The 70124-nt window shown below is 42.0% G+C and overlaps 6 protein-coding genes and 1 long non-coding RNA gene across 10 annotated transcripts; 6 read left to right on the forward strand and 1 right to left on the reverse strand.

The window, feature by feature from the left end:
* The first annotated feature begins 19228 nt into the window (after positions 1 to 19228).
* LOC110538947 (keratin, type I cytoskeletal 19-like) lies at positions 19229 to 21865 on the forward strand. Its single transcript, XM_021625915.2, has 7 exons — positions 19229 to 19483; positions 19812 to 19940; positions 20507 to 20589; positions 20798 to 20954; positions 21128 to 21289; positions 21384 to 21509; positions 21641 to 21865. Exons 1-7 carry the CDS (start codon positions 19229 to 19231, stop codon positions 21863 to 21865), a joined length of 1137 nt encoding a protein of 378 aa, XP_021481590.2.
* A 115-nt stretch (positions 21866 to 21980) lies between these two features.
* On the forward strand, positions 21981 to 26387 carry LOC110538109 (cell wall protein IFF6-like). The gene is made up of 2 exons (XM_021624707.2): positions 21981 to 25437; positions 25646 to 26387. Exon 1 carries the CDS (start codon positions 21996 to 21998, stop codon positions 25419 to 25421), a length of 3426 nt encoding a protein of 1141 aa, XP_021480382.2. The 5' UTR covers positions 21981 to 21995; the 3' UTR covers positions 25422 to 25437; positions 25646 to 26387.
* A 12461-nt stretch (positions 26388 to 38848) lies between these two features.
* On the forward strand, positions 38849 to 41403 carry LOC110538110 (keratin, type I cytoskeletal 13-like). The gene is made up of 7 exons (XM_021624709.2): positions 38849 to 39377; positions 39823 to 39905; positions 40015 to 40171; positions 40327 to 40488; positions 40603 to 40728; positions 40841 to 41061; positions 41167 to 41403. The coding sequence occupies exons 1-7, from the start codon at positions 38910 to 38912 to the stop codon at positions 41288 to 41290; spliced, it is 1341 nt and encodes a 446-aa protein (XP_021480384.2). The 5' UTR covers positions 38849 to 38909; the 3' UTR covers positions 41291 to 41403.
* A 4765-nt stretch (positions 41404 to 46168) lies between these two features.
* LOC110538112 (keratin, type I cytoskeletal 50 kDa-like) lies at positions 46169 to 50804 on the forward strand. The gene is made up of 7 exons (XM_021624711.2): positions 46169 to 46674; positions 47602 to 47684; positions 47833 to 47989; positions 49733 to 49894; positions 50008 to 50133; positions 50235 to 50455; positions 50570 to 50804. Exons 1-7 carry the CDS (start codon positions 46237 to 46239, stop codon positions 50700 to 50702), a joined length of 1320 nt encoding a protein of 439 aa, XP_021480386.2. The 5' UTR covers positions 46169 to 46236; the 3' UTR covers positions 50703 to 50804.
* Positions 50805 to 54535: 3731 nt separating this feature from the next.
* On the forward strand, positions 54536 to 59117 carry LOC110538113 (keratin, type I cytoskeletal 50 kDa). 4 transcript variants are annotated; one of them, XM_036938144.1, is made up of 9 exons: positions 54536 to 54962; positions 55288 to 55559; positions 55775 to 56211; positions 57420 to 57502; positions 57659 to 57815; positions 57911 to 58075; positions 58190 to 58315; positions 58434 to 58657; positions 58789 to 59117. In XM_036938144.1, the coding sequence occupies exons 3-9, from the start codon at positions 55798 to 55800 to the stop codon at positions 58871 to 58873; spliced, it is 1254 nt and encodes a 417-aa protein (XP_036794039.1). In that variant the 5' UTR covers positions 54536 to 54962; positions 55288 to 55559; positions 55775 to 55797; the 3' UTR covers positions 58874 to 59117. The 4 variants fall into 4 exon arrangements, with proteins under 4 accessions (XP_036794039.1, XP_036794040.1, XP_036794041.1 ...); XM_036938145.1 differs by having other exon boundaries at positions 55288 to 55373; XM_036938146.1 differs by having other exon boundaries at positions 54536 to 54888; positions 55288 to 55373.
* Positions 59118 to 63650: 4533 nt separating this feature from the next.
* LOC118937722 lies at positions 63651 to 65280 on the reverse strand. The gene is made up of 2 exons (XR_005035116.1): positions 64766 to 65280; positions 63651 to 64631 (listed from the first exon to the last, which is right to left on the reverse strand). It is a non-coding gene; the product is annotated as an uncharacterized LOC118937722 (long non-coding RNA).
* Positions 65281 to 66133: 853 nt separating this feature from the next.
* LOC110538111 (keratin, type I cytoskeletal 13-like) lies at positions 66134 to 68713 on the forward strand. Its single transcript, XM_021624710.2, has 7 exons — positions 66134 to 66721; positions 66841 to 66923; positions 67177 to 67333; positions 67545 to 67706; positions 67821 to 67946; positions 68037 to 68257; positions 68484 to 68713. Exons 1-7 carry the CDS (start codon positions 66218 to 66220, stop codon positions 68605 to 68607), a joined length of 1377 nt encoding a protein of 458 aa, XP_021480385.2. The 5' UTR covers positions 66134 to 66217; the 3' UTR covers positions 68608 to 68713.
* The last annotated feature ends 1411 nt before the right edge of the window (positions 68714 to 70124 follow it).

The following is a 70124-nucleotide window of genomic DNA, read 5'->3' on the forward strand; positions in this document are numbered from 1 at the left end:
CAGTAAAAGAAGAACTTACATATTTAGGCATAACAATTACAAAGGATCAGAAGTCTAGAGGCTTACTAAATTTTAACCCTCTTATTAAAAAAACACAGAAGAAACTAAATCAATGGCTACAGAGGGACCTATCTTTAAAAGGTAGAGTCCTAATAACCAAGGCTGAAGGTATCTCTAGACTAACATATGGTGCGCTATCTTTATATCTTGACCGTAAAATAAGCAAGGAGATAGACCAGATGCTTTTCAACTTTCTTTGGAGAAACCATACCCATTACATTAGGAAAACTGTTGTAATGAACACTTATGAGAATGGAGGACTGAATTTTCTGGATTTTACTACTTTAAATAATACTTTTAATATCAATTGGATAAAACAATTTCTAAGAAGACCCACTTCTATCTGGAATTTTATTCCTCATCATGTCTTCTCTACTTCTGGTGGCCTTAACTTCATGTTGTTTTGCAATTATAATATTGACAAAGTTCCAGTGAAACTTTCTGCTTTTCATCGGCAGGTTTTCTTGTCATGGTCCTTAATTTATAAACACAATTTTTCTCCACACAGATATTATATATGGAATAATCGGGATATATTGTATAAAAATACCTCTCTGTTTTTAGAATATTGGTTCCGAAATAATATCCTATTGGTGAGCCAACTGGTAAATGCAGAGGGTCTTTTACTCAGTTATAAAGAATTCTTATCACTTTACAAGGTCCCTGTAACACCTAAAGATTTTGCAATTGTTTTAGATGCCATTCCCTCAGGTGTTGCTATGTTATTTAGGAACCTGTCAAGACCTGACCCTCAGAGCCTACCTTCTGTTGACCCTGTTGACTCATCAGTAGGAAAGATTTGTTTCTCTTTTGGTCCATTCAACAACAGAGCGATACGAACCTTGTTTCAGCAGGATGTTGTATCTATACCTTATGTCATGCCTTATTGGAATGGATTTATTGAGAATATCTGTTGGAAAAAAGTTTGGATGTTGCCACACACATACCTACTTGTTAACAAAATTAAGGAAGTTTCCTTTAAAATTATTCATAAATATTATCCTGCCAACCACTATATGAAGAAGTTTAAGGAAAACATCAACTCAAATTGCTCCTTTTGTAATGACCACCCAGAAACAGTTGTGCATCTTTTTTGGCATTGTATGCATGTAAGAAAACTGTGGCAAGACATCAGTAGGTTTATAATTGAACACATTTATGAAGATTTTACACTATTGTGGAGAGATGTACTGTTTGGATTCTTTACATACAATAGAAATAAGCGGAATCATTTTTATGTAATTCATTTCATTATTCTTTTGGCCAAATTTCATATACACAAATGTAAATTTACAAACAGAAAACCACATTTTCGTACCCTACAAAAAGAAATGGAACTGTATTTTAAGACAGTTAAATGCTCTACTAACAAAAAAGCTGTTAGAATTGTAAGTATATGCATGTCCCTTAAGGTCCTTGTGTAATTGTAATGTGATATTGTACCCCCTAGCTCGATTGTCTATTGTTTGTAATCTATGTATGCTTGTGTTCCCTCATGTGCTTTATGTATTGATTTGAAATTAATAAAAAATAATTACAAAAAAATAATTAAAAAAAATAAAATAAATAAATTTAAAAAAAAAAGTTTACTTGGCAAGAAAGACCGGGCAGCAGAGCCTACCGGTTGACGTCTCAATCGCGTTGTGCTTGTTTAGGCCAACAGAGGGGGCTGCTCCCCATAGCAGCTTCATTCACTCTTCTTCTTCTACTATCTACTTGCTCGCGATAGTTTTAGAGAAAACTGCTGTGGCAAACTCAGCCAGAAGCTAGCAAGTATCAAGTGAATCCACAACATCACCACAAACGTCTTTTCAAGTCAAACAATCGTTTGAGATACCAGCTAGTGATGTTATAATGTCACAATTTATTATAGAGATAGATGATCTGCTGTATAAGGTTTTAAATAGGTTATGCTAGCTAACACTAGCTCTGTAGGCTAAGTTAGCTAGCTACTGTTATGGTAGCTAGGTTAAAAAACATGTAAACATGCAGTGGACGGGCTATTTTGAAAATATGATTATTTTAAATGAATGCACAATTCATTCTGATAATATTTTTGTAGATTACAATTTTAATGGTTTGGCATTATAACTAGTGTGACAATATATTTAGAAATGTTCATGGATAACATTAGCAGTGGAGAGGAAGAAGAGTGAAGGAGACAGAGGAGGAAAGGTAAAGATATGGTTACAGAGCCTGCCAATGTATTATTCCAAACGATGTTTTAGAGATAAAATACAAAAATTAGGAAAGCAATGGGAATCTGTTAACCAAAGTATTTTATCTAATAGTATGCTTTTTATTAATACAGATTAGAGAGGAAGGAGAATGAAAAATTAAGGGAGTAAAAAGAGTGAAGCAAGGAGAGTGTAGAAGAGTGAGGTGGAAATGTGAAGAGAAGGAAAGGAAGACGTGTGAAGAAAAGAGGAGGAGAAGAAAAAGTTGAGAGTAAGAAGAGTGACACAAGGAGAGTGAAGAGGAGATACAATGACTCGGTTTCCAAGAAATGGAAATGCACTTTTTATGAAAAACATGATGAGAGAATTTCCATTTATACGCTCAGGTCAAGACGATAGAATGGTTCACTGCAGCCTTTGTAATTCCTCTCTTTCAATTGGCAGCCGGAGAAGAACGGCAGTGGTAGAACATCAACAGACGAAAAAGCACAAAGCCTCTCTGATTGCCCGTGTTGGTATGCCCTCTGTCACCACATTCTTCAAGAAAGTAGAGCCTTCCCAAGAAGAACATGGTTTAGCTGTGCAGGAGGGTGTCTTTTCATACCACACTATGCAACACAATCATAGTTACAGATCTATGGACTGCACAGCACAACTGACACAGAAGCTTTATGAGCCAAAGTTTACATGTGCTAGGACAAAATGTCAAAATGACAAAATGACGCCATAGTGAGTAATGTGTTAGCAACATGGGCAACTACTTTGGTAACACAGGACCTAGACCAGGTTGAATTTGTGTCCCTGTCCATTGATGTGTTCAATCATGGACATGTAAAGTTGCTGTAAATAGTAGTCAGATATTGTAAGATATATGGTGGCAACACATCTGTGGAAACAAAACTGCCTGATTTTGTTGAATTGAATGGAAAAACATCAGAGGAAATTGCAGCTGAGGTCTTGGTGGTCATCCAAAAATGTAACCTGGAAAACATTCTCTGCAACCTCTGCGTGAAGAGATCCAGAAGGCAGCAGGAAAAATGCCCCAATGTGACCATCAATGACGATGCATTGTGTGACGAGGTTACTGGCCAGCAAGAGTTCCAAAAGGGGGGATCGCTTGAAGAATGGAAAACATCTGAGGCACCACTTAGTCAGAGATGGAGCACGGTGGTTACCCACTTCAAAGAGAATGCCATCCCACACACTAACCTGGCTAGATTAGCGTCTGTTGTCATGTGCTTACCTGGAGGTAATGCACCAGTCGAGAGAGTGTTCTCCCAAATGAATGATCTATGGACAGCAGCAAGAAATAGGTTCACTGTTCCTACCATCAAGGCTGTGCTTATTGTGAAGACAAACTTCAACCTCCCCTGCCAGGAGTTCATGGAGAACCTGGCCAAAGACAGCAATCCTGAAGAAAATACATTCTTCTGAGAAACATACAGATTAGGTTGGTATAAGTATATTATGTAGTTACCAATCTCATCAGCATCTTATTTCTTTATTATGTTGTTTAGTATTTCACGTATACTATTGTCTGTTTTTTCAATTTTTCTCATGTTCTCTTCTGCTCTTATTCTAGCAGGACCACTGAATGGCTGTTCAGATCAGACAGTTCTGTCTTGTCTATAGTGTTTCTGTAGTGTAGTTGTTTTCTCTGTATCACAATGTGCCTATTAGACTAAATACATGAAACTGGAATTGTCCCCCTTTTTTATTTCATAGATAATAACACTGGATATTTTTTTCATTTCAGAAATCTGGTCACCTTAGTATAGATGGATGTCATATTCCCATCAATCAATCAATGACATGTATTTATAAAGCACTTCTTACATCAGTTGATGTCACAAAGTGCTGTACAGAAACCCGGCCTAAAACCCCAAACAGCAAGCAATGCAGGTGTAGAAGCACGGTGGCTAGAAAAAACTCCCTAGAAAGGCCAGAACCTAGGAAGAAACGTAGAGAGGAACCAGGCTATGAGGGGTGGCCAGTCCTCTTCTGGCTGTGCCTGGTGGAGATTATAACAGAACATGGCCAAGATGTTGAAATGTTCATAGACCAGCAAGGTCAAGTAATAATAATCACAGTGGTTGTAGAGGGTGCAACAGGTCAGCACCTCAGGAGTAAATGTCAGTTGGCTTTTCATAGCCGATCATTCAGAGTATCTCTACCGCTCCTGTTGTCTCTGGAGAGTTGAAAACTGCAGGTCTGGGACAAGGTAGCACGTCCGGTGAACAAGTCAGGGTTCTATTGCCGCAGGCAGAATTGTTGAAATTGGAGCAGCAGCACGACCAGGTGGACTGTGGACAGCAAGGAGTCATCAGGCCAGGTAGTCTTGAGACATGGTCCTAGGGCTCAGGTCCTCAGAGAGAGAGAGAGAGAAAAAGGGAGAGAGAATTAGAGAGAGCATACTTAAATTCGCACAGGACACCGGATAAGACAGGATAAATACTGCAGATATAACAGACTGACCCTAGCGCTTTCAACCAAGAAGATGCTGCATTGTCATAATTTCAACAGCAGTGCTTCATAATGCAGCAAACTCTCTCCAAAAGGTCGCAACGTTCAAGGGGGCCGAATACTTTTGCAAGGCACTGTAGCTCAAGTGATTGAAGCAAACAATAGCCATGGATTCACAAATGGAAATATCGGGACCCCAAACTGGTGCTGGTCTGAGAGGAACATTGGTACTGCTGCTGCTTAATTTTTCTCTCCTCCTTCATAGACAACTCAACATGAAGGGTGTGCATCTTCATATCATGCTCTTCTTTTAAATATATTAGTTTTTCACTCATGAAACTAATGTATTTAGCACCAGTTTCTCATTCATGCTCAGCCTCTTTGTCTTTGTCCTGCTGCCCATGTTAGTGACACAATCTTCCCTCCTGGCTGCTGCAGATGTAGTGAGCTGAGTGCAAGAGATGACTGACAAAATTGCATATTCCAAGTCCAATGATGACACTTGTTGAATGAATATCCTACCAAATGAGGATTGGAATGGTCCCCCATCTGAACTGTCAACGGCTGAGTTTAGACAAGCAATTATGATATTTTTTCCACTAATTGGTCTTTTGACCAATCTGTCTCTGGTATTTCCAGCCTTGAAAACCCTCCATACAATCAACAGCTTTTGTCTTCTTTAAATAGATTTATATGTTTTTCCACAGGACCTTAGAAAGACAAAACAATATATACTTAACACAAATATAAAACGCAACATGCAATAATTTCAATGATTTTACTGAGTGACAGTTCATATCAGGATATCAGTCAATTAAAATAAATTCCATAGGCCCTAATCTATGGATTTCACATGACTGGGCAGGGGCGAAGCCATGGGTGGGCCTGGGAGTGCATAGGCCCACCCACTTGGGAGCCAGCCAGGCCCAGCAAATTAAAATGAGTTTTTCACCACAAAATGGCTTTATTACTGACAGAAATATTCCTCAGTTTCATCAGCTATCTGGGTGGCTGGTCTCAGACAATTCCGCATGCGAAGAAGCCAGATGTGGAAGTCCTGGGCTGGCGTGGTTACACGTGGTCTGCGGTTGTTAGGCCGGTTGGACTTAATGCCAAATTCTCTAAATGACGTTGGAGGTGGCTTATGGTAGAGAAATTAACATTAAATTCTCTGGCAACAGCTCTGGTGAGCATTCCTGCAGTCAGCATGCCAATTTGCGAGTTCCTTTAAAACTTGAGGCATATGTGGCATGGTGTTGTGTGACAAAAGTGCACATTTTAGAGTGCATTTTATATTCATAAGCAAAAAGTGGCCTTTCATTGTCCACAGCACAAGGTGCACCTGTGTAATGATCGTTCTGGTTAATCAACTTCTTGATATGCCTCACCTGTCAGGTGGATGGATTGTCTTGGGAAAGGAGAAATGCTCACTAACAGGGACGTAAACAAGGGGAGGGGGGGATATTTTATTTGAGCTCATGAAACATGGGACCAACACAATATATGTTGCGTTTATATTTTTGTTCAGTGTAGAAATGATTTTAGTAAGTACAGTGCCTTGCGAAAGTATTCGGCCCCCTTGAACTTTGCGACCTTTTGCCACATTTCAGGCTTCAAACATAAAGATATAAAACTGTATTTTTTTGTGAAGAATCAACAACAAGTGGGACACAATCATGAAGTGGAACGACATTTATTGGATATTTCAAACTTTTTTAACAAATCAAAAACTGAAAAATTGGGCGTGCAAAATTATTCAGCCCCTTTACTTTCAGTGCAGCAAACTCTCTCCAGAAGTTCAGTGAGGATCTCTGAATGATCCAATGTTGACCTAAATGACTAATGATGATAAATACAATCCACCTGTGTGTAATCAAGTCTCCGTATTGTGAAAAGCAAGAGCAGCAGCATATATTATAAAATGTCTCTCTTTCGCTCTACTGCAGCGGTCGTGTTCGGATCTGTACAGGCCCTTCCGGACAAGTCAGTTAAAATCACACATACCCGAAACCCGTGACAATCATATCAGATCTGACCCAGACCCGTGACATTATTTCCCGAATCGGGTCTCGGGGATTCGGGTACAGGTGGATCCTTGAAGACCTCTACTGCATATGCATATTAGCCAACACAGCATATCCTACACATAATAGCATAACTTGCAATACAATCTTCTCTAAAAACAGCTGAGCAGAATGTATAGCTTACAATGTGCTCTGCAATATGATGACCAGGATTTGATTCTAAACCGGATGAGTTCTCAAATGTCAGCAGTTGCCCAATACCATGGTCGGCACGCATAATGTTGGATGCATTATCATTTAAGGTATGGAGAATGATAAAGGGTCTGCAGGATTACAGAAAAAGCATTTGGGAAATGAATGTTGAAGTTTCAAATACAAAATGTTCAGTGAATGTGAATATATTTAGTGGGTTTAAATGATTAGCCTAACTTTCCAACTAACCTAAAAGTTGACCGTGCCAAATTCTTGCCAATCCATTATTCTACTACTATGACAGAGTGTTAGGCATATTGTCCATAATATGCAAAATAGCAAAGGTGTCTCAGGCAGTATATAAAGTATCTACAGTTGAAGTCGGAAGTTTACATACACCTTAGCCAAATACATTTACACTCAGTTTTTCACAAATCCTGACATTTTAATCAGAGTAAAAATTCCCTGTCTTAGGTCAGTTAGGATCACTTTATTTTAAGAATGTGAAATGTCAGAAAAATAGTAGAGAGAATGATTTATTTCAGCTTTTCTTTATTTCATCACATTCTCAGTGGGTCAGAAGTTTACATACACTCAATTAGTATTTGGTAGCATTGCCTTTAAATTGTTTAACTTGGGTCAAACGTTTCAGGTAGCCTTCCACAAGCTTCCCACAATAAGTTGGGTGAATTTTGGGCCATTCCTCTTGACAGAGCTGGTGTAACTGAGTCAGGTTTGTAGGCCTTCTTGCTCGCACACACTTTTTCAGTTCTGCACACAAATTTTGAGGTCAGTGCTTTGTGATGGCCACTCCAATACCTTTTGCCACAACTTTGGAAGTATGCTTGGGGTCATTGTTCATTTGGAAGACGCATTTGCGACCAAGCTTTAACTTCCTGACTGATGTCTTGTGATGTTGCTTCAATATAGCCGCATAATTTTCCAGCCTCATGATGCCATCTATTTTGTGAAGTGCACCAGTCCCTCCTGCAGCAAAGCACCCCCACAACATGATGCTGCCACCCCCCGTGCTTCACGGTTGGGATGGTGTTTTTCGGCTTGCAAGCTTCCCCCTTTTTCCTCCAAACATAACAATGGTCATTATGGCCAAACAGTTCTATTTTTATTTCATTAGACCAGAGGACATTTCTCCAAAAAGTACGATCTTTGTCCCCATGTGCAGTTGCAAACTAGCCTTAAAGTTTAAGGCTATCTTTCAAACTAATGTATTATTCAACCTTAAAATGAGTAACACATCCATGGACACATTGAGGTTACTGTAACTGTAAATGTCTTATTAATATGTAGTCATATAAAGTGTGCATGTTCAAGAGAGCATGCATAGGTTGTCGCAGGTCTGTGGAGATCTTCACATTTGTTGTAATAATCTGCACAGAATCTAGAATGGCATTAATGACTTGCAACATGTACCTTAAATGTAATCCAAGTCATTTGGTTCTGCTGTGAGTTGAAGCACAGTGATGACACAATCTGTTTGTCACATAAACAAAATGTCTGACATTGTATTCCCATTTGAACTTTGCTGTGCTTTTAAATGGTTGAATGCACAGTGATAGCCATTTGGGTGACAACTAAACCAAAAATCAGACATTGTTTTTCCATTTGAATTTGGTTGTGCTTTTAGATGTTTGAAAGCATAGTAACAACATTTTGGAAATTCAACTTTTGTCTGTTTTTTCGAGTGGGTGATTATAGGTTGTAATCTCATTGATCAACGTCTCAACTAAATATTAGCCAATTATCCACGTTGAAATGATGTGATGTGCCCAGTGGGTAGTTTATGCTAGAAATGGACATCCTGACATGTTGCAACTACTAGGCTAAGGACAGAGTCAGGGTACTTTGCATCCTACTCCAACTTAGGTACAGATTGTTACACCAGATAATGTGATTTAACCAAAGATTTTTGGTATCCATTACTGGGAGTTACAGGAAAGGTAATGTTTGGTGTAGCACAGAGACTTTTTTGGACAAACCTTAGCTTGGTGATAGTGTTTGTGTCCTCAATTCATGGAAACAGGAGTCTTATAAAAAGTCTGTATAGAGTTGCAGGGGGTCTGTTTGAATGTAGAAAATATGCTCTGTTTATCAGGTTTGAAGGTAAGACCCAGATGCAGACTGGAAACAGGAGACAAAGGGCTGTGAGAAATGGGTTTTACTCTAGGCACATGAAAGGTGGGATGTACACTAGCGTTCAAAAGATTGGGGTCAAATAGAAATGTCCTTGTTTTTGAAAGAAAAGCTAGTTTTTGTCCATCAAAATAACATCAAATTGATCGGAAATACAGTATAGAAATTGTTAATGTTGTAAATACTATTGTAGCTGGAAATGGCTGCTTTGTAATGGAATATCTACAAAGGGGTAAAGAGGCACATTATCAGCAACCATCACTCCTGTGTTCCAATTGCACATTGTGTTAGTTAATCCAAGTTTATCATTTTAAAAGGCTAATTGATCATTAGAAAACACTTTTGCAATTATGTACCACAGCTGGTAACCGTGGTTCTGATTTAAAGAAGCAATAAAACTGGCCTTCTTTAAACTAGTTGAGTATCTGGAGCATCAGCATTTGTGGCTTCGATTACAGGCTCAAAATGGCCAGAAACAAAGATCTTTTGCTGTCTACTACTCCCTTCACAGAACAGCGCAAACTGACTCTAACCAGAATAGAAAGAGGAGTGGGAAGCCCCGGTGCACAACTGGGCAAGAGGACAAGTACATTAGAGTATCTAGTTTGAGAAACAGACGACTCACAAATCCTCAACTGGCAGCTTCATTAAATAGTACCCGCAAAACACCAGTCTCAACGTTAACAGTGAAGAGGTGACTCCGGGATACTGACCCGGGATTCGGCTAGGAACGCTGTGCCTCCTGGACCTGTTTCCCTATACCCCAGCTGAGTGCCGCTGCCAGGCACGAGGTGGGAAGGATGGTCTCTGGCTCATTATAGCCCCACGGTAATAGCCGTGGGGCTATAATGCAGAGACAGTGCATCCGGCTTGACATTCTTGGATCCAGGCCAATATGAGAGGGAGAAGTTGAACCGTGTGAACAGCAGGGCCCAGCTAGCTTGCCTGGAGTTGAAGCATTTGGCAGTGCGGAGATACTCCCGATTTTTGTGGTCGGTCCATACGATGAACGGATGTTCCGCCCCTTCCAGCCAGTGCCTCCATTCCTCCAACGCCAACTTCACTGCGAGAACTGACAATTTCCCACATTGTCGCTTGTCTCCGTGGCGTTGAGGCGATGGGAGAAGAAGGCACAGGGATGTAGCTTCAGGTCCAGGGTAGAACGCTGGGACAGGACCGCCCCCACTCCTACATCCGACGCATTGGCCTCCACCACGAACTGACAGGAAAGGTGCAGGACTGTCACCCATCGATTCAGATGGTCAAAGTGATGGGGGAATCGAGATCCGTAGGTAACTCCTGAGCAGCAAGCACGTCCTTGACCTCCTCTGAGACGCCGTGCAGGAACATATCGAACAGTGCTTCCTGGTTCCAAGCACTCTCCGCTGCCACTGTTCCTGGTTCCAAGCACTCTCCGCTGCCAACGTGTGGAAATCCACAGCGTAGTCAGCCACACTGCAGGAGTCTTGCCGAAGGTGCAGCTTCTCTCCCGGAGAACGGGGCATAAAAAACCTTATTCACTTCTCCCACGAACCCCTCCAGACTAACGCATATGACCGGCTGCTGTTCCCATACAGCTGTAGCCCAGGTGAGAGCCCTCCCGGACAGCAGTGTATCTTGGAGCGATCTGAGGGGAAGGAGGAGGGCTGAAGCTCGAAAATGAGGGCACACTGAGCTAGAAACGCCCTGCATAGGCCAGCATCCCGGAGTGGCCTCTTCACTGTTGACGTTGAGACTGGTGTTTTGCGGGTACTATTTAATGAAGCTGCCAGTTGAGGACTTGTGAGACCATATGCCTCCATATTTCCCTCTTCACCACCTACTTTAATCTTACTAATTTGACTAATCTTACTTTAATCTAATTTATCTAATTAATCTTAATCACTTTTGAGACATGCTACTATTTAGCAATTTTTGTCAGTGACAACTTGAAACTACCTATGGAGGTTATAAGTTTAAAATTATTCTGAAGATTATTCCAAAGAATGGCAGCAAAATGAAATCTTTCTCCATACCACTTTTAAATCTAAAAGGAACAACGTCAGTTTCAGTCCTTCTAGTTGAATAGTTATGGTTATCCCTTACTAAGTTAAAATAGTTGCATAAGTATCTGGGGACCATACTGTGGACAATCTTATGTATGAGACACAATTTTATCTGAGCGACTCTCTCCTCCACTTTAATCCATCTAAGGCTTTCATAGTGGGAATAGTCCAGATGCGTAAATGCTGGAAGTTTAAGAATAATCCTGACTAATTTGTTCTGAGATGCCTGCAATTCGTTTTTTTTTATTATTTTGGGGGCACTATTGTACCAGGAAGAGCATGCATAGTCAAAGTGACACTGAACAGGAGCCCCTGCCAATGTCCCCATTGCATCCTTGTCCAGATATTTGGAGGTTCTAGCAAGGAACCTAATTTTATGATTCACTTTGGTCGATAACATTTTGTGCTATGCTCTCACCCGGTGTAACAATCTTTAGCTAACTCCAATTAGTGGGGATAATGGGCAATGTATTATTTGTCAGCATGATTGAAGTCAGTGAGTCTTCCCTAATGACTATTAGCTTTACAACACTTGTCCTATAGATTTTTGTTGTCTTAAATTATTACTTGAAATAATTATAGCTAAAGCTCTCTGTCCCGGAATGACATGCTCGTAGTGATAAAACGATGTGCTCCTGCTAGCTGGCAACAGGTCAGGAACAAACGAAATACTTTGCATTAGGCCTATATAGCCTAATAGACCTATGACTATGTGGTATAGCAATTTGTAGGCTATAGCCCAGGGGTATTCAAGCTCCTGTTACGGAGTCTAGTTGATAGGTATTCGACCAGCCGGACTGTTCCCCGGACTCCATGTGTAGGAATTTGTACAATGCACAAACAAGGCTATTGAACTTGACATTGGTGTCTGTCTTTATTCCTTTATCCAACATATCATACCGAAACAGCTCCCTCCGTTTTCTCGCGCACTGCGCACGTCGATACAGAAGTAACCACTCTGGCAGCTTTATGAGACTAGTCCAACTGGTGGGCAATCAGCCCCAATTAGTCCTGGTCTGAGAGTCCGTCAATACCTGGCACATCCAGCAGAGGGAGCCACCGCCGCGTGATGTAGACTCCGTCGGTCACCAGTCTCTCCCTGGTGGCTAACCTGGTGTACGCCACACTGCATAGAAATGCAGGAAATTCATTTTAAAACAGCCATAAAAATCAAGCTTTCGGTGTTGTGTATTCATGCATCGCAATAAACTGTAATCTAAATGCATTATGACCTCTAACTTGGCCCAATTCACATTTCCAATTGCCCACCCTGACATACCAAGCTAGAATGGGCCCTGTGTCTCAAACAATAGCCCATGTAGGCTAAATATCCCAAGCAGAGATACAGCAACTTCCAGAGAGAATCAGGCACCTTTAGATTTGTGGTTTGGGTGTCCTCGTCAGAACAGTGTTGCTGTAAGTAAGTGGTCACATACTGTTCTGGGTTCTAAAGCACAAGAGGGGTCTGTAGATTTTTATGAACATCAAGGCAGACACACAGTGCATTTTGTTCTGATTGGCTAAAGTGGTCAAGCCTCAGATGAGCTTCCGTCGTGCACACACACGTAGCCTATAGTTCTTCATCATCTTCGCCACCGCCAGGGGGAAAAAGAACACCATTTACATACTTCTGCACTGCCAAACATATTTATTTGGGTTGTCATTCTAGCGTTTTTCATTGAATTTTTGTAGTAATTAAATATTATTTATTCAGAAATTTATCAGAACAAATTTTCCATAAAAAGTTTGACCAGCTCTGTGCATTGTCAAATTGAATAAAAAGTGAGGGAGCGCCGCTCCTCTTCGCTCCGGCAGCAGTACACACCTGCTGGATAGTACACCATTCGTTATTGCTTTACTATTTAGTACTTGGCAGCATTTGCCTGTCTAGCTAGAGAACATAAAAGTATGTTGAAAACATTTGATAAAATTGACATTGGCAACAAATAAACTTTTGTTTACAATAAATAAACTCACACAATATTTAAAAAACAGCTCTTACTCGCCAGAGACCGACCATCACGAAAACTAAAGCAGATACGATGCCCCAACCCATCTCCTAATAGTTTTTCATGACCTGGTCCCCCAGCTGTTGCCCGGGTGGTAGGAGTTAGCACTCAATTTGCAATTGAATGCTAAATGCCCCGCTCAAGAAAAAGAGTGAGAAAAACAACAACAATGAAATGCATGTGGTGGATACAAATGAACTTCTAATCATTGATTAACAAAAATTTCAACAGCCATTTGCATCAGAGGCTAATGGAACAATGTCCTGCTGCTGTCTTTTTGATCTGTGTGATCATCTTTCTCTTCTGTTGATTCATTTAGTTATGACATTCACCGCTCCCGGTTGTGTAAAACCCAAAGATTTTAGCCGCTGCTCAGACGTTATTGACATAGGTAAACAAATACCAACTACGATACACCGCCTGGTACAGAGTTTGAGACAGCGTTATCATCAGCTGGGATGACCTCAAGGACCTTTTGTATAGTTCACATAGTCCTGTGGGTAGGATTGATATTGCAGCCAGGCCTAAGCCTAGTGTAAATTCACTGGTGGTATGGCTGCCTGACCCTAAGTGAACTCAACAAGCCGCACCTTTTGAATTGTCCTCAATGTAGCACCTTGTCAGAACAGTAAAAACCACAACATGTTACAACTCAACCTAACCTTTTGGCTGTATTTTGGAAATTAGTGGGACGTGACATTTGATTTGAAAAATCATAGATTAACCTTTCTGCTCGAGGTGGTTATAAACATTAAACCCTGATCCAGTGCATCAACTTGTCTCTCTCTTGCCAGGTGGCTTTCTTTCATACCTTGATGCTTTCTGAACTGAGTAGATTTACATATAATTAAAGCAGAATCTTCATCGCATGTGTGTTCAAACGTTAAAGATTTCCAGATCACTTTGGGAGTGTTAGGTATCTGCTGTAATTTTACTATGATCTGATTATGCCAGTAGAACAATTGGTAAACACACTAACATGCACAGAAAAGTCAAACTCATCTCTGTTATGAAATCCATCACCTGACTTGACTACATTCTTTATAAAGTTGAACCTGATGGGTGAATCTAAAAGCATACAGATGCTGCTAACTGTAATAATACAACACTATTTCATAGCCAGGTTTTGTTTGCCGCTCACAGGGTAATGTTTATGTGCTGCAGGTAACACTACCTGGCCGCTAGACCAGCCCCATACAGGCACAACTCCTCTTAAACGTCCAATGCTGCCATTTGTATCTCAATATGACATCACTTCTGGGTAGCAGTTTTGCTAGGACTGTCTGGAAGTGATCTGAGTGGGGAGGGGAAAACTGAAAACTACGTAGCCCTTTCAAAACAACAGGAAATCAGGCCTTGCTGCTAACCTCTCCCTTAAAGGTCATCTTATGACAGTGACAAAAAAAAGGACAGTAAAAACCACAACCCAACATGTCACAACTCTAACCTTTTGGCTGTATTTTGGAAATTAGTGGGATATTTGACATTTGATGTGAAAAGCCGTAGATGAACCTTTCTGTCCTCTGCATCAACTTGCCTCTCAACGTTAAAGATTGCCAGATTACTTTAGGAGTGTTAGGTATTTACTTTCCTCTGATATCATTATTCCGGTAGCAGAATTCATTGGTAAACATACTGTAACTAACATGCACAGGAAAGGAAAACTCATCTCTGTTAGGAGGCTGCATGAGACGATGGACTCCATCACCTGACTTGACAAGACTTGTCTACTTTCTTTATAAAATTGAACATAATGGGTGAATTTAAAAGCATTCGGATGCTGCTAACGGCAATAATATTACTCAATTTCCTAGCCCTAAACAGTAATAAGACTTGTAATGGAGAGAGAGACAGACAGACAGACCAGGTTTTGTTCCCAAGCTCACATGTTAATGTTATGTCCTGCCGGTGACAGTACTTGGCCGCTAGACCAGCCCCATGCAGGCATAACTCCTCTTAATGTTATTTTGACCTTTCCAAACAACAAGTCTTTCTGCTTACCTGATTTGGCCTCATTTTAGATTTGGTTCATTAAGAAATGCTAGCAGACATACAGTAACTGAATTCAAACATGAGTTGGTTTCGGGGTGTGGTTTGATGTGGGTGTCTCTTGTGTGTGTTCGCCGACTTAGACTAATTATTCCGGCAATTAGCTTCAACTGGTTTCAACTCGCTGATGTACGGTTTGAGGTTTTTAAGTCTTGAAATTAGGACTTGTTTGGAAACAACACACCCATTGGCACACAATGGTCTTGCAGTTAGCCACTGTTGTTTGTGTCTTGTGACCCCCACTTCTACTCACTCTTTGGTTAGGGCCCATCAATTGGTCCCAAGTCCTGACACACCATTTGGGAAAAACTGGTGTAGAGACAGAATGGCATCCACCGAGTCAGTGGCTTTTATCTTCTTTGTTACTTTTCATATCTTCACATATAAATAATGTCAAGCTGGTCGGAGAACATTTCCCCACAGAATAAACAAGTCATTCATCTTTCTGTGGCAGTGTAAATTACTCTTGGTAGAAAAGCAGAAAGTGATCTTTTGAACTTAAAGATTATATGCTGTTGATAGCTAGAATTGTGTTTGTCAGAAATTACAGGCACTGGTGTACCACACACACCCCAGCAAAACGGGGTTGCCCTCAAGCTTTGGGGGCCCCCAACTCCCCCCCAAATATAACAAAATATTGAAAGTCAGGACAGTCCTTGCCCGGTAAGAAAACATATATTTTTTAAATTTTTTGTTTAAAGAAATGTATTTTGTTGCATTATTTATGCTTCATAAGTACATTTAGGGAATTTTATAATGGAAAGATTTGATTTGGGAATTTTGAAAATACTTTCAATATTATTCATTTTCATGCCGGCTCTTTGTCTATAAATGCCCTTGTCCGAAGTGAAGGATCCCAATTTCAAACTCTCCAAAAAAGTGTTTAAAATTGGCAAAAATGTATATTAACTGAAAAATGATGGTATGTACACTGAACAAAAATATAAACCCAACATGCAACAATTTCAAAGATTTTACTGACTTAGTTTGCAAGGAAATCAGTCAATTGAAATAAATAAATTAGGCCCTAATCTATGGATTTCACATGACTGGGAACACAAATATGCGTCTTTTGGTCACAGGAATTGTGCACAGATCCTTGCGACATGCATTATCATGCTGAAACATGAGGTGATGGTGTGGGTGAATTGCATGACATCGGGCTTCAGGATCTCGTCACAGTATCTCTTTGCATTCAAATTGCCATCGATAAAATGCAATTGTATTCATTGTCCGTAGCTTATTCCTGCTCATACCATAACCACACCGCCACCATGGGACATTCTGTTCACAACATTGACATCAGCAAACCGCTCGCCCACACCACGCCATACGTCTGCCACCTGCCCGGTACAATTGAAACCGGGGTTCATCCACAAAGAGCACATTTCTCCAGCGTGCCAGTGGCCATCAAAGGTGAGCATTTGACCACTGAAGTCGATTACGATGCCGAACTGCAGTCAGCTCAAGACCCTGGTGAGGATGACGAGCACGCAGATGAGCTTCCTTGAGATGGTTTCTTCGGTTGTGAAAAACCCGCAGTTTCATCAGCTGTCCGGTTGTGAGGCCGGTTGGATGTACTGCCAAATTCTCTAAAACGTACGTTGGAGGAGGCTTATGGTAGAGAAATGAACAGCTCTGGTCGATATTCTTGCAGTTAGCATGCCAATGGCACGCTCCCTCAAAAAATGAGACATCTGTGGCATTGTGTTGTATCACAAAACTGCACATTTTAAAGTGGCCTTTTCCTGTCAGGGGGGTGGATTATCTTGGCAAAGTAGAAATGCTCATTAAACAGCTCATTATATATTTTTGTTCAGTATAGTTTCTTGCTATAGCCCTCTGTGACTTTAAATAATATTTCTCAAAACTTAGATTCCTAAAAAATGTGTCCGGAGATTTTGTTTACTCCGTCAGATTTGTCTAAAATCCTAAATGAATCAGGAATGGGCAGGGTCAGCTATACCATAAGGACCCCTTATTCATGTCCTCAGTACATGTAGTGCAACAAGACCACTCATGGTCTGTAAAGTTCTCTACTTTTGATAGATTTAAACAAACAATACTGGAATCATCATGGTCACAACCAGAAACTGTCAACTCCGTCTTCCTTATAGATTAAAATATGCAATATGCATTTTGGTTCAAATAAGTTACATCTAATTAGGTTTTAGAGTCATAAATCATCTGAAGAAAAAACAAATTGTTACTGTGTATACCACTTGAATGAAGAAGAAAAATGCAATTTTTGTCATCTCCATAAAATATAAACTCTGTCAGATTTTTGTCTAACGTCAATTCCGTCAGAGTGCTGAAAGATTTGATAGAATGGTTGTGTTTTTATTGTGGATTTTCAAATGAATGATTTTCTATATTTTACAAATGTAACTCCGTCAGTGGCTTGTCAACTCCTTCACTGATGGCTAACCCCCTTGTTTTTGTCAATATTATGATTATTTTGTTGTAATCACTGCACTGCAACTTATGTTTAAACAATTATTTGTATTATAAGTATTTGCTGTGCTAGACCTAAGGGATAACCAAACGGCATCCCCAGTCGCGTCCTCAGAGTATGCGCAGACCAGCTGGCTGGTGTGTTTACGGACATATTCAATCAATCCTTATCCCAGTCTGCTGTTCCCACATGCTTTAAGAGGGCCACCATTGTCCCTGTTCCCAAGAAAGCTAAGATAACTGAGCTAAACGAATACCACCCTGTAGCACTGACTTCCGTCATCATGAAGTGCTTTGAGAGACTAGTCAAGGACCACATCACCTCCACCCTACCTGACACCCTAGACCCACTCCAATTTGCTTACCGCCCAAATAGGTCAACAGACGACGCAATCACAACCACACTGCACACTGCCCTAACCCATCTGGACAAGAGGAATACCTATGTGAGAATGCTGTTCATCGACTACATCGCAGCATTTAACACCATAGTACCCTCCAAACTCTTCATCAAGCTCGAGACCCTACGTTTTTGGCAGGAATATTTTTGGGGTGACTTTGGGACAGTGTCTTAATATTTTATTAAAGAGCGTAATGTTTTATTCAATTTACCACTTCAAATGTGACTTTTGATGTTGCATTATGTGTATTTCACTTAACAGGTAAATGTATCCTACTGCGAACAGACATCAATTCAATGCCAAAAACGTAGACACATTGCTCAAAGCTTTGTTGTTGAAAGGTTAGGAGCTCCCGAGTGGTCTAAGGCATTGCATCTCAGTGCTTGAGGTGTCACTACAGACACCCTGGTTTGATTCCAGGCTGCATCACACCTGGCCGTGGTTCAATGTAATTTCATTTTTTTTATTATTGCATATTTTTTTTTATTTTTTATTTTTGTACCCCCTTTTACATTGCCACATGACTCGACCTTCGGGAAGCACCAATGTGTCAGTGGAAACACTGTTCACCTGATGACCGAGGTCAGCCTGCAGGTGCCCGGCCCGCCACAAGGAGTCGCTAGAGCGCGATGAGCCAAGAAAAGCCCCCCAGGCCAAACCCTCCCCTAACCTGGAAGATGCTGTACCAATTGTGCACCGCACTATGGGACTATGGGACACGGCCGGTTGTGATACAGCCCGGGATCGAACCCGGGTCTCTATTGACGCCTCTAGCACTGCGATGCAGTGGCTTAGACTGCTGCGCCACTCGGGAGGCCTGCGAATCAACGTAATTTCACTGAAGTGTGTGCCCAATGGGTATTTTTCACTGCAGGAAACTTAATCCAATTTATTGGTCCACTTCCCGAAATAAAACTGGTTTTACAAGGGATTCTGTTTCAGTATTGACCTTTTTGACTGTGATCCTGCCTCCAGAACCATCCAATTTACATTTGAAAGACAGAAGAAAACATAATTCCACCCTAGACATGCCCACAAATGTTTTTTTGTAGATCTGTAGGCCTATAGTGGGCAGGGTTTCATCACACCTACAATTGCTTTCAATAGATACAAATATGTAAGCTCTTTGCAGTTTGCACATTTAACAAAAGCCCTTCATAGCATCACATCAGCTCCCAGGTTGGAGTTGTGTTGACAGTAGTCATGGCAGCATCTGCGCAGGAGATGGCACCCTGGCAGGTGTACCTTGCCAGTGGCGCTAACCGGCTCTCCCATGACCACAGAGAGGGACACTGGAACAGTGTTTGCAGTGGTGCGGGAGGATATGGAACCCGCATCTCAATGGAATATGCATCAAGTGTCCCTGTGAGCGTCACCAATGTCCCAAACTCCCTGTGCGTCAATGAGAGGGAGAATATGCAAGAGCTTAACGATCGCTTCGCCTCCTACCTGGAAAAGGTAAATGAGATACCTTTTCACTTAATATTTGTTTCAAACGGCTCAGCTGAAATAATTTCCTTTAACAAATGGGGGGGGGGGGGGGGGGGGGGGGGTTCTTTTTTGTGATGCTGGGAGAAAGTTAGCTGTATATTAGTTGAGAAATTAACTGAAATCGAGGGACGATATTCTGGTCAGATACGACGGCCACCCACTGCTTTTAAGTACACTCAGCCTTTTAATTGAAATACACTCGGCCGTCAGTTGCTCTGGTGTGATTCCCCTCTTAGTTGCTAAAACCATGAGAAGCCTACCTAGGATGTGTGTTGTATGAATGTGTGTGGCTCAGGTACACCAACTAGAGGCAGCCAACGCTCAGCTTGAGCTACAGATCAAGGAACATCTGGAGAGAAGCTCCCTTGGTGACCGTAAAGACATGGGTGGACACTTGGGGATGATCGATAACCTTCGGAACCAGGTAGGTCTACATGGGGACCTATCACTGAACACCTTCCCAAGTTCACCTTCTCCTCTTAAGCATCATCTTGTGACCAGACTCATTCTCCTGTTCCTTTGTGACCTGTAACCTCTGATTTAGAAAATACTTGCCAGATATAGAATTCTATCCCATCCTTTCAAACAAACAGTAGTGGGAAGAAGGGAAAGCAAATAAGCGAAGGAAGGAACCCACTGGGCACAAACGTCAATTCAACATCTATTCCACATTGGTTCAATGTAATTTCATTGAAATGACGCCGAAACAACATTGATTCAGCCAGTGTGTGCCCAGTGGGAAGGAAGGTGTAACAGAGTTGTGGGATACAGCCAACATCTCATGGGGAAAACATTTAAAAAGGCTAAGGTCTTGGCACAGTCCTTCTATGTCAGGTTTTGACTTGAGTGCATGTGCTCTTAAAATAAAATGTTAGATTACTAATTTCTTTGGAACAGTTTAACTGCATCACTGACTTGCAATGACAAAGACTGATAGTAAACATGCTAATGAAATATATTAGCTTCTGCCTATCTGTGTTTCTCCTATAGATTTCTGAATGGTACACAACCCATGCCCAACTCAGGCTGCAGGTCGCCAATGCTCAACTGGAAGTCTATGGCTATAAATACAAGTTAGTTTGTTTATAGTGTAAATGTGTGGAACCACTGTGTCCTGTGGGTTCACCAAGAATGATTACGCAAACAATGGCATGAACTTTGGTCACAAGTAAATTGCATTATTTTCCTTGCTCATGTGATCTTTGAAAGGTCACACGTGTATGGGCAAGAATGAAATTCACATACACACACACTCTAAAGTTCATCTTCTGTCTGGTATAGGTGTGAACAGGAGGAGAGGCGTCTCTTGGCAGCGGAGGCAGAGCTGAGCCACCTGCAGAGTATTCAGCATGAGTTCATCGATAGGGAAGGAGATCTGCACATCCAACTGGATGGAAACCTGGAGGAAATGGACCTCCTCACGAGCAACCATGAGGAGGTGGGGTCTTTATACTGTTACTGTTTCAATAACATTTTTTATATTGTATGGTTCCATAGGTTTAGTACCATTACGGCACATACTGTTTGCATTGACTTTCTATTGTCAATGTTGTTTCAGAGCTTTTGGAAACAACAATGACATCCACGTTTGTATTTCCTGTGTCTGTATAGGGAGTGCAGGGAGTGATGGCCCAGATGTCTGGGTTGGTTAACGTGGAGATGGACTGTGCTCACTCAGTGGACCTGAATGAGAGTCTCAGTCGCCTAAGGGAGCAGTGTGGGGCGATGGTCCTGAAGAACAAAACAGAGGCTGAGAGCTGGTTTCGGAGCAAGGTGGGCCACTCTCAACACAAACACTGAGTCCTGAAGATGTTATAGATACAGAATATATGATAAGATATTCTCCACGTTTGTATTGACCCTTCAGGTGGACAGCATGAAGACCCAGGTGACCGTCTGTTCCGATGGGTCCGAGGTTAGGCAGACAGAGATAGATGACCTAAAGAGAAAAATCCAGGACCTAACTCTGGAGTTGCAGCTATTGGAGACCCAGGTAACATACGCCAAAAAAATTTACACAATGAAGTTTGCAGTCTTTTTTTGTTGCACTGAAACTCTGGAGACAGAATCAGAGAATTACAGGTTTAAAATGGCTGCTCTTTCACTTTACTCACTCGCTTACAGAATCTGTCAATGGAGAGGGACAAGATGGAAGTGAACGAGCAATACAGTATTCACCTCAGTCGGCTTCAGCAGCACTTAGACAGCCTGGAGGTGAAGCTGCTGCAGCTATGTACAGCCACAGAGCAGCAGGCTGTCCAGTACCTGATGCTACTGGACATCAAGACCAGGCTGGAGAGGGAGATTGCTGAGTACAGGAGATTGCTGGATGGAGGGGGAGCCAGGTAAGGCCAAGAAAAGGGTTGTCACTAGTGATTATCCAAGAAAAGGGAGCAACGGGTGTTTTGACAGAAGCTAAATTCATGTCCGAGGTCTGACAGATATTTTTGTCTTCAGCAGGAAATCAAGCCCCAACGTCATGGCTAGTGTCACGTCTCACTGTGCAATGAGCAATGGAACTGCCTTCCAACACGTCTTCATGCCAATTCAGAGTTCCTCCATTAGTGTACCAAGAGCAAGTGTACCAATAATTTGTATACCAAGAGCAAGCGTGTCAAGTATTAGTGAGACCTCAAGAGAGACCTCAAGCAATTTAGAAGACGGAGGACAAGTGGTAGGTGCAGCCATTGGGGAGCAGGTTACCCGTGTGCAGAAAGTGTTTCTGTATAATGCCTCCGATAAAACAGTGCAGAGTGTACAAACTTCCAATCAGGTTAGCACTGTAAAAGAAGTCCAAAGCAAGTGTTTAGAAAGTGGGCATCGGGTTGGATATTCAGAGAGCAGCGCTAACACCAGCTCTGCACAACATGGAGCTAGCGCTAACACCAGCTCTGCACAACATGGAGCTAGCACTAACACCAGCTCTGCACAACATGGAGCGAGCGCTAAAACCAGCTCTGCACAACATGGAGCTAGCGCTAACACCAGCTCTGCACAACATGGAGCTAGCGCTAACACCAGCTCTGCACAACATGGAGCTAGCACTAACACTAGCTCTGCACAACATGGAGCTAGCGTTAACACCAGCTCTGCACAACATGGAGCTAGCGCTAACACCAGCTCTGCACAACATGGAGCTAGCGCTAACACCAGCTCTGCACAACATGGAGCTAGCGTTAACACCAGCTCTGCACAACATGGAGCTAGCGCTAACACCAGCTCTGCACAACAAGGAGCTCACATTGTGAGTAGCGTTGAGAATAAAACCACCACTGTCAGTAGAGTCAATGACAGACCACTTGATAATATCAGTGTGATTATCTCAACAGCTCAGATTAGCGAAGATGCATCTCAGATTAAAGACACAGAAGTTGTTCAGATCACTAGTAGTGATGTTGATGTTACCAATGTTAACTGTGGAGGACAGACTGCTAGCAACGTGAATGAAGAAGAGATAAGCATTGCCGATGACACAGTACAAGTTAGCAGTGAGGAGGCCGTAGTGGTGGTTGGTGTCAGGGATGTAAAAAGCACAGGTCAGATAAAATGTAGGGAAACTGAGATCCAGGAGAGAAGTGTGGAAAGTGAGACTAACATTGGCAGTGAAAATCAGATTGTTAGTACTGTGCATGATGCTCGAATGATCTCTGCAGAGGAAGAAAACCAATTCAGAAGTGAGGAGACTCAGATTGACAGCATGGAGGTTAGGAGTCAGATGAATAGCTGTCAAATTGAAACTCAGATCAGTGGAGTTCTGAGTGTTTCGGAAATTGTTGCTCAGATAACCCGTGTAGGAAATGGCAGTCAGATCAGCTGTGTTGAAACTGGAGCACAGCTCTGCTCCTTGGAGATAAACATCACAGAAAATGAGGTTCAGCCAAGCAGTCAGCCAACAGAAGTAAATATCACCCAATCGGAAGACAGATTTGAGATGATAAATGCTGAACATGGAGAGCATGTTATTATAGAGGAAACTATCATTGAGGAGACAAGCTGTATATCCAGAAAGAGTGACACTGTGGAGAGCAGCAGGGTTGAAAGCGTAGGACCGGTTGATAAGCTGGAAGTCACAGCTGTAGTTGGTGATGCAGACGACGAAGGTCAAACAAACTGTGAGGAGAGTAGAGGTCAGATAAACATTGCTCAGGGTGGTGACCTGACGAGCACAATCATAACAACAAGTGTGGTTGAAATGAAGAGTGCTGATGAGGCTGATGACCTGACAAGAAGTGTGGTTGAGATGATCAGCACAGAAATATCAATGGCATCCAGCGCTGAATTTGAGGTTCCAATTGTCCACAGGGAGTACAGAGCTCAAACCCCCTTGATGGAGAGTGAAGGTATGATTAGCAGAGATGTTCAAATGATTGACCATGTCTCTACAGGTGACATAAGCACTGTGGAAACTGTAGTAGTCTCGTTCCCATCCGTGTCTCAGACAACTGACAGCGATAATGCTAGCAGCATGGGATGCGAGGCTAAGGAAACTGTGATCCAGGTGAAGAAAGTGGAAGGTCCAGTTCCAAACAGCAGTGCAGAACATCGGGGTATGATCACCAATGTTGTACAGATTAGCAGCGCTGCAAGTGACAATACGATCAGCAGTGCCACCGGTGAAGTGGTAAAAGTGCCAGCTAGCACAGTGGCAAGTGCAGTGGAGATCATCAGTGATATGAGAAGTGGAAGTATGATAAGTACTGGAGGTATGACTAGTGTAGGCAGTGGTGGTTTGATCAGCAGGACAGAAAGTGGCTATATGATGAATAATGTGGTAAGTGGACAGATGATATCTAGTGCAGGAAGTAGACACATGGTAACTAGTGCAGGAAGTGGACACATGATAACTAGTGCAGGAAGTGGACAGATGATAACTAGTGCAGGAAGTGGACACATGATAACTAGTGCAGGAAGTGGACACATGTTAACTAGTGCAAGTAGTGGAGGAAGTGGAGAATGGTTGGTTTATGGTGGAGGTACAGGCAGACTCAGTGGTCCAGGTAGTGGAGGCAGACTCAGTGGTCCAGGTAGTGGAGGCAGACTCAGTGGTCCAGGTAGTGGAGGCAGACTCAGTGGTCCAGGTAGTGGAGGCAGACTCAGTGGTCCAGGTAGTGGAGGCAGACTCAGTGGTCCAGGTAGTGGAGGCAGACTCAGTGGTCCAGGTAGTGGAGACAGACTCAGTGGTCCAGGTAGTGGAGGCAGACTCAGTGGTCCAGGTAGTGGAGACAGACTCAGTGGTCCAGGTAGTGGAGACAGACTCAGTGGTCCAGGTAATAGTAACGGCAGTGGAGTCTGGACCCATGTGAATTCCGAAAGTGCCTCTCAGTTTAACAGAAACACGAGCAATGAAAGGACTGGTAGACTTAGCAGTGCAGGAAGTGGAGAATGGAAGGTTTATAGTAGAAGTAATGGACAGATCAGTAAGGCAGGAAGTGGGGGAAGAATCAGCAGTGCTGGAAGTGGACACATGATCAGCAGTGCTGGAGGTGGACACATGATCAGCAGTGCTGCAAGTGGAGGTAGACTGAGAAGCAGAAGCACAGGAAGTGGAGGTGGACTAAGTAGTGCAGGTAGTGGACATATGATCAGTAGTGCAGGAAGTAGAGGTAGACTGAGTAGCAGTAGCACAGGAAGTGGAGGTAGTGGACATATGATCAGTAGTGCAGGTACTAGTGGACAGAGAATTAGTAGTACAGAGGGTGGTGTCAGGATCAGCAGTGGGGGTAGTCGAGTGATTACCAGCAGTGGTGGTCCAGCCAGCGGCCCCAGCAGAGTGACCATCAGGAACACAGGAAGCGGAGGCGGTGGAGGCAGAGAGCGGATCAGCGTCTGTAAAATGGCTGCCCTCTCCATATCAGCTGCCGTGAAAGAAAGAGAAAAGGCCCAGGAGGTCCGTCGGGAATCCTAAACAAAACGGGTGTCAGGTGAGAACCCCAGTTTTCAAAGTGGGTTAAACAGAGACACATTTCCAGCTCGACTGTTCTTGTAAAGTCGCATTCAATATAAGATGAATGATTGTGATCGATAAAGCACATTGGTGTTCTTCCCAGTGCATTCTCTCCCTGTCTCAACCTCTCAGTTCACCCTGTCTTTTTCTTTCCTTCGCTCCCTCTCTCACTTTGCATTCCCCAGCCACCAGTCCTCAGGTCCAGCGGTGGGTGAGAACATCAGTGGAAGAAACTGTGGACAACAGTAAAACTGATGACAACAGTGTGCCATTCTGAGTGGACAGAGGAGCAAGGCATAATGACAAAATAGTCACACTACTTATAGTTAATAAATATCTATTACATTGCATTCCATCAAAGGAGCGTTAATACCTTTAAATGACCAGTATCACAATGCACCTTCATGTTAGAAAACATGTTTTCACAGGATCTCTGTCTGCAATAATTCCTGTTACTGTGCCTTTCATCATTGCTGTGAATAAGTAATGCACTGAGTTTTCTGTTTGAACAGTAATCTATAAAGTTCTGAAATATACTCTGACATAGTTATAGGGACGCAGGGGTGATGCAATTTGTTCTACGCCAAACAATTTGATCTTAATGGATTCGGTTTCCTTGTAAAGAGCTTACACTTACATTTATCCAGAAGATGTCAGTATATGCATTTAGGTGATCAGTTGTGGAGCGAGTCAGCTAGTCATCTCATTTGACACATTTACGCAAGTTAGTATAACTTGTAGATTTTATTTTAGTAGTTTGAAGTCAATGTATCAAAGCTTAAATAAAGCTTCTGATGACTTATTACATTATATTGTTTTTAATGATGAAGAACATATTTTACTGTTATTACTTCACACTTATGAATACAATTGTTCTGAAATATTATTCTCATCTTATTTCGTTTTATTGTGATACACATTTGAAATGTATTTGAAAGTGTTCTTATAATAGAGTTACAATAAAGTTTTACTTAATTCAAACATGAAACAAACTAGCTTTGGGTGTGTTCGTAAATTCACTCTGGCTAACTACTCCGATTTCAGAGCACTCTCGTCTGAGTGTAAACATCTGCAAAAAAACATATTTAAATTGTTTCCAGAGGCATAGTTAAATTCACCAACACTCTAGAAAAAATAAAAACAGCTTAACCAGCTCTGCTACAGTTGAGTGAAATGGTCAGAGTGAAGTGTTCTCTCATTTGTGTCTGGAAGTAGCTAGCAAGCTAGCCAACTTTAGCCAGTTAGCTTGAGTGCTTGACTGCAGTTGTGAGGTCAGAACGCTCTGATCAACTCTACTTTTCCGCCAGAGCGTCCTGTGTGCGCTCTGAACTGCTCCTGAAAATGCTCTCAATTTAGGAACGCCCAGAGCGCACTCTGAGTGAATTTACAAACGCACCCTTAGTTGGCTCATGCTATTTAATTCCAATGACACAGTCTAAACAGCTGACAGAAAAAACGTGTTTAGTGAGGTAGTAAGGCACTGTCTACACTACAGAGCTCAGGCCAGGAATGAACAGTGTTGGGGAAGCTACTCTGAAAATATACACTGAAAAGATATAAACGCGACATGCAACAATTTCAAAAGATTTTACTGAGATACTGCAGATCATATAAGGAAATCAGTCAATTAAAATAAATTCATTAGGCCCTTATCTATGGATTTCACATGACTGGGAACACAGATATGCATCTGTTGGTCACAGATACCTTTAAAAAAATAAGGTAGGGGCGTGGATCAGAAAACCAGTCAGTATGTGGTGTGACCAACATTTCCCTCATACAGCACGATACATCTCCTTCGCATAGAGTTGATCAGCCTGTTGATTGTGGACTGTGGAATGTTGTCCCACTCCCCACTCCTCTTCAAGTTAATGGATATTGGCGAGAACTGGATCACGCTGTCATACATGGGTGACATGTCTGGTGAGTAGACAGGCCATGGAAGAACTGGGAAATGTCAGCTTCCAGGAATTGTGTATAGGACCTTGCGACATGTGGCTGTGCATTATCATGCTGAAACATGAGGTGATGGCATCAGATGAAAGGCACGACAATGGGCCTCCGGGACCTCTTCACGGTATCCTTGCGCATTAGAATTGCCATCAATAAAATGCAATTGTCCGTAGCATATGCCTACTCATACGATAATGCAGGGTTTCCCCCTAGCACGACACGGTTGATTCATTATTAAGGCATCTTTACCTCAATGAAACATGGGACCGACACTTACCATGTTGCGTTTATATGTTTGTTCAATGTATTCAAATATATATAAATATTTTTTTTCGCTTGGGGGGGAAGTGTTGGCTCTGCATTTGGCCAATGACAGGCATTCCACATGTAATCCCACCCATATGTGAAAATCTACATTTCTACTTGTTTTTTAGTTTATATGCAAAAACGAGAACTGAAAAATGGCTAGATTTTTGTTTTACAGTTTTTGTCCAACAATAAAACATTTATTAAAAAACAGGCAGTTCTCATTCATTCCTGCTCCATTTGAATGCAGAAAAGGACCTGTAACACTGCTGTAGATATACTTCTGCCATCTCCACTTCCCTTATGCAACACTGTCATCTGCACACTGCAGAGCTATCCACACACTCCACACTGCCACCATGTGTCACTGCAACACACTTCTGTCATTTCTCTCTACCACACTGGAGCTTTTAACATCATGCTCTCTACACTCAGAATTCTATCATATGCTGATATTTCCACCTACAAGATAATAACTGAGTTCTGTATGTGTAGATACATTTTTTTTAAGGTTAGATACATACGATTTCAGGCAATTAAAAGCATAGTGATGTAAGGAAGTAGGAGTTGCATAGAATGATTGAGCAGTGACTTGAGCAACTTGTTCATTCATCAAAGGGCCGGGATGACATGAGGCAAGGCCAGAATGGGAGTAGATGAATGGGAGGGATTGTAAGCACCTGGAGGTGGCTCATCAAAATGTCCATGACTTTGTATGGAGTTGACTTTTGGTATGTAAAAGGCAGGATTAACAAATATGAACACACCCCTTACACACAGCTCAAAAGAACATAGGCACAAAAGCAGCCTGTGTGTGTTAATTACATGCCATTTATCACGTGCCATTCTTTCAGCCCCACACTCAAACAACATACAAGGAAGTAGCGGAGTTCTGTGCGGGTTAATGCGATTTAATGTGCATTGGAGGCTGCTCCTTATTACTGTTAAATAATGCTATTGTTCAACATGACCGTTCAAATGAGAATTTGAAACAGTTGCGTGACCTTGCCTGACGCCATATTGACACACACAAAAAGGATCAAGCTGAACTTGATGACAGTACAAGTCTTTGTGATGGAGAGGAATATAGCATGGGAATGACGCTTCACATCAAGCGGCTTCGTTTGAAGTGACACCAGTGTCAAATGCAAACTAGTCAATGACAGACAGAAGTTAAAGATAAAACCTGTCTGTTCAGAATCTCTGTGGTGGGAGGTTTCTCTCTCTCTGCGCCTGTATAAACCTCAATCATGCCTGTGGTTTCATAGCCACTCCATTGTCAAAGGAGGACCAATGAACTGGGGATGATGATTCACTACTGCAGTTTGCTTGGTAGCACAATTGGGTGACTTTCAAGGAGATCTACAGTACCAGTCAAAAGTTTGGACACATCTACTCATTTAAAGGTTTTTCTTTATTTTAAAAATGTTCTCCATTGTAGAAAAACAGTGAATACATCAAAACAACATATGGATAACACGTATGGAATCATGTAGTAACCAAAAAAAAGTGTTAAACAAATCAAAGTCTATTTTATATTTGAGATTCTTCAAAGCAGCCACCCTTTGCCTTGATGGCAGCTTTGCACAATCTTGGCATTCTCTCAACCAGCTTCATGAGGAATGATTTTCCAACTGTCTTGAATGAATTCCCACATATGAGCACTTGTTGGCTGCTTTTCCTTCACTCTGCGGTCCAACTCAACCCAAACCATCTCAATTGGGTTGAGGTCGGGTGATCATCTTATTGGTGTCCTTTAGTAGTGGTTTCTTTAAAGCAATTTGACCATGAAGGCCTGATTCACGCAGTCTCCTCTGAACAGTTGATGTTGAGATGTGTCTGTTACTTGAACTCTGTGAGGTATCATTTATTTGTGCTGCAATCTAAGGTGCAGTTAACTATAATGAACTTATCCTCTGCAGCAGAGGTAACTCTGGGTCTTCCTGTCCTGTGGCGGTCCTCATGAGAGCCAGTTTCTTCATAGCGCTTGAGGGTTTTGGCAACTGCACTTGAAGAAACTTGAAAGTACTGATGGACTGTCATTTCTCTTCGCTTATTTGAGCTGTTCTTACCATAATATGGACTTGGTCTTTTACCAAATAGGGCATTCTTCTGTATACCAACCCTACTTTGTCACAACACAACTGAATGGCTCAAATGCATTAAGAAGGAAAATAAAGTCCACAAATTAACTTTTAACAAGGCACACCTTTTAATGTAAATGCATTCCAGGTGACTAATTCATGAAGCTGGTTGAGAGAATACCAAGTGTGCAAAGCTGTCATCAAGCCAAAAGGCTGGCTACTTTGGAGAATCTCAAATCTCAAATATATTTTTATATGTTTAACACTTTTTTGGTTACTTCATGAGTCCATGTGTTATTTCATTGTTTTGATGTCTTCACTATTATTCTATAATGTAGAAAATTGTAAAAATGAAGAAAACCCCTTGAATGAGTAGGTGTATCCAAACCTTTGACTGGTACTGTACATGAGCTATCGCAAACTCACACACTAATGGTAAGGATGTCTGTAGGGTTAGAGCTATTCTTTTGTCCAATACATGTTCTTTATTACAACTTGTGAATTAGTTGTGCAGACTGGTGCAGCTTCCCACTTCCGTGTGTTTATGCTGTGCCAGCACAGAAGTGATTTTATTGAAAATAATTACGCATCATGGACAGACATGATTTGATTATTGGTGATCCTCAAGGCTCTGTATTGGGGCCTGCTAAATTCACTTTTAACATTTGCAATCCCTGGTTAAGGTTTGGTATGTTAAACCAAACTTCTCAGGCTTCATTCTCAAAAAGGCAATCATGATGTAGGTAAATCCCGGAGAGAGAGGTTCACTACTGTTTTAACTGTTATCCCAAATAGTTGCACATGGACTGAGGACAATGGACTGGGGACATTTTGATATCAGATGCCAAATAGTCTACTCAACCATGATACTGTAATTGTTCAAATCATAAAAGACCAGAGATGGTCTTCTTTATCATTGCTCTAGTAAATCTTATCAGCAATCCAAGTTGCCATGGACCAGCAAAAAATGTCCCCTCTCCCTCATACACACACAAACTCTCTCTCTCTCTCTTTGTATGTGTGTGTGAACCAACCCTTGTGTATGGGTGTACCATTGTGGACATGCTGTTTTATGTGTTCATTTTTAGATTAGATGTAGACCAGGGTTAGCTGATCTGTTTTTGTAGGATCCCTAGCTGTGCCTTCTGTGGGAAGAGATAGCTTGTCCTTAAAGCTCACCCATCTGTTTTTCTTATCTGCGGGGTGAAAAGCATCTGGCTCTCGCTTTGATTGCTTGCACAACGCTGTGGGCGGATGAATTCGCCATGCATGCACAAATAAAAAGCAGCAGAAATCTGCTGTAGAGCGTGGAAAGGTCAGGTATTGCATACATTCCTTCATTAAACCGACCGTGTCAGTTACAATGCTCCATCGACTGTGTGTCACCAGTTCTTGCCCCATCCGGACTTCAAAAGTTGTTTTACTTCATCTAGAGGCACGTTGCCAAAGCTTGCAAGGCTCTAAGCATGCAAATGCTAAATGCCACCCAGTTAAGCCTGAGGCAAGAGGAAGTAGCGTAAAGTTTTGTTTGGATTACTGCCAGAAATCAAAATAAAGACAAGCGCCTACTTTAAAAGGTTAAGGCTTGTTGTGGCATGATCAGATTGAATTAAATAGACATCAAATAGTATCACTTGGCTTTTGAGAAACGCGGGGTTAATCACATTTTACACTGCTTCACCTGTTCTCATTAATCGACATAAGATATACAGGTTGGTCATAAGTAGGGAAGGCTAGGACAGGAAGTGGTTTACAGGTTTTCATGAATGTGCAACAGTATGTGATAAGGGCTGGGATGCAGCCATAGAGTCGACATTCAGACTACTGGGAATCACAGGTTAACAACCACTTCTCTTATCTCAGTAAGACCCAACCCTCCCTCCCACTCAGTCTCCCGACCCATACCTCCCATTAGTCACTCCCAACGTCATTTATTCTTAAGACTCTCTTACCAAATTGGTATCTTGCGAAACATGTGTGTACATGTTGTTCTGATTTGTGGCATAGGGCAATAACTGTGCATGGCTGTAATTCGTTTCATTACACACAGCTGTAAAATGATGTAGAAGCGGTTAACAGACAAATCATCTATTAATTCAGTGGTTCATCAAACAACTCAACTCCTTGCTATGGGATCAAGTGCTGCAGCTTCTTTTCGGCGGAAGGTTGGGCTTGATTGCTTCACTTGCTAGGACCTTTGTTACATGGAATATTGCTGAATCCAAGATGGGGGAAAGACTGGGCTTAATCAAATGGGACTGTTGGCATCACACTGCCTGTATTCATCTTTCACAACATCTCAATCGCGTTTATATTTGTTCACTCCTTTTAGACCAGTTTCCACTGTACCATTAGTGTCAAAATCGTATTGTTCGTTCCAAGGTAAAAGTGTCAAGTTAATTCTACACTTTAGTTACTTAGATGGAAGTGATAAGGGGATCATGCATGACATTTCCTTATATGGTAAAAATCCCCCTTTCCAAAACTGCAAGGAGCTCACAGAGAAAGCCCACGCCTGATGAACATCTTGCAAATGAATGAGGATCATAGCTTTCACCTGGATTCACCTGGTCAGTCTATGTGATGGGAAAGAGCAGGTTTTCCTAACAATACTGTCAACAAGGCAGGTCCTACAGACCCTGGTTTTGTCACACCTAGACAACTGTTCAGTATTGTGGTCAGGTGACACAAAGAGGGACTTAGGAACATTTCAGTTGGCTCAGAACAGCGCAGCACTGCTGGCCCTTAAAGGTACACGGAGAGCTAACATTAATGACATGCATGTCAATCTCTCATGGCTCAAAGTGGAAGAGAGATTGACGTCATCACTACTTGTTTTTGTAAGAAGTGTTGACAAGCCTGAATCTACAGAGCTGTCTGTTTAAACTACTAGCAGACAGCTCGGACACCCATGCATACCCCACAAGACATGCCACCAGAGGTCTCTTCACAATCGCCAAGTCCAGAACAGACTATGGGAGGTGCACAGTACTACATAAAGCCATGACTACATGGAACTCTATTCCACATCAGGTAACTGATGCAAGCAGTGGAATCAGATTTTAAAACAAAAACAGGTAAAAAATACACTTTTTGGAACATCGGGGACTGTAAAGAGACACACAAAGGTGCAGATACACGCATACATTGTAATATTTGTTGTAATAGTTGTATGGTGGTATAGTACATTTTGTATTGCAGATATGTAGTGGTATGACAATGTTATATGATGTACTGTTTTATATTTTGTTTTATATGTAATGTAAGTGCTTTAATGTGTTTGGGCCCCAGGAAGAGTAGCTGCTGCCAGGGATCCCTAATAAACACAAATACAAAATACAAATATTATAATACTGCATTCAATAGCGCAGTCAAGTAGCAAGGCCCTTAAACTGGCAAACGCCGACACCATTGTGCCTGCTGGGATGGTATGAATTGATGGAGTGGAATCAGAGAAAGGCTTGTGGAAAACAGATGGCTGCATAGGCAAATAGGCATGTGGTGCCTTTGCAAATAGGGATCCAATTTGACTTGAAAATAGGGTGTGTCACAGTTTTTATCAGTGGCATGAGTCGGGGGGGGGGGGGGAAAGCTAGCTCTCTCGTTCTTTCTCTGTGGAACCATAAAGGGAAATTCATGCATTACAGATTGGTTAATGTGTCAAAGAGAGAGGCTCCAGACTGCTTATCTAACCAGAGCCACCATGCAATGATTTATGACAGAAACGCCTCTTTCTTCATACAAACCAGCATTGTCACTGAGGCGGAGCGTTTCAAAATGCTTGGATTATCTGCACTGATGTTAACATGATGAAATGTAATCCAATCTGGGTTTGTTGAACACTCTACTCTGTAATTAGGATGTGTTCAAGAGTTGTAGTCAATTTGTAGTGGGGATCAACACTGATTGTTAGCTCTGAAGTCATTCATTCGCACCAGTTTTTGGATGGAACACCAGCACGTTTGTGCATCCTCTGTAGTTTTATGGCTCTACACTTGGTCTTATTACTAGACAGAGTGATGTGGATTCCAACAACAGCTTATTGGGTACATTTGCATGAAATCATTTCAGCGATGTTTATCTACATTGTTTCAAATGGAATTCCGTAATTAGGTGAATTACTCTAAAAGTTGTAGCTATTCAATAAATGTATAAGTATTGATATTGTGAATGTCCCTTTGTGTGATTAGACCTTTAGTATTGTATCCTTTTATAATTAGTCTACTATCTGGACTAGTTTAGCCTGACAGCAGTTTGCTTGAGGCCCCATGCACAGCGTTTCCCTGTCACTGATTTAATAGCACTTCAGTCGTTAGTGTCCATTCTTAGTCTAGATGGGAGTGGGGATGGGTGTGGCAGAGAAGGTTGAGAAGGGCAAAGGTTACTGTGTAGGCAACATGTCCAGAAAGGGTCAGAAAGTTACATTTTCTATCTTTGGGACTGGGTCAATATGCTGTGGAGAAACTAGCCATTTAATGTACATATTAGTACATTGGACTGAACATTGTACTGTACCTTGTAATGTGTTTTTCTATATCGTTATGTTTGGCATGTTTTCTATACCTCTATACCGATTGCAAGGAACATTTACTTATGGACACTAATTTAAAGCAATAATAATGGAAATTAATCCATACTATTATTGTACTTTATTCTAAAAAGCTCCAGAAAGGGATTTTACACTGCTTTCGGGCATCAGTTTATGTAACCTAATGGAGGCCAGCTTTTTGCTGCACAAAATGTCTGTCAACGAGTGAAAATTAACTTGTGGGTTCAGAGGGCTACTTTACCCTTCCCTGCAAGATAGCTACGGCTCCAGACTTACTGCCTGCAGCTCTTTACCCTTCAACTAAGGATTACTATGACAGGGCTGAGGAAGCTTAGGCATCTTGGTTGACCTAGCTGTCACTCAAGAGATCAGTGGTAAAACCCTGAGTGTGCTCAGACTCCTTCCTTTTAAATATTCCTTTTCAAACCCTTTAAGGCAAATAACTCCAGATTGCATGTTCCGAGCACATAGGCTAGTTCTTTAAATCAGCCAAGTCAGCGAATGTTTGAGATAGTTTCTGACAGGGCCAGGTGCCTTGCGCTGTTTGTATATAGTGTTTTAATGTTGAGATAGGTTAAAGTAAGAACGAAGACTTGAGATTGGTTAGTCGTTTCAACCGATAGATTTCTCCATTCTCTGAGGGACGGGTGTTGACACATAGGTGTGGCATGTCAATGTTTAACCCACAAGATTTAAAGATTATAAAGGCTTATTTGTGTTACTAGGAAACTAGGAGTGACTGATAGTGACTACAGAAGTGATTTATTGGTAACAACTACTGTTGCATTTAGTTTTATAAGTTCCTCTTATAGTGACACACCTCACAAGCTAGATCTAGCAGGCCCACCATTAACCTGTTAGGTACAGTGAGGGAAAAAACTTATTTGATCCCCTGCTGATTTTGTACGTTTGCCCACTGACAAAGAACTGATCAACTGTTGTCACCTTCTCACCAAGATGCTTGGCGATGGTCTTGTAGCCCATTCCAACCTTGTGTAGGTCTACAATCTTGTCCCTGACATCTTTGGAGAGCTCTTTGGACTTGGCCATGGTGGAGAGTTTGGAATCTGATTGATTGATTGCTTCTGTGGACAGGTGTCTTTTATACAGGTAACAAGCTGAGATTAGGAGCACTCCCTTTAAGAGTGTGCTCCTAATATCAGCTCGTTACCTGTATAAAAGACACCTGGGAGCCAGAAATCCTTCTAATTGAGAGGGGGTCAAATACTTCTTTCCCTCATTAAAATGCAAATCAATTTATAACATTTTTGACATGCATTTTTCTGGATTTTTTTTAGTTGTTATTCTGTCTCTCACTGTTCAAATAAACCTACCATTAAAATTATAGACTGATCATTTCTTTGTCAGTGGGCAAACATACAAAATCAGCAGGGGATCAAATACTTTTCCCCTCACTGTATGTTGCCTTTCACTCAGTCACACTGCATTCGTAATGAATAAATTCCTTAGCACATGCTTGAATTGTTCCCATCCCCATAGCTTATATAAAGGATCATGAGAGCTTTAAAATAGTTGTAGGCTATACCTTACCTATAAGTACAGCCACTGTATGTCATGGCTCTATGTGAGGAGATGAAAGGATCAAACAAAAGGCACCTGTCGCGCCCTGACCGTAGATTGCTTTGTATGTTTCTATTTTTCATTTGGTCAGGGTGTGATGTGGGTGGGCATTCTATGTTGTATGTCTAGGTGTTGTGTTTCTATGTTTAGGCCTGGTATGGTTCCCAATCAGAGGCAGCTGGTTATTGTTGTCTCTGATTGAGAATCATACTTAGGCAGCCTGTTTTCCCACTATGGGTGTGGGTAGTTGTTTTCTGTTGTGTGTCTGCACCAGCCAGAACTGTTTCGGTTGTTCTCTTTGTTATTACTGTGTTCATTAAATCAATATATCAATACCACTCTGCACCTTGGTCCTCTCCTTCCAACAGCCATTACAGCACCCTTTTCAATTACTGGCCATAAAGACTGCAATATGGAATGTTTTAGATGTTTTCATGTGTTGCTGACAGTGGTGTAAAGTAACTAAGTAAAAATACGTTGCGGTACTACTTAAGTAGTTTTTTGGGGTATATGTACTTTACTATTTACTCCACTACATTCCTAAAGAAAATATGTACTTTTTACTCCCATACACTTCCCTTGACACCCAAAAGTACTTGTTACATTTTGAATTCTCAGGCAGGACAGCAATATGGTACAATTCATGCACCTATCAATAAAACGTCTTGTCATCCCTCCTGCCTCTGATCTGGCACACTCACTAAACTCAAACACTGTGTTTGTAAATTATGTCTGACTGTTGGAATGTGCCCCTGGCTGTCCGTAGACAGCTTAATACAGGCGTTTGCAAGCTTTATGCCTGGAAGAGGCATGTATTACACCACTGGTTGTTAAAAGACAATAACCTTCACCCTCATTCACCTTTCTCTCAGTCCCAAGTGTTTTCTCGCTTGGCCTGAAACACTAAGTGCATTTTAACATGCAGAGACCCAGCCAGGTGACAGGAGAGATGCATTGCTGTGACACATACACAACACAATACACAACCAAAACAATGAAGGACTAAGTAAAAACATGTTTGTGAATAATGTAACACACTGAATGCATTTATGGTATGACAGAGAATGGAGCTTATAGGTCAGTTGCAGTTAGTGGGGGAAATGTGATTTTGGTGTTTGCACTGTTCTACCATCAGTTACCATCAGACTCATTAAATGTTAGCCATGGTAAAGCAACAAGATGCAGCAACAGATGAGGCTTAGAGAGAGAAGACAGAGAAAATATTGTTTCAGCAGGACGAAGTGACAATTCTTTGTCTGAGAGGGATCCTGCTGGACGAATCGTAAAAGAGACTTTATTTACACATAACATCTAGAGAGGGTTTGTTTAAACAACTTCTATTGCGGATGATAAATGAAGAGGCCTGTATGGGGCTGGGGGCCAATCTTGCGGGGCCACAGGTTGGACAGGTTTTTGTACAAGCAGAAACCTGCAGCGGTCCACAAACAAACTAATCAGATGAAACCGTGGATGAGATATGGGTTCAATCAGTGTACATAGAATTATACGTGTGAATTATAAGTGTTACGACAATTATATACAAACCCTGTAATCAAAGAGACTAAAGAATAATTATCTTGCGGTGATAAACATATTTTGATGTTTTTTTTTAATCAATGATAGCGACTTAATGGATTCCTAAAGTGTTACTGTAGCTTGTTACAAAGCAGGGCACAATGGAAACATTCAAGATGGCAAGACAGGTAGAGGATGGCACGTACCGGTAAATAACATATTTACATGCCCCAGAGATTCAACAGCTGATGATGAGAACAGGCAAGTATCATCTTGTCTTACATTTTTTTAGGTGTAAGGGCTTTATCTAATGCTTCACATCAAGTTTTGGCTTTGCTCCTCCCTCGCTAATGATTTTAGGTGCACTTGAGGCTGTTAGCAACGCAATATTGTTAGCTTATAACCACACATGCATTGGTAGAATTTTAACTTTAAAGATGGTGAAAGGTAGCTCAGTAGCTCAAGGCTTGAGCTGTGGTATGTTTTCCTATTCAGACAGACACAGGTTACAAACAACAAATCAAAACGTATAAATGGCATTAATAAGACCCAATAGTGTGGCTTAATTTCATTCCAAATTCTTAAGAACTTATAGATTGATTATTAAGTGAGTGTAACAAAAACTCATGCTATCTTAGACTGGATCGGCTTTTGATTCATTTGTTTATTAGGGAAAAACACCAATTCAATTAAATCCATGCACTGTTATCATTGTTGATTCAAGGTTATACAGCGCTGAAGTGTGATTCTGCAGGCAATGAATAGTGTGTGTTGTTGACCAAAGAACTGGTTTACGTCGTAATCCCGGTGTGCACAATGCAAAGCTGCTGCCAGTGAATCCAGGGCACCACATTCCTTCATGAAAGGCTGAGTTGTAAGCAGTTGTTAAAAGTTTGCATGGAGATGGCCTTGACTCAATGAGTTATCTTTAGCCAGTCCACACACACTTCTCACCCTTAGTGTCTTACTGGCACAGCTAGGGTGCCTTGTGTAATCAGGGGGAAGTTACTCTTTAACCAAGGCGCAATCTCCACTACACTTTTGTTTGTTCTAAATTGTGTTTTAAGTCAAATTGTATTAAAGATGAAATTTCAATGGTTTAGTGTGTTTTAATCCTGAGTACATTATTAAACATGTGCTCTGCAGACTGATACTCTCTGACGAGCAGAAATACATGACAATTGATAAGAAATGACATCTCAGAACACGCTGCCCTTTGCCACACCCACAAGCAATTGACAGATTGAGTCTGTCATGCCTGTGTGCGCTCATTTGCTTTTTATGACTTGAATAGGAGACTTTGGGGAGGTGTTTCTCCCACGCCTTTCATTATCTTTTCCCTCCCACCTCTACCCCCCCCCCCCCCCCCCCCGTGAAGTTGTATAAAACAACTAGCCCTTCTCCTCCACTCTTCACTAAGTCCACTCCAGCTAGAGCAGTAAGACCGCAGACTCAATCAACATGTCCTTCTCCAGCAGCAGCTTCATGTCATCTGGTGGATCCATGAGGGGAGCACCTATGGGCTTCTCTCGCCTCTCCATGTCTGGAGGTGGCAGCATGGGAGGTGGCAGCCGCATCAGCGGCACGAGGGCCGGCAGCGTGTACGGGGGTGCAGGTGGCTCCGGGGTCCGGATCTCCAGTTCCAGTGCATCCAGGTCCTTCTCTGCTGGTGGTGGTTTTGGTATGGGTGGTGGTGGAGGTGGCTTCAACCTGTCTGATGGCCTGGACCTGCACGTGTCTGCCAACGAGAAGGCCACCATGCAGAACCTGAACGACCGTCTGGCCACTTACCTGGACAAGGTCCGCTCCCTGGAGACGGCCAACGCTGATCTGGAGCACAAGATCCACATGTTCCTGGAGGCCAAGACCTCCCCCACTGGTCGTGACTACAGTGACTTCCATCTCTCTATCACCGAACTCCAAGGCAAGGTATGTCAGTCAACTCGTTTAAAACTGCAGTACACCATTATGACTACTTTTACCACTTGTTTAATAAAGGCTGGGTTTTACGGCCACTGATAGCTGTTACCTTACTATTGTGGAAGAGGAAGGGGGGTGCCAGTTACTCCAAGGCACAAAATAAACACCACTACTTAGTAAGCCTTCACCAGTTACCCAATAATATCCAGGACAATATCATAAATCTAGTTAATGGCCATTACCGTGTTGATGTTCTTAAATGTAGCTTTATCATTAATACCATTGTGCACTGTGAATGCAGTGTACGTATCCCCAGGGTCATTGATCTCTGGTCCAATGTCAGACACACTAACACACCCAAAACAGCCTCAAAATCAGATCAAGTTTATAGCGCCATTCATTTAATCACTCCAGACAAAACTGTTCAACTCCAAAACGTAATTTTCTCTTTCAGATCCAGGATGCCACACGCATCAACAGTGGAATCTACCTCAGCATTGACAACGCCAAGCTGGCAGCAGATGACTTCAGGGTCAAGTGGGTGACATCATGAATGATCACAATAAATGTGCATCATTCCATACTGTCTTCAGTAGACAGAGTATAACTTTAGTCCAGTAAACAAAGCTGTTTTGATTTTGCTTAGGTATGAGAACGAGCTGTCCATGAGGCAGTCAGTGGAGGCCGACATCAGTGGCCTGAGGAGGGTGCTGGATGACCTGACCATGGCCAGATCTGACCTGGAGATGCAGATTGAGGGCCTGAGAGAGGAGTTGATCTTCCTCAAGAAGAACCACGAGGAGGTGAGTCTGAGTGACTTCAGATTTAGTCATACAGAAGTAATTGCCAAGCTTCATGACGATTTGTCATCAGTTGATTGGGGAGGGGAAACGTCATTGTCATGCATAATGAGTAATGCATGACTGAGGTTGACCCAGACTATCCATGATTCCTTTAGGAGCTGTTGTCCATGCGTGCTCAGATGAGCGGCCAGGTCCATGTGGAGGTTGACGCTGCACCACAGGAAGACCTCAGCAAAGTCATGGCTGAGATTCGCGAACACTACGAGGCTGTCGCTGCCAAGAACAACAGAGAACTGGAGGGCTGGTTCCACGCCAAGGTAATACTGTTTCTCGTTATAAAAATGATTCCATAATTTAGGTCCATGATGTCAAATGTCCCATCAATTGAATTGTTCATGTAAAAACATTCTTTTGGATGGTGTTTCCCACAGACCGAGGCGCTGAATAAGGAGGTCGCAATCAGCACAGAAGTTATCCAAACGTCCAGATCTGAAATCTCAGAAGTCAAACGCACACTGCAGAGTCTTGAAATCGAACTGCAATCACAAATAAGCATGGTAAGACTGTTCAGAAATCAACCAAAATTATTTTGTTTCGTCTGCCACCCATCAATGAATTTGCTCAACTACTTCCTGATGTTTTGTTTTACTCTTCATTTCTCTCCAATAGAAATCATCCATGGAAAATAACCTCGCAGAGACAAAGAACCGTTACTCCATGCAGCTGTCGGGTTATCAGATGCAGGTGACTAGCTTGGAGGAACAGTTGGTGAATCTCAGGGCTGAGCTGGAACGACAAGGACACGAATACCGGATGCTGCTGGATATCAAGACCAGACTGGAGATGGAGATCGCCGAGTACAGGAGACTGCTGGATGGAGAGGCTAGCAGGTGAGCTTTGAGTCTCATGCCTCGTGTTTCAAATGGCATAGACATACAGTCAAATTTGCCTCAGAATGATGGAACCTAACAACATAGTTTTTTTTGCTCTTTTAGCATGTCATCCTCATCCTCGTCCACAACAACACGCAAGGTGGTGACTATTGTGGAGGAAATGGTGGACGGCAAGGTGGTCAGCTCTACCAGTTCCTCTGCCGGGACACTGGTTGTGTCCCCGTGAGAAACATCTTGAACCAGAAATGTCACAACAAAGAACACCATATCTCTGATGACTACTGTCAAACTTTCTCAAAGAGATTAAGAAATAAACGTGCTCTGAAGTCTTGAAACTGACTTTTCGTGTCTTGGCATTGTCTACTTCACATCAACTCAATACACATTTCCTGAGCATTACCTGTTAATCTAACTCTGGTAGCCTTTCCTTTTGATTTCGTGTTTAACACTGACAGTTAATTAGGCTGTATGGAAAAAAAATACACTCTTTCCCTTGCAAAATAACATCAACTTGATAAATGTTTTACCAAATATTGGAAACTCAGCAAGAGGATGTTGCATGCACCATGTAAATACATAGTGGGTCAACGTCCACAACAACTAAGAGTGTTGAAGCGCAAGGCTAAACTTCTCAGCTGTTTTGGTCCCGTAGCTACCCCTTTGTAGCAGCGTGAAGTTCACCCGTGGACATGTGCAGATACTCTGTGTGACTGTGTAAGAGCAAAGTATTGCATCACGCTCATCTCATTATCTACGGTGCTGTTTGTTGCAACATCCTCTCGCTATCTTTACCTTTAATTGCACGCACAATACATGCATTATAAGCTAAGCCCTTATCATAGGCTATTAAAGCCCTTTGTACCCTATAAAAGGCCTCACCCCATAAACGTAGAATAATGATGTCTACACTGCAGTCAACAATGTAATATGTCTGCTTACTCCATAATTAACCTTTTGTTGACACACTATAAAGCCATGGGACACTAAATAAACAGATTATATCTGGCCAATTGAAAGTCAAACAAATAATGTAAACATAGTAATCAGTTGTTAAGTCTAATTGCAGTCTTATTGATGATGACCTTTGTCCATTTAACCCAGTTGGCCATTTAATGGTGTGTGCATTCAACAACAAGTGTCAATTACTGATATAAGATCACCAGTTATCAGTTTTTCTCTTTCACTTTTGGATTAAACAATTAATACCACAAACAGTGTTTTGGAACTTCAGCTAACCCAGTGATCTGGAAATCCCTTGGCAGTCAGACAAAACAAACGAATGAAGCTTACCCAAGTGACAAAACAAAGCACAAACTGTAACTTGTAAAACAATATCTCTCATGGAAAAACAAACAAAATACAAAAGAGACTATTACAGTGAACTATAAGACATTTTCTATCTGCAACAAGATTTGCTATCCGCAACAACTGACAAAATCCACTATCTGCAACAATTGACTTCTGGACTAACCAAAGCCAACATTGTAGTCGGGCTGTAAAATGTACACTATCGTTCAAAAGTTTGGGGTCACTTAGACATTTCCTTGTTTTTGAAAGGAAAGCAAAAAAAAAGTTGAGAACAAGTTCTCATTTGCAACTGCGACCTGGCCAAGATAAAGCATAGCAGTTTGACACGTATAACAACACAGAGTTACACATGGAATGAACAAAACATACAGTCAATAATACAGTAGAAAAAAAAGAAAAGAAAAAAAGTCTATATATAGTGAGTGCAAATGAGGTAAGATAAGGGAGTTAAGGCAATAAATAGACCATGGTGGCGAAGTAAATTACAATATAGCAATTAAACACTGGAATGGTAGATGTGCAGAAGATGAATGTTCAAGTAGAGATACTGGGCTGCAAAGGAGCAAGATAAATAAATAAATACTATATGGGGATGAGGTAGTTGGATGGGCTGTTTACAGATGGGCTATGTACAGATGCAGTGATCTGTGAGCTGCTCTGACAGCTGGTGCTTAAAGCTAGTGAGGGAGATATGAGTCTCCAGCTTCAGTGATTTTTGCAGTTCGTTCCAGTCATTGGCAGCAGAGAACTGGAAGGAAAGGTGGCCAAAGGAGGAATTGGCATTGGGGGTGACCAGTGACATATACCTGCTGGAGCGCTGCTACGAGTGGGTGCTGCTATGGTGACCAGTGAGCTGAGATAAGGCAGGGCTTTACCTAGCAGAGACTTGTAGATGACCTGGAGCCAGTGGGTTTGACAACGAGTGAGAAACAAGGGCCAACCATCAAGAGTATGCTTGCAGTGGTGGGTAGTATATGGGGCTTTGGTGACAAAACGGATGGCACTGTGATAGACTGCATCCAGTTTTCTGAGTAGAGTGTTGGAGGCTATTTTATAAATGACATCGCTGAAGTCGAGGATCGGTAGGATGGTCAGTTTTACGAGGGTATGTTTGGCAGCATGAGTGAAGGATGCTTTGTTGCGAAATAGGAAGCCGATTCTAGATTTAATATTGGATTGGAGATGCTTAATGTGAGTCTGGAAGGAGAGTTTACAGTCTAACCAGACACCTAGGTATTTGTAGTTATCCACATATTCTAAGTCAGAGCCGTCCAGAGTAGGGATGCTGGACAGGCGGGCAGGTGCGGGCAGTGATTGGTTGAAGAGCATGCATTTAGTTTTACTTGCATTTAAGAGCAGTTGGAGGCCACGGAAGGAGAGTTGTATGGCATTGAAGCTCGTCTGGAGGTTAGTTAACACAGTGTCCAAAGAAGGGCCAGAAGTATACAGAATGGTGTCGTCTGCGTGGAGGTGGATCAGAGAATCACCAGCAGAAAGAGCGACATCATTGATGTATACAGAGAAGAGAGTCACACCGAGAATTGAATCCTGCGGCACCCCCATAGAGACTGCCAGAGGTCCGGACAACAGGCCCTCCGATTCGACACATTGAATTCTGTCTGAGAAGTAGTTGGTGTAACAGGCGAGGCAGTCATTTGAGAAACCAAGGCTGATGAGTCTGCCAATAAATAACATCAAATTGATCAGAAATACAGTGTCGACATTGTTAATGTTGTAAATGACTATTGTAGTTGGAAACGGCTGATTTTTAATGGAATATCTACATAGGCGTACAGAGGCCCATTGTCAGAAGCCATCACTCCTGTGTTCCAATGGCATGTTATGTTATCTAATCCAGGTTTATCATTATAAAAGGCTAATTGATCATTAGAAAACCCTTTTGCAATTATATTAGCACAGCTGAAAACCGGTGTTCTGATTAAAGAAGCAATAAAACCGACCTTCTTTAAAGTAGTTGAGTATCTGGAGCATCAGCATTTGTGGGTTCGATTACAGGCTCACTCAAAATGGCCAGAAACAAATAACCTTCTTCTGAAATTCGTCAGTCTATTCTTGTTCTGAGAAATGAAGGCTATTCCATGCGAGAAATTGCCAAGAAACTGAAGATCTCGTACAACGCTGGGTACTACTCCCTTCACAGAACAGCGCAAACTGGTTCTAACCAGAATAGAAAGAGGAGTGGGAGGCCCTGGTGCACAACTGAGCAAGAGGACAAGTACATTAGAGAGTCTAGTTTGAGAAACAGACACCTCACAAGTCCTCAACTGGCAGCTTCATTAAATAGTACCCGCAAAACACCAGTCTCAATGTCAACAGTGAAGAGGCGACTCCGGGATGCTGGCCTTCTAGGCAGAATTTCTCTGTCCAGGGTCTGTGTTCTGTTGCCCATCTTAATCTTTTCTTTTTATTGGCCGGTCTGAGATATGGCTTTTTCTTTGCAACTCTACCTAGAAGGCCAGGCCTCTGTACGCCTATGTAGATATTCCATTAAAAATCAGTGTCACGACTCCCGCGAAGTTGGTCCCTCTCCTTGTTTGGGCGGTGTTCGGCGATCGACGTCATCGGTTTTCTAGTCGCCACTGATCCACGTTTCTTTTTCCATTTGTTTTGTCTTCATAGTACACACCTGGTTTCCATTCCATAATCATTGTTCACTATTTAACCCTCTGGTTTCCCCCTTGATTTTGTGCATGTTTGTTAATGTCAAGTTGTCTCATTTTGTGATCTGGATTATTTTGTCTCCTTCATGGAATATTGTTTTTGAGTAAAGTAACGGTTATTACTCATCTCTGTGTCCTGCGCCTGACTCCGCCTTACCAGCATCACCTAGACTTATGACAATTAGCCATTTCCAGCTACAATAGTCATTTACAACATTAACAATGTCTACACTGTATTTCTGGTTTATGTTATTTTAATGGAGAAATAAATTGATTTTCTTTCAAAAACAAGGACATTTCTAAGTGACCCCAAACTTTTGAACAGTAGTGTAGGTTTTAATCACAATAATCAGCTAAGTTCTAAAGGAAATAGCAATTTAAAAGTGTGGCCTAATGCTGGATTATTCTAAAACTATAGGTGCAGTGTATGGACAAATAGTTAAAGCCAAGGCTCATGTTCCCTATACAAGGACAAACTCTATGCACATTTGGATCAGGTGTCAAACAGCTCGCTTGAGGAAAGATTTTTCAAGACCAAGCAGCAGGACACACAACCAGTGTTTTACGGTTCACAATGTTCAGTGGTTGTTGTTCAGCAATGCTCCGCATTACTTTTACCAATGGGAAAACTGCAATGGACCATGGTGGTCTCCTTGAAAATAATATCTGTACGTTTGAGACAGTAAGCTTAGTACCCAACAATAGCCGATGTACAAATAAAAATAAACAAAATAAACAGCAGTGATTTGGAGATTGGAGATTTGCTGTTACTAGTGCTCTGTCACAGAACAGGACATTGTACAGAGCTGCTGCAGGGTACCTCAGTCTGCACTAGCTAGAATATTGGTTGTGCCAAAAATGTATTTGGGAAATAAAAGGAATTACATCGGCAAATGACAGGAGTAGCAAGGAGTGGAATGTTAGTTAAAAAGACTGCTACCCAGACTAGGGTATACTACTATCTCTATGCCCCTACATACCTGCTTTATTGACAGGTTTCTTATTTTTTTCCCTGAGTTACCGGTCTTGTGCTGTATGGATGGAATTTTCCACACATTCACCTGTGTATAAACCTCAAACCCCCCTCTCCCTCCCTCATTGTCTGGCATAAAAGGAGCCGTGTCCAACTGCTCTGCACTCATCCCCCTCCAGCCAGAGCAGTACGACAGCAGCCTCAGTCACCATGACCTCCTTCTCAAACCGTAGCTTTGTGGCCTCTGGTGGATCCATGAGAATGGGCTATCCTCGCTATTCCGGTGGTAGCATGGGAGGTGGACAGATCAGCGCCATGGGGGCCGGCAGCGTGTACAGGGATGCAGGTGGCTCCGGAAGGCGCATCTCCAATGCCTCTAACACTTACTCTGCTGGTGGTGGTTTTGGCATGGGTAGTGGGGCTGGTGGCTTCAACGTGTCTGACTCTGTCGATGTGAACGAGAACAAGAAGGCCACCATGCAGAACCTGAACGACCGTCTGTCCTCCTACCTGGACAAGGTCCGCTCCCTGGAGAAGGCCAACGCTGATCTGGAGCATAAGATCTGCATGTTCCTGGAGGCCAGGACCAAGACAGAATTTCATGACTGGACTGCCTTCAAGGTTACTATCCATGAACTCCAAGACAGGGTAAGGCCACCAATTCCAGGCTTAGATACTATAAAATGAACATCTGGCAGAAAGTAGTATATAGCAAAGAAGTAACATTGTACATAGGAAGACAGATTAGTGTAAAGTCCATATGAAAATGAGAGGTCAGTTTAAAGCAAATGCATTTTTCAATGACAAACTAAAAAATACAATTCTGTTGGCAGAACAACATCATGGTTTATTTATTTTTAAGGGTGTTGTTGTGGAGGGGTGCAGTCAGTTTTTTTAGGAATGGGCAGCTGCTCAGATTTGGACTACTTGTCCCAATAATGCCCAATGTCTGTAAATATGAGCTGCATCAGCTGAAAGACATTCCAGACAAAGTTTCCCGTAAGGAGTTTTTTTTGTCTTGTGTCTCGAGCCACACCCAAACAGAGCTCCGCAGAGGCAAGACGTTTTCACTAAGGATGAGGGTGTATTTAGAAAGGGAGACCTCAATGTTTACCTGAAGAATAAATGTATGCTAGATTTTCACATTTTAGTTCAGCTGTCAGTATGTGCATGATAGCTAGTTTTGCTAACATGCTTAAAAAAAATAAGAAAATAAAGTATTTTGTCATTATCAGTTGCATGTAAGCAGATACATTTTTGTCCAGTGAAACCACAAAGCCTACATAGAAATGCCTCTTTCACAATAGATTTTTCCTATTTTTTGACCTATAGTGATCAACTTTCCATCAGATGATCGCAGCTATTTGGAATCTCCATTTTGCCCTCCGCTGTCTTCTATTCCATTGTGAAGCTTTCACTGTGGTGTATTTACAGAGCTCTGTTCTCTTAACGTTGGATACACACCACTACACCCAGCCAAACAATGCTTCTGGTCCACAGAAAAATGTCCATGTGAAATCTGATCTCAGTAATCCACCCATAAAATCGGACACATACCTCTGTGCCCTCTTTCAGATCGTTGATGCCACTCATTTGAATGGAGGAATCTACCTGGCCATTGACAACGCTAAGCGGGCCACAGATGACTTTCAAGCAAAGTGAGTCTGAGAATAATAATAACTTTCATGTTGTGCCTAGATAGATTATTCTCAAAATGTATTATACAATAATGTTGAAATCAATCACTAATTTAGACAAACATAAAGTTAGAACTAAGAACCTTGTTGATGCATTAATGTTACAAAGGTATGAGAATGAGCTGGCTATGAGGCAGGCTGTGGAGGCCGACATCAGTGGGCTGAGGAGGGTGCTGGACAAGCTGACCTTGGCCAGATCTGACCTGGAGATGCAGATTGAGCGGTTTAGAGAGGAGTTGACGCACCTCAAGATGAACCACGAGGAGGTGGGTTTGACAAAGACCTCAAGCAGAGGCTATGGGATGAACGTTGCTATGAATCAACATTAGGCTACTATGTGATAATGACTCACAGGATTGAATACTGACCAGATACAGTGCCTTGCGAAAGTATTCGGCCCCCTTGAACTTTGCGACCTTTTGCCACATTTCAGGCTTCAAACATAAAGATATAAAACTGTATTTTTTTGTGAAGAATCAACAACAAGTGGGACACAATCATGAAGTGGAACGACATTTATTGGATATTTCAAACTTTTTTAACAAATCAAAAACTGAAAAATTGGGCGTGTAAAATTATTCAGCCCCCTTAAGTTAATACTTTGTAGTGCCACCTTTTGCTGCGATTACAGCTGTAAGTCGCATCTCTATCAGTTTTGCACATCGAGACACTGACATTTTTTCCCATTCCTCCTTGCAAAACAGCTCGAGCTCAGTGAGGTTGGATGGAGAGCATTTGTGAACAGCAGTTTTCAGTTCTTTCCACAGATTCTCGATTGGATTCAGGTCTGGACTTTGACTTGGCCATTCTAACACCTGGATATGTTTATTTTTGAACCATTCCATTGTAGATTTTGCTTTATGTTTTGGATCATTGTCTTGTTGGAAGACAAATCTCCGTCCCAGTCTCAGGTCTTTTGCAGACTCCATCAGGTTTTCTTCCAGAATGGTCCTGTATTTGGCTCCATCCATCTTCCCATCAATTTTAACCATCTTCCCTGTCCCTGCTGAAGAAAAGCAGGCCCAAACCATGATGCTGCCACCACCATGTTTGACAGTGGGGATGGTGTGTTCAGCTGTGTTGCTTTTACGCCAAACATAACGTTTTGCATTGTTGCCAAAAAGTTCAATTTTGGTTTGATCTGACCAGAGCACCTTCTTCCACATGTTTGGTGTGTCTCCCAGGTGGCTTGTGGCAAACTTTAAACAACACTTTTTATGGATATCTTTAAGAAATGGCTTTCTTCTTGCCACTCTTCCATAAAGGCCAGATTTGTGCAATATACGACTGATTGTTGTCCTATGGACAGAGTCTCCCACCTCAGCTGTAGATCTCTGCAGTTCATCCAGAGTGATCATGGGCCTCTTGGCTGCATCTCTGATCAGTCTTCTCCTTGTATGAGCTGAAAGTTTAGAGGGACGGCCAGGTCTTGGTAGATTTGCAGTGGTCTGATACTCCTTCCATTTCAATATTATCGCTTGCACAGTGCTCCTTGGGATGTTTAAAGTTTGGGAAATCTTTTTGTATCCAAATCCGGCTTTAAACTTCCTCACAACAGTATCTCGGACCTGCCTGGTGTGTTCCTTGTTCTTCATTATGCTCTCTGCGCTTTTAACGGACCTCTGAGACTATCACAGTGCAGGTGCATTTATACGGAGACTTGATTACACACAGGTGGAATGTATTTATCATCATTAGTCATTTAGGTCAACATTGGATCATTCAGAGATCCTCACTGAACTTCTGGAGAGAGTTTGCTGCACTGAAAGTAAAGGGGCTGAATAATTTTGCACGCCCAATTTTTCAGTTTTTGATTGTTAAAAAAGTTTGAAATATCCAATAAATGTCGTTCCACTTCATGATTGTGTCCCACTTGTTGTTGATTCTTCACAAAAAAATACAGTTTTATATCTTTATGTTTGAAGCCTGAAATGTGGCAAAAGGTCGCAAAGTTCAAGGGGGCCGAATACTTTCGCAAGGCACTGTATATGTTAATGCTTTGTTCCCAGGACCTCTTGGCCATGCATAATCAGATGAGCGGCCAGGTCAACGTGGAGGTGGACGCTGCACCACAGGAAGAACTCACCAAAGTCATGGCTGAAATCCGCGACCACTACGAGGCCGTCGCTAACAAGAACTGTAAAGATCTGGAGGGCTGGTTCAATGCCAAGGTTATACTGCATCCTTTCTTTTTGGCCAATAACATGTTTATGTTTTCCAGTTATAGTCTTCAGTGAATATAATCAGTAATGACCCCCTACGGTATGCTGTCTTTCATTCACAGTCAGAAGAAATCAACAATGTAGTGGCAGTCAGCACAGAGACCCTCCAATCATCCAGATCTGAAATCACTGAAGTTAAGCGCACACTGCAAAGTCTAGAAATTGAACTCCAATCCCAACTCAGCATGGTGAGATAAACAAAAGATTATGTCTGTCTGTCTGTCTGTCTGTCTGTCTGTCTGTCTGTCTGTCTGTCTCTCTTTCTTTCTTACTTACTTATTCCTGTCAGAAAGCATCTCTGGAAGGCACCCTGGCTGAAACACAGAGCCGCTATGCCAATATGCTAGCTGGCTATCAGAGGCAGGTGACCAGCCTGGAGGACCAGCTTGGTCATCTTCGTGCTGACCTGGACCGCCAGGGCCAACAGTACAGAATGCTACTGGACATCAAGACCAGATTGGAGATGGAGATCGCTGAGTACAGGAGACTGCTGGAAGGAGAGTTTTCCAGGTGAGCCTGGATCTTTACATAAATCGTTAAAAAAACAATGGTCTTGAAATGTGTGTGCCAAAAATAATTGAGCCAAGGTAGGCCTTTCTAACTATATTGTCTCTGCCTCCACAGTCCCTCAACCGTCACCACCACGAATACCTTTTTGCAGAAGGTGGTAACCTATGTGCAGGAGATTGTTGAAGGCGAGGTGGTCAGCACCAACTCAGACGCTGTGCAAGAGATCGTGGATGAGGATAAATCTTGAATTGGGAGCCACACGGAACAGAACACAAATCCCCTGATGCCTGCTGTCAACCTTGCTCAGAGCGATTAAGAAATAAAAGTGATCCGAGGTGATGAAACAAAATTTTTGTCTCTTGCGCTTTTTTATTTTAAAAAAATGTTTACATCAAAACTGTTTCCTATAAAGTAGTGACAATTTTGACTGCTGCGGTTGCCATCGAGATGGTCAATACCAATTCTAAAATGTCACAAACACCACGTTTCTCGCCCTTGGTAAATTTTGATAATTTACTGTTATTAAAGGCCCATTGCAGTCAAAATGCGATGTTCCAGTGTTTTATATATATTTCCACACTATGAGTTTGGAATAATACTGTACAATTGTGAAACTTATTATAATGGCCTTTTAGTGTAAGAGCTGTTTGAAAAGACCGCCTGAAATGTCAGCCTGTTTTAGTGGAAAGGAGTTTTGGCCGACCTGGTGACATCAGTAATAATTAGTAATTAGATTAATAAGAAAGAGAGTTCCAAATCTCTCTGCCAATAACATTTAGTTTTCAGTTTTCCCCTTTTTCAGTTTGTTTCTTTTGGACAATTTTAATTGAAAATAATCACAGTGAGGTACTTAATTGTTAACCAAAAATGATTTGATAGTGACATAAAAACGGCTGCATTGGGCCTTTAATGCAATCTCAGCCATCCTGTCATAGAGCAACCAGGGTGCAGGATGGCTGCCAGGCACCCAGAATAAGTAAGGTAACAAGTAAGTCTTCAGTTTAGTCAGAAAATATGTATGGTCCTGTAAGTGAGTTTGGCACATGCCACAGACTTCCTGTATTGCATGCTGCAGACAACCGATTTGGAATTTAAAACAGATATTTTTTTTAATCAATAGTTCAGTTCACAATTACACATTTTGCTTTATTTGACAAACATGCAGTTCCAACAAAAGTTATAATTATATATATGAATTAAAATATTTTGTGAATTATGCCATAAACTAATACATTAATTTCTGTGAAATCTATTTTCAATGAAGGGATACATTTTCTGTCAGCAAAAACAGCACTGAAATTACCACATTAAAAATATTAATAAGACTAGCATAGGGATTTTAATAAATAGAAACCTCTCCTGTTACAATGTCCAAAATAAATTATTGATTGTTTGGAGGTGTAACAGTCAACTGACAGCAAATATAATCTGGAGAGTGTTACAGTGGACTGGTCAAGAACATTCTAAATTGATAGTCTAGTTTCTCTAGTACATTCTTGAATTTTCAGGCTTTCTTCAACATGTTATTTGGTAAATATCCAGTTGTGTAAAAATACTTAAGTAAAAATACTTTGAAGTACCACTTAAGTAGTTTTTTGAGGTACCGGTACTTCACTTTACAACTTATATTTCTATCAACTTTGACTTTTACTCTACCACATTCCTGAAGAAAATAATGTACTTTTTACTCCATATATTTCCCTGACACTCAAAAGTACTTAGCAGGACAGGAAAATTGCCCAATTCACACACTTATCAATAGAACATCTCTGGTCATCCCTACTGCCTCTAATTTGGCTGACTCACTAAACACAAATGGTTTGTTTGTAAATGATGTGCCTCTGGCTATCTGTAAAACACAACAGGAAAATCGTGCCATCTGGTTCTCTTAACAGAAGGAATTTGAAATGATTTATACTTTTACTTTTGATACTTAAGTATATTTTTGCAATTAAATTTACTTTTGTTACTTAAGTATATTTTAAACCAAATTCTTTTACACTTTTATTCAAGTAGTATTTTACTGGATGACCCATTTTCTATTAAGGTATCTTTAATTTTACTTAAGTATGACGATTGGGTACTTTTTCCACCACTGTAAATATCATTGATTGAACATCTTGATATATACATTAAGGCCTAGGGCGATATGTTGAGACTGGTAAAACAAGTGCAACAGAGTGCAAATATGTACTGTCTGTTCTTACAGAACCAGTCCAAAGTTTGGACACACCTACGCATTCAAGGGTTTTTCTACATTGTAGAATACTACTGAAGAGTTCAAAACTATGAAATATCACGTATGGAATCATGTAGAAAACAAAAAAGGGTTAAAAATATCAAAATGTATTTTACATGTTAGATTCATCAAAGTAGCCACCCTTTGCCTTGATGACTCTTGGCATTCTCTCAACCAGCTTCATGAGGTAGTCAGTCACCTGGAATGCTTTTCCAACAGTCTTGAAGGAGTTCCCACATATGCTGAGCACTCGTTGGCTGCTTTTCCTTCAGTCTGTGGTCCAACTCTTCCCAAACCATCTCAATTGAGTTGAGGTTGGGTGAAATTGGGGGGGGGGGGGGGGGGACGACGACAATCCATCACTCTACTTCTGGGTCAAATAGCCCTTACACAGCCTAGTGGTGTGTTTTGGGTCATTGTCCTGTTGAAAAGCAAATGATTGTCCCACTAAGCGCAAACCAGATGGAATGGCATATCGCTGTAGAATGCTGTGGTAGCCATGCTGGTTAAGCGTGCCTTGAATTGTAAATAAATCACTGACAGTGTCACCAGGACAGCACCCCACACCTCCTCCTCCATGCTTCATGGTGGGAACCACACATGCGGAGATCATCCATTTACCTACTCTGCGTCTCACAAAGACACGACAGTTGGAACCAAAAATCTCAAATTTGGACTCATCAGACCAAGGACAGATTTCTAACAGTCTAATATCCATTGCTCATATTTCATCGACCAAGCAAGTCTCTTCTTCTTATTGGTGTCCTTTGGTAGTGGTTTCTTTGCAGCAAATAGACCATGAAGGCCTGATTCACGTAGTGTCCTCTGAAAAGTTGATGATGAGATGTGTCTGTTACTTGAACTCTGTGAAACATTTATTTGGGCTGCAATCTGAGGTGCAGATAATTTACTATTTCTGAGGCTGGTAAAACTAATGAACTTATCTTCTGCAGCAGAGGTAACTCTGGGTCTTCCTGTCCTGTGGCAGTCCTTATGAGAGCCAGTTTCATCATAGCGCTTCATGGTTTTTGCGACTGCATTTGAAGAAACTACTTTGAAGAATCTCCAATATAAAATATTTTTTGGTTACTGCATGATTCCATATGTGTTTTTTCATAGTTTTGATGTCTTCACTATTATTCTACAATGTAGAAAATAGTAAAAACAAAGAAAACCCCTTGAATGAGTAGGTGTGTCCAAACTTTTGACTGGTACTGTCTGTATATATGTAAAGTATGCATGGTGTGTATTCAGGGCTCTAAATAAATGCTTCTAAATACAATATTTTGCTATGCAACCTGGAATTTTAATTTGGGAGCACTAGTGCTCTAGCCCAGGTAATAATTTTTGTAATCAAATAAAATGTTATTTGTCACATGCGCCAAATACAATAGGTGTAGACCTTACACTGAAATGCTTACTTAGATGCCCTTAATCAACAATGCAGTTTTAAGAAGAAAAGGTATTAAGAAAGTATTTCCTAAAATAAACTGAAGTCAAAAATGAATAAATAAAAGTAAAAAAATAAAAAATAAAAATCTAAATGTGAAAAATAACAAATAATTAAGGAGCAACAATAAAATAACAGTAGCGAGACTATACACAGGGGGTACCGGTACAGAGTCAATGTGCGGGGGCACCGGTTAGTTGAGGTAATATTTACATTTAGGTGGAGGTATGCTGACTATTCATGGATAATAAACAGAGAGTAGCAGACTAAAATGGGGGTGGGGGAGGGGACAATGCAAATAGACTGGGTAGCCATTTGATTAGCTGTTCAGGAGTCTTATGTCTTGGGGCTAGAAGCTGTTAAGAAGCCTTTTGGACCTAGACTTGGCGCTCCGGTAACGGAGCAGTGCGGTAGCAGACAGAACAGTCTGTGACTAGGGTGGCTGGAGTCTTTGGCAATTTTTTGGGCCTTCCTCTGACAGCGCCTGGTATAGAAGTCCTGGATGGCAAATTGATTAATGATTATGCTTCTCTGTACCGTAGCCTCTGAGTGCCATAGACAAAACACTGAGGATATATTCGTGACCACCATTGTACCATTACTTAAATAAAACGTCTTGTTTGTAGCCCATACCGTTAAAACTTTATGACTGTATTACCGTGGATTGACCGGACTGTATTTTACATCCAGTATATAAATCATGTCACAGTCGTTCTGAAACTACTTGCGGGACGCTAACTACTTGTAAATAACCTTGTTGTCATCATGTTATATCATTAGCTAGATAGCTAGCTAACAAACTGCCAACTTTACCAGTAGTAAGCAAACATTAATGAAAATGTTCAAATGTTCATTTAGAATCCTGTGTGTGTTGACTGTTAGTTGACAGTATACCTCAAAGTACTTATTCTGTGTTACTTTTGTCGAAGAAAATGTCCACAATATAATTTTTTATAATTTGGATTAAGTGCTGTACGGTCAATTGAAAAATATTTTATCAATGATGTGCACTGGAATGTCTGTTAAATAAGCAGAAGACATTAATCATAGTGTTTTAAGAACACATTCAAGCTTCATTCTTCTTTCTGATTTTGGCTTGAACAATGTTCAGTAACATCTACATTTCTTACAAAAATGATCTAGATCACTCAAGGGAGTATTGCACAGAGCTGGAGGATTATTGTGAATTTACCTTTGGGGGACATTGGAGGCACTAAAGGGCACAAAAGGTGGACTGGTCTCAACTCACATTGTCGCTTAACCTGTCTATCAAGAAAAATATGTCCAGACTCACCCAGATACAGGACATCCCCCCAAGCCCTTAAGATAAGTAGCCTACTACCTGCACCAAACAATAGTACCTGTTTGGCCAAAGATGCAAGTCCTAAGAAAGTCATGATTTTATCATGAAACAGGTTAGAATTTAGATTCCACAGATTTTGTGTTGGCTCTCCTCCCTGCCCATACCTGATTAGTGAGCCTGTTAATTTGATTTGTTTTCATTAGCTTTTGGCTAAGGTTGGAGTGATTTCACCATATGTCATCTGGGTAGAGCCCCCTCGCCTCTCCCTCATTTCGTAGCATAAAAAGCCTGTGTCCAATGACTCTTCACTCACTCTTCTCTACTCAGACCAGACAGCAACTTCTGCCACCATGACCTCCTTCTCCAGCAACAGCTTCATGTCCTCTGCATCTATGGGCTCCTTTCGCCACATGTCCATGTCTAGTGGAGGTAGACACATCAGCGCCATGAGGGGCGGCAGCGTGTACGGGGGTGCCGGTGGGTCCGGGGTGCGCATCTCCAGTGCCTCCAGCACCTTCTCTGCTGGCAGTGAGTCTGGTGGCAGCTCCAACCTAGCCGACGCTGTCTACCTGAACGGAAATAAGAAGGCCACCATGCAGAATCTGAATGACCGCCTAGCCTCCTACCTGGACAAGGTCCGCTCCCTAGAGAAGGCCAATGCTGATCTGGAGGTGAAGATCCACCAGTCCCTGGAGAAAAAAGCCACACCTGAGGCTCATGACTGCACTGCCTTCAAAGTCGTCATCAGCAAACTCCAAAACCAGGTAAGGCCCCTAAACAATCCTCTGCTAAACAGGTAGCTTCTATTGAACAGAGTCAGACTGTTGTGAAGGGAATGTGGAAGAGGTTTAGAAAATGGGGCTTTAGTGTCAGTATAATGGTGTGAGTGTCGTCATGCCCTCTGTGCTCCCTTTAGATACAAAATAATAAGCATTCAGAAAAGACTGTGGCTTGGATACATCCATTTTTTTTAAATCAATTTGAATAGTGTTCATTGACATCAATGGATAAACTTAAAGCCATTTTATGCAAAAAATGAAGCACAATGTTTATATACTTCCAACTCTGTTGGATTAGACCCCTCAGTAAGATAAAAGCTGAGTGGGTAATTTTGCATCAACTGTTTTTTCTGTTTCCACTCACTCTTTGAGCCTCATCTAAACCACAGGAGGTTGGTGGCACCTTAATTGGGAAGAACAGACTCATGTTACTGCAGTGGAATGGTATCGAATACATCAAACCCAAGGTTTCCAATGCCATTATTATGAGCCTCCAGCCTCCTGTGATCCAAACTGATTTTCCCTGAGGCCTATAGACTTATATTAAAAAGGGTTTATTTGGTAAGGGATACTTTTTTTTCTTCATTTTTGGACATAAAATACTTAAATCTCTAGGAATTCACCTACATTTTTTTATTTAGGAAAGATATTCCCAAGTATTTCCACTCATAAACAGAGTACAGTATGTGATCATGTACCAATGTAATCAAGGTTTGAAATGGTTATGTTTTTGTCAAATACAATATCTGTTCTGGCTTCTTGCGTCAATTTGCAGAGTATAAATGATTTATAATTATGTTCCAGCCCTCTGACCATCCGCTCAAGAAAAAAATTGGCCATGCCTTAGGGGGTAACATATGCTTGGTTCTCATTCTGTATTGTTAAACTTTAGAAAATTATCCAAATTACGCCAGGCACTGTAAAACAAGAGTGAAGACAGGCTACCTGAGCCTCTTTCATGTCAAATTGAACGTGTTCTCTCTTTTTGCATCCCATGCAACCCATATTAGCAGATTTCAGAATAGTTTCTGTTTATTTTACAGTAGGTTTGTTTAAATCTCTGTACAGTTGTGATCCAGATTACATTTCTTGCCAATTATCCTTTACATTTATCCCAACATTTGTGATTGGCATTGTACCCGTCTTCTTTCTATTCCATTGTGACAGTGACATTCCTCTGTGCCCCCTTTCAGATCTTTGATGCCACTCATATGAATGGAGGATTCTACCTGGCTATTAACAATGCTAAGTTGGCAGCAGATGACTTTCAAGTCAAGTGAGTGTGAGAATGACTGTGGTATAGCTGTAAAATACATCAGCAACTATCCATTAATGCAACCTCTATGAAAATGGGAAAAGGGTGTGGTACATGAAGTATAGTACAGATGTTGCCAAACAAAAGGCAACCTGTTGGTGTTTTGATGTTACACAGGTATGAGAATGAGCTGGCTATAACGCAATGTGTGGAGGCTGATATTGCTGGGCTGAGGCGGGTGAGGGACGACCTGACCATTGGAGGATCCAACCTGGAGATGGCGGTTGAGGAGCTGAAGGAGGAGTTGGTCCACCTCAAGAAGAACCACAAGGAGGTGTGCCTGAATGATTGTACTAAGTACCAAGTCATCAAAGCTTCTAAGCTGGGGAGGGGAGGTTGACGCTTAGTCTTCTGTTATTTCTTCTTCAGGAGGTCAAGGCCCTTCGGGCGCAGGTGGTTAATCAGACGGTCAACGTGGAGGTTGATGCTGCCCCACAGGAAGACCTCACCAAAGTCATGGCTGAGATCCGTGAGCACTACGATGCTGTTGCTGCCAAGAACCAAAAAGAACTGGAGAGCTGGTTCAATGCAAAGGTACAATACCAGATCTTTTATTTTTGACCAATGATATGATACATTTTTTAACTAATTGTTTTGAATTTTTCTTCAGTGAGTTTGATAGCTTACTATGCCCTTTGTCCTTTACAGACAGAAGAAATTCAGAAAACTGTCGCCTGCAGCACAGAGACCGTCCAATCATCCCAATCTAAAATCACTGAAGTTAAACGCATAATGCAAAGTCTAGAAATCAAATTCCAATCTGAACGTAGCATGGTGAGATGAACTACAAACACCAAGTGGAATTTTTATTTTTTAGGTTTATTAACAACCAATATTCTACAGTATGTCACAGCACCTATTCATTTCTCTTTTCCCTATTCTTGTCTAATAGAAAGCATCCCTGGAGGGCACCCTGGCTGACACACAGAACCGCTATGCCAATATGCTATTGAGTTATCAGATGCAGGTGACCAGCTTAGAGGGCCATCTTGGTCAGATACGTGGTGACTTGGAGCGCCAGGGACAGGAATACCAGATTCTGCTGGACATCAAGACCAGGCTGGAGATGGAGATCACTGAGTACAGGAGACTGCTGGACGGAGAAATGACAAGCAGGTGAGCCTGGGCTTCTACACCTTATCCCGCACAAATCGTCCAAAGTATTACATTCAATTGAAGTAAAGATTGTATGCCAAAAACAATTGAGCCAAAGTAAGTACCTGACAATGCTGTCTCTGACCTTGCAGTGTCTCGACAGCCACCAAAACACACAAGGTGGTGACTATCATCATGGAAAGTGTTGACGGCAAGGTGATCAGTGAGACCAAGTGAGACATCTTAAAACGGGGAATTCACAGAACAGAACACGATTCCTACTGTCAACCTTTCTCAGAAGCTGTGTTTCAATTGGGTTGTGTAAACTTATCTCTTGGGATTTATATACTTCCTCTGATACCTTCAGAGAGATTTGTCAATAAAACTAAGCCCTAAAACTTTTGTTTCATTTTTGTTTTGATTTGACGGAATCATTTTATGAAATTTAAGCTATCGACAACATAGTTGAAGCAATCTCTATTGACAAATTGTTATTTTTATACAGTATAGCATACTCTGTAGAGTTAGGCTATGCCAAACAGATGAGCCTAGATCCTAACATAATATGCACTCACATAATTGATCAAGTCGATTTCACTGAAAAATGGCAAAGGTCTACACCAGAGGAGGCTGGTGGGATGACCTATAGGAGGATGGGTTCATTTTAATGGCTGGAATGGAATAAACAGAACAGTATTAAACACATCAAATTCATAGAAACCACATGTTTGACTCCATTCCATTTATTCCATTCCAGCCATTACAATGAGCCTGTCCTTCTAATGCTCCTTCCACCAGCATTCTCTGGCCCAACATTGCATTTTTTTTAAACTGCTATTTTTTTGCTCCCTATTGTATGTGGTGTCATACTGTTTAATCAGAGGCAATGCTGCCCTCTTCTGCCATGACATAGTAATGCAGTTCCATCACTTCTATATGAATGTGATTTAGTTTTATTTTTCTGGCATGGATAGTGTAACTTGGAGCAAAACATTTTGTTGGGTTGAAAGTAGCCCAACAGTTCAAATCCAAGGCCGGGCGCTGGAATAAACTGAATAAACCCAGCAACTGGAGGGCTGCTAGGTTCATATCCTAACAATAATCCTCTACCGTACCTTAACCCCACAACATGCTCGCCATCCAGGGGTGCTGCACTGCAGCTTGACCCTGTGCTCCTCTCAACTGTGTGTCTGTATGATGTGTGTGGAGGGTTGAGAAATGCAGAGAGCAGAATTCAAATTCCTGTTGTTTGCTGTGACTACGGACAATGAAGTTGTGTTGTATTATTTTAGGCCTTTCTAGCCTACTGAGTTGAAGAGCTTTACTGCTCTGGTCTGGTAAACTTCAAGAGATTCTGAAACTCTGTGAAACTGTGACAGTCACCTTTAGAGTAACTGTCCAGTGTTTCCAGATTTCTATGAAATATAATATAATTAATTAGTGAAATAGTTTTCTTTCCAATTTTTTAAATTAAGTATATTAAAAAGCATATTTTCTGTGTTGGAAGGGTGTGGGCGTACCCCAACAAGAGAATGGTGTGGGCGTATACCGGTTATTAAAAATAGTCATGCGAGTAGACTGCTGATTGGCCAGCTACTCTATGAGGAAATAGCAAGCATTTTTTAAATGTCTGTTTGAGATGAAAGTTTGAGGTGGATTTCTTCATATTTACTTGAATGTGTGATCTAGGCTCCAGGGGAGGCCACTGACAGAAACAATCATCTGTGGTATATAACAAATTACCAAAGTAAGGAGGTCTCTAATTACAACAATGAGAAGAATATCAATGGCTATCTAGTAAAACTTGAAGCCTGTATTTGTGTTGGCTACCACAGACACATTTGGTGCATGCATTCAACTAGAAATTGATGAGCAGGGCTATAAGCCTGCTGTAGGTTTGTTGGCCTACAGTAAGCTAGCTAGCTAGCTAGCCCCTTTCCAATGCTCAGTCAAAGAGATTGAACAATTATTTGAGTTCACTCAGTTTGATGGCTTTACTTTTATAAAAATTGACATTGAGTTTTTATTCTTATGTTTGCTCTACGTCACATATATTTTCTCCTCAAGTATGGGTCTCACTTAGCTTATTAAGCTAACATTACAAAGCTAGCCAGCTTGATTCAACAAACCTTAATGGCTTAATTTATTAAATGTTTTTCAGAACAAGATGACGGTAGCTTGTATGAAAGGACCATAAAACAAGGCAAAGCAAGTAATATGACTACAGTTAACTACCTATCTACCTAAATTAGCTAACTTTAGCTTTCACTAAACTGCCATTTTTAGCATGGTGCCCTTCAACTGTCATGATGTTTGAATTGAACCACAGAAATTGTTGCGCTCGCAGTGGCCACAGATTCAAGTAAGCCCATTACAGACTTGTCGGCTAACTCCAGGTTGGGCCCTGGCCCCTGGGATAAAGGGATAGTTTACCCAAAATACAAAATTGCATATTGGTTTCTTTACTCTGTAAGCAGTCTATGGACAAGGTATGACAACAATCCATGCTTTGGTTTACAGTGCCTTGCAAAAGTATACCACCCTTGGCATTTTTCCTATTTTGTTGCATTACAACCTGTAATTTAAATTGATTTTTATTTCGATTTCATGTAACGGACATACACAAAGTGAAATGAAAAAAATATCTGTCACATGGTCTCAGTATGTATACACCTGTTCTGAAAGGCCCCAGAGTCTGCAACACCGCTAAGCAAAGGGCACCCCCAAGCAAGCGGCACCATGAAGACCAAGGAGCTCTCCAAACAGGTCAGGGACAAAGTTGTGGAGAAATACAGATCAGGGTTGGGTTATAAAAACATATCCGAAACTTTGAACATCCCACGGAGCACCATTAAATCCATATTAAAAAATGGAAAGAATATGTTACCACAACAAACCTTCCAAGAGAGGGCCGCCCACCAAAACTCACGAACCAGGCAAGGAGGGCATTAATCAGAGAGGCAACAGAGAGGCAACAAAGAGACCAAAGATAACCCTGAAGGAGCTGCAAAGTTCCACAGCGGAGATTGGAGTATCTGCCCATGGACCACTTTAAGCTGTACACTCCACAGAGCTGGGTTTTACAGATTAGTGGCCAGAAAAAAAGTCATTGCTCAAAGAAGAAAATAAGCAAACACGTTTGGTATTTGCCAAAAGGCATGTGGGAGACTCCCCAAACATATGGAAGAAGGTACTCTGATCAGGTGAGACTAAAATTGAGTTTTTTGGCCATCAAGGAAAACGCTATGTCTGGTGCAAACCCAGCGCTTCTCATCACCCCGAGAACACTTCCCCACAGTGAAGCATTGGTGGTGGCAGCATCATGCTGTGGATATGTTTTTCATCGGCAGGGACTGGGAAACTGGTCAGAATTGAAGGAGTGATGGATGGCGCTAAATACAGGGAAATTCTTGAGGGAAACCTGTTTCAGTCTTCCAGAGATTTGAGATTGGGACGGAGGTTCACCTTCCAGCAGGACAATGACCCTAAGCATACTGCTAAAGCAATGCTCGAGTGGTTTAAGGGGAAACATTTAAATGTATTGGAATGGCCTAGTCAAAGCCCGGATCTCAATCCAATTGAGATTCTGTGGTATGACCAAAAGATTGCTGTACACCAGCGGAACCCTTCCAACTTGAAGGAGCTGGAGCAGTTTTGCCTTGAAGAATGGGCAAAAATCATAGTGGCTAGATGTGCCAAGCTTATAGAGACATGCCCCAAGAGACTTTCAGCTGTAATTGCTGCAAAAGGTGGCTCTACAAAGTATTGACTTTGGGGGGGGGGGGGGGGGGGGGGGGGGGGGATTATGCACGCTCAAGTTCTGTTTTGTTTTGTCTAATTTCTTGTTTGTTTCACAATAAAAAATATTTTGCATCTTCAAAGTGGTAGGCATGTTGTGTAAATAAAATGATACAAACCCCCCCAAAATCTATTATAATTCCAGGGTTGTAAGGCAACAAAATAGGAAAAATGCCAAAGGGGGTGAATACTTTCGCAAGCCACTGCAATTTCCCTGGCACCGTTTCCAAATGCTAACATTTTAGCATTTGTGTCAATAATCCCATTCAAGTTATGGTACTGATATGAGCATTTTTCACACATCAAATCATCTATAAATGACCTTTTTGAGCTCCACAATCAAATGTAGATACTTTTGGATCTACAGAGAAATGGTTAATGGGTATTAGGTTACTGACATACTCTTTATTTGGATATTGAATACATTGAGAAAGAACATTAGACTAATCACCATTTAAGGATTTGCAGATAGTCAAAATTATATAGATTACAATAATAAAAAAGCTACACGTATGTTTCAAAAATTACTGCTTTTTCGACACGTTTTGTTTCCAAATGTTGTCAGTTTGATGTCATTGAACTCGGCATGCCACTGAGATACCATATGTTAGTGTTCTGGTGTACAATATTTTTCTCTGTTGGAGGTTGTAAAACTTAGTTACGAAAGTGTAGAAACTGGTTTGTCACCTCTGTCAACATGATTGCTCATGAATAGGGATGTTTTCTCTGTAGCATCATTAGTATTATACACTGTTACGAGTTGAGAGGTTGGTATATTTTGAATTAGACAGGTCATGCTTGTGTTGCTTTTCTTCAGGCATAGCCTGTACAACAGGTACAGTATATCCTACTCTGATGAATGATACAAAAGCTCTAAAAAGGTTGTGTGATGTTTTTGGCTTCAAGTTAGCTTCACCCTCTTTTTCATTGGAACAAACCCATGAAGTTTCACTTGTTGGTGGAAAACTACGATTTTATCAGATATGGTTCTTGTGTAGTTTAGGTATTGCATATGGTAGAAACAATCTTACTTAACTTGAGCATTTCAATTAAAAGGGCAGAGTTCTCACGCGACTCCAGAAATGTGCTTAAAAAATATTATATTTGGCCAACCTTACAAAACCGTTCTAAACATAATAATATATATTTTTTTAAATCACAGTAAACTTTAATAAGGACTTGCTGTAATGTAACGTATACGTAGGGAGTCAGGAAGCAGGAGCAGAAGGTGAGTTTAATAATGAAATGATACAAAAGAACAAACATGAGAAGCGTACTGAATGTGAGAGAAAACAATACTGCCTAATGGGGCAGCAGGGTAGCCTAGTGGTTAGAAGCTGAGAGGCTGAGATGGAAATCCCGGATGATGTTGGGGTCCAGGATTTTTGCCACCGGTACCCAAGAGCACTCCTCAGGACCGTACCCTCCCAGTCCACCAGATACTGGAGCCGACCCCGACGACGTTGGGAGTCAAAATGATAAGTTACCTCATTGACCCTCCGGAGCACCTTGAAGGGCCCCACAAACCGGGGGCTCGGCTTCCGGCAGGGCAGGTGGAGTGGAAGGTTCGTGGTGGAGAGCCAGAAGCGAGCACAAGGATGGAACACGTTAGCCTCGCTGCGGTGGCGGTCCGCCTGATCCTTCTGACGGTAGACGGCACGCTGGAGCCTCACGAGGGCGGGGTTCCACACCTTCTCTGTGTGCCAGAATCACTCATCCACTGCAGGGGCCTTGGTCTGAGTCCATGGAGCCAGGGCCGGCTGATATTCCAGGACACACTGGAAGGGAGTCAGCCCAGTGGAGGACTGGCAAGGTGAGCGGGTTCTAGAGCGGGAGAGCGGGTTCCCTCTCTAGAGCCTGGCAGATGTCCACATCTACGTCCCAAAACACTGGGCCAACAATACAGGAGGATTGATGGGCAGGAGGAGACTCACAGGGCCCTCCATCAACGTGGAATCACAGGGTGGGGGAAAGTTGGTCCTCCAGCATTCTGGTCACCAGGTGGTGATTCTCATCTTTGACGAGAAGATGGTGGGGTTATGGAGTTGGAGCCACGGGAGGCCAAGGATGACTTTGTCTACGGGTGCAGTGATGATGAGGAAGGAAAGGCTTTCCTGGTGCTTGGGTCCCACGGTGAGGGTCAGTGGTGCTGTGATGTGCGTGAGTGTGCCGGATCCCAATAGTCGCATATCCAGGGCTTGGACAGGAAAAAGAGAGGAGTGCAAGTAAGAAGTTAAGTTCAGGGAGGAGGCAAGGTTGCCACAGTCCAAAATATTAGGACGTACTCCACAGTGGTCTGGGCATCCTGCTGGAGTTGGAAAAGTCCCTCACCTTCCTCTCTGCCCTTTGGAGGATGGTTTAAGACCGCCCTGAACAGAGCCATGAATCTCTCATAGGAACCCAGCTCCTCTCTCCCAGATGGCTATAACCCACTCCAACGCCCTTCCGTTCAGCAGGGAAATGACCGTGGCAACTATGGACCTCTCGCTGGTGGGGGCTCCCATCTGATAGGCGACATAGAGGGAGCATTAGAGTAGGAAGCCACGGCATTTCAATGGAGTGCCGTCATACTTCTCCGGAAGGGACAGTCGGCATCTCCGACCTGGCCGGACTGCTGGGTAGGCTGTGGGACTGGGTCACTGTGACGACCCGTAGTAGGAGGTCCTCCGTCAGAGGTATGGAGAACCTCACCAGTGGTGTCGAGGCGGTGGAGAACGCAGAGGACCTCCTTCATGGTCGTACCCAGTAGAACAGGTGTAGAAGGGGAGTTTAATAATGAAATGATGAAAGAATAAACATGAGCCCCATACTGAACTTGAGAGAAAAAAAATACTACCTGATGATTCAGGATTACTGAGGGCTATATGAAGGGAGAGAAATCAGAGTGGTGATGAAGTCCAGGTGTGCTTAATGATGGGGAGCAGTTGTCTGCAATGATGGTTGCCAGGTGTGCGCAATTTGGGTTGCCAGGACCAGTGGTTAGTAGACCGGTGACGTTGCGCGCCGGAAAGAGGGAGCAGGAGTAGGAGTGACATGTAAGAAGAAGCAGTATGACTTGGCAGGGCCATGTTTCGGAGGACGCGTGGTTCTCAACCTTTTCCTCTCCCGAGCCCGTACGGGACAATGGAACAAGACTGTAACTACCAATTGAATATCACAAAACAGTTTTTACATTTAAAAAAAAATATATATATATATGGTTTTGAAATCCTGTCTACTTTACACTCCTTTACAGTGTAAAGCAATGTTAAACAAGTCAACCAATTCTGTACTCTGCTCTAGAATCTTCACAGAAACTTTGATTGTGTCATGTTCAGTACAATAGATGTGATTTGGAAATAACACGATGGATTGTTAATGTAGGTGGAGTTCTCACATACAGTAACTGTGTCATCCTTGTCTCACCCTAGTATTAGTCTAAAGATCAAGTTAGGCCTCAAGGCTGTCAGGTCATCCTAACTACCAGTTCTACAGTTAGGGATTACTTTCAAATGTCATCTGTTTCTCAACAGTCAAAAATTATAATTCTATGACTTTGCATTGGTGACATTCAATGGAAAGAACTGCCTAAAATAAACAATTGCTTTTGTAGGCTCAACAGGTTTGAATCCTAACAACTTTGGCATGCCTGGCGTGCCCTTTTAAAGTATGTAATTACTGTATTGAGTTCAAGTGTCGTCTGTGTCCTCCTCTCCTCTCACAGCATAAAAGGAGCTTAGACCCACTGCTCTGCACTCACTTCTCTCCAGCCAGAGCAGTAAGACATCAGCAGACTCCATCATCATGTCCTTCTCCAGCAGCAGCTTCAGATCCTCCTCAAGCAGATCCATGAAGGGCTCCTCTATGGGTTCCTCGCGTATGTCCATGTCTGGTGGTGGTGGTGGCATGTCCATGTCCATGTCTGGTGGAGGCAGCCGCATCAGTGGCATTAGGGCCGGCAGCGTGTATGGGGGTGCAGGTGGCTCTGGGGTGCGCATCTCCAGTGCCATAGCCTCCAGGTCCTTCTCTGCTGGTGGTGGCAGTTTCGGTGGTGGTGCTGGTTTCGGTGGAGGCTCCAGCTTCAGTATGTCTGGTGGAGGAAGTGACAGCCATGTCATCGGCAACGAGAAGTTCTGCATGCAGAACCTGAACGACCGTCTGGCCACCTACCTGGCGAAAGTTCACACCTTGGAGAAGGCCAACGCTGAGCTGGAGCTGAAGATCCGCCAGTTCCTCGGGGCCAAGGCCTCCCCCAGTGCTCGCGACTATGGTTCATCCCATGTCATCATCAGAGACCTCCAATCCAAGGTAAGCTTTTGTATGCCAGTACTGTTACACTTTTATTTCATACCACATATTGAAAAACAGGCACTATGTATTTTATTTAGAATTTAAAACAAAAACAAAAGTATCCATTTTATTTTCAGATGCAGGAAGCCATCCGTGTGAATGGTGCTGTCCATCTAAGCATTGACAATGCCAGGCTTGCCACTGAAGACTTCAGAATGAAGTGAGTTCACTCACCAAATTGGCAAATCTTTTGTCCACTCACTCAGACAAATATTGTCTCAATACCAGAATACCAGTATTGACTCAATACCAGAAAAGTGACCGACTGATTCCTGTCTAGTGTACAAATAAAAATATTGATGCCGTCTGTCATGTAAAAAAGCTCACACCGTGAAATAGCTCAGGTTCGATGATTACAGAGCAAGTTGAGACACACTGGTGCACTGTAAATCATTGTATGTTTTATTATGTAGGTATGAGACCGAGCTGTCCATGCGTCAGTCAGTGGAAGCAGACATCGCTGGGCTGAGGTGTGTTCTGGAAGAGCTGAATATGTCCAAGAAGGACCTGAGCATGCAGATTGAGGGGCTGAGAGAGGAGTTGGTCTACCTCAAGAGAAACCACGAGGAGGTCGGGTTCTGATTCCCATACTAGCCTATCTATAGTGTCGGGTCTTAAAATAACAGATCCAGCCAGGCATTACTGTACAACATTTTTGTGAGCAAGTAATACATCATAATCTATGTATTTAAATCCAGAAACATTTGAACAAATCTAGAACCACTTTCTGAACCATGATGATGACCTACAGACCTAAATCTGTTTCATTGTCCTTCTTCAGGAGCTGTTGTCCATGCGTGCCCAGATGAGCGGCCAGGTCCATGTGGAGGTTGACGCTGCACCACAGGAAGACCTCAGCAAAGTCATGGCTGAGATTCGCGAACACTACGAGGCTGTCGCTGCCAAGAACAACAGAGAACTGGAGGGCTGGTTCCACGCCAAGGTAATACTGTTTCTCGTTATAAAAATGATTCCATAATTTAGGTCCATGATGTCAAATGTCCCATCAATTGAATTGTTCATGTAAAAACATTATTTTGGATGGTGTTTCCCACAGACCGAGGCGCTGAATAAGGAGGTCGCAATCAGCACAGAAGTTATCCAAACGTCCAGATCTGAAATCTCAGAAGTCAAACGCACACTGCAGAGTCTTGAAATCGAACTGCAATCACAAATAAGCATGGTAAGTTGTGTTTCAATGTCTGCCACCCATCAATGAATTTGCACAACTACTTCCTGATGTTTTGTTTAACTCTTCATTTCCCTCCAATAGAAATCATCCATGGAAAATACCCTGGCAGAGACAAAGAACCGTTTCTCCATGCAGCTGTCGGGTTATCAGATGCAGGTGACTAGCTTGGAGGAACAGTTGGTAAATCTCAGGGCTGACTTGCAACGCCAGGGCCAGGAATACAAGATGTTGCTGGACATCAAGACCAGGCTGGAGATGGAAATCGCTGAGTACAGGAGACTGCTGGACGGAGAGGCCAGAAGGTGAGCCAAACAAGCCTATTCTATTAGTCCATCAAATGTTATTCTTAGGCTATCAAGGGTGTTTTGATTCTAAACTTTGAGCAAGTTCTAGGCTAGACTCACTTACTTTCTTAGAAGCAAAACAGTGGCCTCACCAGTTTGTACACTACCAGTGTACAAGACCTTGCCATATTGTGTTGGGTACAGTCGATGATGTGCTCATTTGTGTTTTCTGTTTGGTCCACAGTGTCTCCTCCTCCTCCTCCTCCTCTACCAGCACCAGGAAGGTCATCACAGTGGTAGAAGAGGTGGTGGATGGGAAAGTGGTCTCCTCCACCCAATCCTCAGCTTCTTCCTATGCACGCCGCTGATGCAGTACATGAGTGTACTGAGGGAAATACAACAACTGATTATCTGACTCACTAAACATCCAGTGCATATCTGGAAGGCAACAGCAATAAAATAATACATCTGAAATCCTTTGTTTGTTCAATTACTTTGTCTTCATAACAGGCTAAAATTATACTATTGTTTTTTCACAAATGTCTGCTTTGGTTTCATGAATGATTTCATTTGTGCCTATTTAATTCAACTTCATGAAATAGTTTCAGTTGTGAGTGGTAAGGTGGAACTTGGTGTTAGCCTGATTACTAAGTACAGGTGTCACCTAGTGTTGGGTTTAGGGGTGCAAGTAGATGTTAAGCAAACCTACATATACAGTGGGGCAAAAAAAGTATTTAGTCAGCCACCAATTGTGCAAGTTCTCCCACTTAAAAAGATGAGAGAGGCCTGTAATTTTCATCAAAGGTACACTTCAACTATGACAGATAAAATGAGAAAAAAAATCAGAAAATCACATTGTAGGATTTTTCTAGGAATGTATTTGCAAAGTATGGTGGAAAATAAGTATTTGGTCACCTACAAACAAGCAAGATTTCTGGCTCTCACAGACCTGTAACTTCTTCTTTAAGAGGCTCCTCTGTCCTCCACTCGTTACCTGTATTAATGGCACCTGTTTGAACTTGTTATCAGTATAAAAGACACCTGTCCACAACCTCAAACAGTCACACTCCAAACTCCACTATGGCCAAGACCAAAGAGCTGTCAAAGGACACCAGAAACAAAATTGTAGACCTGCACCAGGCTGGGAAGACTGAATCTGCAATAGGTAAGCCGCTTGGTTTGAAGAAATCAACTGTGGGAGCAATTATTAGGAAATGGAAGGCATACAAGACCACTGATAATCTCCCTCAATCTGGGGCTCCACGCAAGATCTCACCCTGTGGGGTCAAAATGATCACAAGAACATCATACCGCTTAGGAAGGAGAGGCGTTATGTCTCCTAGAGATGAACATACTTTGGTGCGAAAAGTGCAATTAATTCCAGAACAACAGCAAAGGACCTTGTGAAGATGCTGGAGTAAACCGGTACAAAAGTATCTATATCCACAGTAAAATGAGTCCTACATCAACATAACCTGAAAGGCTGCTCAGCAAGGAAGAAGTCACTGCTCCAAAACTGCCATGAAAAAGCCAGACTACGGTTTGCAACTGGACATGGGGACAAAGATCGTACTTTTTGGAGAAATGTCCTCTGATCTGATGTAACAAAAATAGACCTGTTTGGCCTTAATGACCATTATGTTTGGAGGAAAAAGGGTGAGACTTGCAAGCCGAAGAACACCATCCCAACTGTGAAGCACGGGGGTGGCAGCATCATGTTGTGGGGGTGCTTTGCTGCAGGAGGGACTGGTGTACTTCACAAAATAGAAGACATCATAAGGCAGAAGAATTATGTGGATATATTGAAGCAAAATGTCAAGACATCATTTAGGAAGTTAAAGCTTGGTCACAAATGGGTCTTCCAAATGGACAATGACCCTAAGCA

Source organism: Oncorhynchus mykiss, chromosome 12 (genome assembly GCF_013265735.2).
Source record: "Oncorhynchus mykiss isolate Arlee chromosome 12, USDA_OmykA_1.1, whole genome shotgun sequence".
NCBI classification, from domain to species: Eukaryota; Metazoa; Chordata; class Actinopteri; order Salmoniformes; family Salmonidae; genus Oncorhynchus; species Oncorhynchus mykiss.

Bases quoted from the DNA above. Each gene is read 5' to 3' on its own strand.
- LOC110538112 (XM_021624711.2), top strand. From the start codon at position 46,237: ATGACCTCCTTCTCAAACCGTAGCTTTGTGGCCTCTGGTGGATCCATG. The intron at 46,675-47,601 runs GTAAGGCCACCA...GCCCTCTTTCAG, and splicing joins TCCATGAACTCCAAGACAGG to ATCGTTGATGCCACTCATTT. The intron at 47,990-49,732 runs GTGGGTTTGACA...CTTTGTTCCCAG, and splicing joins TCAAGATGAACCACGAGGAG to GACCTCTTGGCCATGCATAA.
- LOC110538110 (XM_021624709.2), top strand. From the start codon at position 38,910: ATGTCCTTCTCCAGCAGCAGCTTCATGTCATCTGGTGGATCCATGAGG. The intron at 39,906-40,014 runs GTGGGTGACATC...GATTTTGCTTAG, and splicing joins GCAGATGACTTCAGGGTCAA to GTATGAGAACGAGCTGTCCA. The intron at 41,062-41,166 runs GTGAGCTTTGAG...TTGCTCTTTTAG, and splicing joins CTGGATGGAGAGGCTAGCAG to CATGTCATCCTCATCCTCGT.
- LOC110538113 (XM_036938144.1), top strand. From the start codon at position 55,798: ATGACCTCCTTCTCCAGCAACAGCTTCATGTCCTCTGCATCTATGGGC. The intron at 56,212-57,419 runs GTAAGGCCCCTA...GCCCCCTTTCAG, and splicing joins TCAGCAAACTCCAAAACCAG to ATCTTTGATGCCACTCATAT. The intron at 58,076-58,189 runs GTACAATACCAG...TGTCCTTTACAG, and splicing joins AGAGCTGGTTCAATGCAAAG to ACAGAAGAAATTCAGAAAAC.
- LOC110538947 (XM_021625915.2), top strand. From the start codon at position 19,229: ATGGCAGCATCTGCGCAGGAGATGGCACCCTGGCAGGTGTACCTTGCC. The intron at 20,590-20,797 runs GTTAGTTTGTTT...TGTCTGGTATAG, and splicing joins GTCTATGGCTATAAATACAA to GTGTGAACAGGAGGAGAGGC. The intron at 21,510-21,640 runs GTAACATACGCC...ACTCGCTTACAG, and splicing joins TGCAGCTATTGGAGACCCAG to AATCTGTCAATGGAGAGGGA.
- LOC110538109 (XM_021624707.2), top strand. From the start codon at position 21,996: ATGGCTAGTGTCACGTCTCACTGTGCAATGAGCAATGGAACTGCCTTC.
- LOC110538111 (XM_021624710.2), top strand. From the start codon at position 66,218: ATGTCCTTCTCCAGCAGCAGCTTCAGATCCTCCTCAAGCAGATCCATG. The intron at 66,722-66,840 runs GTAAGCTTTTGT...TTTTATTTTCAG, and splicing joins TCAGAGACCTCCAATCCAAG to ATGCAGGAAGCCATCCGTGT. The intron at 66,924-67,176 runs GTGAGTTCACTC...TTTATTATGTAG, and splicing joins ACTGAAGACTTCAGAATGAA to GTATGAGACCGAGCTGTCCA.